This window comes from Neltuma alba, unplaced genomic scaffold, assembly GCF_004799145.2.
Source record: "Neltuma alba isolate B1F8T4 unplaced genomic scaffold, ASM479914v2 tig00010898_pilon, whole genome shotgun sequence".
Taxonomy (NCBI): domain Eukaryota; kingdom Viridiplantae; phylum Streptophyta; class Magnoliopsida; order Fabales; family Fabaceae; genus Neltuma; species Neltuma alba.
In genome coordinates, this window is record NW_021635682.1 from 19,029 (window position 1) to 91,117 (window position 72,089).

The 72,089-nt window shown below is 34.6% G+C and overlaps 1 protein-coding gene across 5 annotated transcripts; it reads left to right on the forward strand.

Moving 5' to 3' along the window:
* The first annotated feature begins 30,064 nt into the window (after nucleotides 1–30,064).
* Nucleotides 30,065–47,471, forward strand: LOC114759762 (U-box domain-containing protein 35). Of its 5 annotated transcripts, XM_028949005.1 has the most exons (11): nucleotides 30,065–30,077; nucleotides 40,018–40,224; nucleotides 40,979–41,199; nucleotides 41,763–41,884; nucleotides 41,972–42,093; nucleotides 42,244–42,434; nucleotides 42,783–43,105; nucleotides 43,408–43,509; nucleotides 44,527–44,955; nucleotides 45,621–46,364; nucleotides 46,962–47,471. In XM_028949005.1, the coding sequence occupies exons 3-11, from the start codon at nucleotides 41,010–41,012 to the stop codon at nucleotides 47,142–47,144; spliced, it is 2,406 nt and encodes an 801-aa protein (XP_028804838.1). In that variant the 5' UTR covers nucleotides 30,065–30,077; nucleotides 40,018–40,224; nucleotides 40,979–41,009; the 3' UTR covers nucleotides 47,145–47,471. The 5 variants fall into 5 exon arrangements, with proteins under 5 accessions (XP_028804838.1, XP_028804840.1, XP_028804841.1 ...); XM_028949007.1 differs by lacking the exon at nucleotides 30,065–30,077 and having other exon boundaries at nucleotides 39,757–40,224; nucleotides 45,621–46,425; nucleotides 46,962–47,040; XM_028949008.1 differs by lacking the exons at nucleotides 30,065–30,077; nucleotides 46,962–47,471 and adding an exon at nucleotides 46,727–46,953 and having other exon boundaries at nucleotides 39,757–40,224; nucleotides 45,621–46,425.
* The last annotated feature ends 24,618 nt before the right edge of the window (nucleotides 47,472–72,089 follow it).

A 72,089-nucleotide genomic window follows, 5' to 3' on the forward strand; every position in this document is an offset into this window, starting at 1 on the left:
AAAGTTAAGCTTTTTAATTGACATTCGTCTGTTAAATGTCGAATGCCCACGGGAAATATAGGAAATGCTTACTCATCAAGGTAGTTTAATATTTTTAAATTTACAATATAATATTTAGTCTTTCTAAATAATTATAAATTTTAAGATTCTCCTCAGTAAATATTATTTCTTATAGATCCTTCATCCTCATTGTTTTATATATATGTATATTAATATCTGTAGGAAAATGGGCCAGTCCACCCTTGGTGGATTGGACCCAAGCCCAATATCATTTGGGGTCCTGGTGCAAATTATAAAACTCATGGTCTTTAACTGTAGTTTTTGCCCTTTCATATTTTGCCAAAAGCGGGAACAGTTAAAACGAAGCAGACGGTTTTTATTTGAACTAACGTGAGGGAGACCCATAAAAGCTGTTATTATTCATCTTATGAAACTCAAGATTGTGAGAATCTTGAGCAGACTATATCTTTATAGGAAATAAAGGGGAGTGGTTCAGAGAAATCAATTGTTGCACTAAGGCAATAAGAGTCCGTTGAATCTTGACAAACTTAAGGGAACTCTTAGAGGTATTTTGGAGACTGGACACAGGTCAAATGATTGGACCAAATTAGTATAAATTGACTGTCCTCTTTCCCTCCTCAACTATTGCTTTGATGAAATCTTTCTAACTCTTTATTGTTCATTTATCTTTTTAGCTCTTGAGTGGTAAATTTTTTATATCACCCAATTTACCCCCCTCATTAGGTGAGCTACTATTCTAACATTTTTAACTGAATCTTTTTGGTTCATTGGAGTTAATTGGGTTAGATAAAAATTTTAATCAGTTTGGTTTTATTGGATTTAGTTTTGAGTTGTATTTTGAGGTTAAGGTTTGTTGTTGGAAGATGTATTTGATGGGATTTGACAATATGATTATTCAAATATTGTTTTGATTGTTGGGTTTTGTCTATGGTAGTTTGATAAGAGTTTTAATTGGTTTTGATTGTTGAATTTAAGTGGATTTCAATTTTTGAGTTGAGAATTCTAAGTATAAATTGGGAAGCTGTTATGGATGATTGATTTTTTATTTGGTTGATGCTTTTTTTGGGGTTTTTAGAGTTGAAGAAACAATAACCTTAATCCTAGATGGAGGAATTGGACTTTGGATTGAAAGAAGGTTATTGTTGATAAGTCTAAAGGCAAGTGTGGGGGCTTGGTTTTGGTTACCTTATTGTGGGTTATTTGTTTTTTGTTCAATTATAATATATAAAGTGATGTAGATTACTTATGTGCAAGGTTTTGGAGTGTTGCCTTGTGTTCAAGTTAATATTAAGCTTAGACTTAAGTTAACCTCTGAACTATCTTGTATTATAAAAGGTATTAATGAAATGAACATGTATTTTCCTTTATATCAACTATTGATTAAGTATTGTATTTTTTTTTAATCATAAAGTCTTGTACAGGTATTATAACACCTTAACTTTAGACTATATATGGAGTCAAAATAAGTTAATTAAAATGATATTATATGGCATAAAGCTTAGAAAAATATTACTTCAAAAAATTCATTCTCGGGTTAGCAACCCTAAAAATATGCCAAATTTTAAAATTCATAACTAATTTTACGAAAATTGAAATAAAGTGGTTTCAAGTTTCATTTAAAACCTTCTAAGTTTTCTTCAAGAGAAAAATATTTCCTACTCAAAAATCTATCACACACGAGCCAGTTTTCACGCAAACATGTATTGTTCATATGGTAAAGTTTTAATTTTTCAGAATTTATGCCTAATTGAATTGAATTGTACCAGTCTCTACTGGGGGTTATTACTCATTTTTGTACTTGCTATTTTATTTTCCAATTATTTCTTCAATTAAGGGAATAGTAAATATATATTAGGAATTCTCTTATCCCATTCGAAATGATATAATTTCATAATTATCTATGACTGTTTATGTCTCTAGCATGACTACTTGATGAAATGTGGAGGAAAGTGGGAATCTACTTAAGGGAACGGAACAAAAATATAGAAAGAAAAAAAAAAGTTATCCAAAATAAAATAAGAAAGATGCAAATAAGGTCTAAATAAAATAAGTATACGATTTTGGCTAAAAGTCAAAAAGATCACCAGGGAATTGTAAGTAAAAAAAAAGGAAAGAGATCCATCTAAAAGATCTTTTTCCTATTTTTCCTAAAAAACTCTTTCTTTGACCAATTTATACTTCCCTGCAATGAATATTCTTTTTTCTTTAATTGTTTTGGATTTGGATTGTTTTCTTCGATGAGATAAAGACCTAATAATCAGAAACAATATAGAATATCTTTTTTTAGCACTTAACCTTTTCACCGCAAAAAAGAATTCGAATTCGCAAAGAAGAGAGAAAATTTTACCTATTTTTTTAGTAGAATCTGTAGACTAGAATTGAGGTGCGTAATAACGCTTGGATTTATTAAACATGCGTAGATATAACTCCAGTCTAGCTATAGTTATCTATATAGATGTTTCTTCCTTTATTGTAGTCCTATTTATTTGGAACAGCACATGTCACTACTAGTCTGAGAAAACTTCTAATCTCGGTCACTACCTTGGGTCTCTCCTAGTTAAGTACTGCCTCAATGTTGCTACGGTCAATAGCCACTCCCTCTCAAGAAATCACATGGCCGAGAAAACAGACTTCTTGTAGTCAAAACTCGCACTTACTAAGTTGGGCAACAAGCTGCTTTTCTTTCAGGGTATCTAGGATAATTCTTAAGTCGTTCTCATGCTCTTCAGGAGACTTGGAGTACACCAGGATGTCATCAATGAACACCACGATGAACTGGTCTACATAAGGTCTGAAGATTCAGTTTATCTAGTCCATGAATATTGCAAGTGCATTCGTCAATCCAAATGGCATCACTGAGAACTCAGTGCCCATAACGAGTTCTAAATGCAGTCTTAGGGACATCATTAGACTTGATCCTGAGTTGATGGTAGCCAGATCTCAAATCAATCTTAAAGAATACACTAGCACCAGTTAACTGATACAATAAATCATCTATTCTAGGGAGTGGATATTTGTTCTTAACTGTGACCTTATTCAGCTCCCTGTAATCTATGCACAATCTTAGACTATCGTCCTTCTTCTTGACAAACAATACTGGAGCACCCCATGGTGAAACACTTAGTCTAATGAAACCCTTCTCTAGTAACTCATATGTATGCTTCTAGAGTTCTGCCATTTCATTCGAAGCCATTCTATACAGGGCTTTGGAAATTGGTCCCACTCCAGGTACAATATCGATTGCAAATTCTATTTCTCTATCTGAAGGTAGTCCTATGATCTTTGTTAGGAATACTTTCAAAAATTCCTTAACAACTAGGATTTCTTTTATCCCTTCTTCAACTTCTAGTTGCATCGAGAAGAAAACAAGGAATCCTTGACAACCTTTCCGTAAGCATTTGCTCGCTTAGGCCTCTATTATGAAGTTTAATCTAACTTTAGGATTCAACTCTATTTCTTTTAGGCTATGATCAGGGTTTTGTTCTTACAATCTAGTAGGATATTATGGGACAACAATCAATTCAGCCCAATTACTATATCGATTTCATGGAAGGGCATGCATATCAAATCTAAGGTTAGGGGTGAGTATTCGGTTTTTTGGTTAACGAATAGAGTAAATTTTAAACACCAAACCGAAACTGATTAACCGAACTAACCGAAAATTTCGGTTCGGTTAACCGATTAACCGAAATATATAAATATGAAAAATGATTTTAAATTGAAAATAATAATAAAACACAATTAGAACTATTAATTAATAAATATTTCATCATTCAATGTGATTTATTATAATAATATTCATTATAACCATATTTATTGAATATAAATATATTTAAAAAGTTCACATATACCCACATATATATTTATTATAATAATATTTATTAAATATAAATATATAATATATTTATTTCGGTTATTCGGTTATAACCGAAATTTTTTTCTACTAACCGAACCGAACACCGAAACCGAATTGTTTAAAAAAATAAAAACCAAATATATAACCGAAAACCGAAATAACCAAACCGAAAAACCAAAATTAAATTCGGTTCGGTTTGGTTTTCGGTTACATTTCAGTTTTGCTCACCCCTATCTAAGGTAGTACAGCAATGCTCGTATCGAACTATGCAGTTTCAGCATATGTCTGATGTGACTACCCTAGGTTGTGTTGGTGTGGACACATGTATATCATAAGGTAGTATGCTAATAACTAAGCGAAGTCTTTTAAGACAAGCATATGAGATAAAAGAATGACTAGCACCAGAATCAAACATGGAAATCACCGAGGAGTTATTAATAATGATCATACCTTGGATCATCTCCGGTGACTTCCGGGCTTCTTCCCCTGTAAGAGCAAAGACTCACCCTTGAGTTTTTGGCCTTAACTTCTCTATATTATGTGAACATTCTCTTGAAAAGTGTCTGGGCTAGCCACCGGTGTAGTAAACATTCTGTCCGGACACACACAGTCTGTTACTGTGTTCTTATTATAGGGTTGCACACTCTTTGCCCTTCTGTGGTTTGCCTCCCTTTTTGCCCTTACAATTGTCCCATGGCCTCTTCCTCTTCTTATTAGCATTAGAAAAGGTGCCTCCTTGATCTCTCTTCTCTAACTTGGGAGCATGCTTGACCATCAGATGATGGTTTAGGTTGTTCTTTGTGATCCGGCAGGATTCAATTGCCCTGTTAAAGTGCTCAAACTCCCTGGGGGCAATCATCTCCCTCAAGGACTGTTTTAGGCCTCTAAGCATCTTCTTGGTCGTCTACCTTTCATCTTCTTGGTAATGGAGGTAGCTGGAGTAGTGAGAGAGGTGAATGAAGTTGGCTAGGTATTCATCAAAAGGCTTATTATCTCTCTGCCTTAAGGTTAAGAATTCTACTTCCCATTCATCTCTGGCTGACCTTGGGAAGTACTTCTCATAAAAATATTCTAGAAATACTTCCTAAGTCACCCTCGTGTTGTGAGCATTCATAATCAGTTTGGTGTTCTTCCACCAACGGTCGGTGTCTCTTTTGAGCTTATAGATCGCCATTTGGGCTTTACATTCAGCCAAACAATCCAATACTTTAAATTTTTTTTCCAGACGGTTAATCCAATCTTCTACCTCCTGAACATTGAACACTCCGACAAAGGATGGCGGGTTGTGCTTGTAGAATCGGGTCATCCACTTTGGATGCTGTCAAGGTCTATCGCGGGCGTTGCGTGTCACATCCCGAGAAAATTTCACTTGGACATAGGGAATTAAAAATTTGAATAAGGAGCAATGTAGAAACTAGATGGGGAGACAAAACAACTTTTGAGGTGAAACCCTGATAAGGTCTAGGCTAGCATTTTCATAATTATCAGTCTATGAAGGGCAAAACGGGAAAAATTAAGAAAAATTCTAGAAAATTCCTAAAAAAAATAGGAAAAGTATAAATTAGAGGTTTTGAAAATTCAGTTGAGATCCGAAAGGTGGCATTATTGCCAAAATAAATTATTACAGAATTTTTCGTAAACAGAGGTTTTTTAGGAAATTATTGGAAAATCAGAGGAAGATAATTATTTTAATTAGTTAGAGGCCTCAAAAAATTTGAAAAAAAGATGGATAAATCATCTAAATATTTATTTGAATTCATAAAATTGGTTTTAGACCTTCTAAGTTCAAGAATTAATTTTAAGAAATTTATTTTCCCACAGTGACACTGATAAAGGCCTAATCAGAGAAAATCTAAAAGAAATACCTAAAGGTGGCAAAAAATTCTGAAAATTTTTAGATCATATTCTTGTATTAAAAGGTAAATTATCATGAAGAGAAATAAATTTTTGGAGGTGTATAAAAATTATGGAATGTTATTAGTGAATAGTAATTGATAAAGTTTCAAAGTGGTTTGAGATTTTGCTTTGGGATGTGGGCCATATTTTGGGCCAGTCCAAGCCAATTGTGGGGCTGACATTGAGCCTAATAAGGGCCCAATTTCATTGCTTGCTATCCACTCCACAGAATTAATTAAATAAAACGTAAAATTAAAGGATAAATGCTTGGAAAAGTCTAAATTTTCCATTTGGATTAATCTGATGTATTTTGCTGTGAATGGCTGCCACATACCCCCTCCCCTATTAGGTTACTGTTCACTAGTAACTTTTCATAATTTTTCTAGACCTCCAAAATCACATTTTTCTCCATGAAATATCCTCTTCTAATATAAGAATATGATCTAAAAATTTTTAGGATTTTTCTTCACCTCTAACTATTTATTTTGAATTTTTCCCGAATAGGCCCTTAATCGGTAAAATTTTTGAAAATAAATTGCCTAAAATAATTTTTTGTACTTTCAGGTCCTAAAATCAATTTTATAAATTCCAAAAAAAAATTAGATAATTATTTCATATTTTTTTGAAATTATTGAGGCCTCTAATTATTTAAAATATTTATTTTCACTATTTTTCCCGAAAAACTTCAGTTTTCAGCAAATTTTGTAAATAACTATTTTCACACTATTTTCATCTTCTAGACTACAATTGAGGTTCCAAAACCTCTAATTCACCTTTTTACTATTTTCTGGAAATTTTCTAAAATTTTTCTCTAATTTTCTCGTTTTACCTTTCTTTGACTGATAATTTCAAAAAAATCAATCCAAACCTTATCAGGATCTCACATCAAAAATTGTTTTCCTCGTCTATCTACTTTCTAACTTGGCCCTCATTCTAATTTTTAACTCCTTATGTCAAGGTAACCTTTTTAGAATGTGATAATGAAGCTCCTCTTGGGAAATCTTCGCCGCAGCAAAGTCCTCATATCAGCAACCCATATTCGGATCCTAATCATAAGATTGGATTGCCCACTCATTAAATCTGACCCATTTCACCCCCTTAAATGTTTAGAAACCCTATGTTTGACCTATCACTCCATCCATTCATCAAGAGCCTCCTCCATTCGTCCTCTCACTCTCCCTCACCAAATCTTCATCTTCTTCCATTTTTCCTTTATCTTCCACCATGGGTAGCTCGAATTTACTACTGATTATGGTGCTTCCTACTCCAATGCGTGGGTAGACACCTATTCACTTTGAAGATAGGTTGATTGGCATGAGTTCTAAGAGCTTCAAAGGGGAGTTGGTCTATTTATAGTTCTAGTTGCTCCTTTATGAATTCCTACATCTAGGGTTTGTAAAATTGTAGCTGAACTATATCAATTATTATTGTAATAAATTTTGGATGATTATCTTGTGTATTGGATTGATTAATACTGAATGTGAGCTTTTATATATGTGATTACATATATGTTTCTGTGTGATTCTTTTGATACTCTTCTTTATGCATGATATTGTTTGATTATTGAGTTAATTTGGATTTATATTGAACCAAATGTTTTAATTAATCCTAATTCATACACACATTAAGTAAGCTTCATGGGGTTTTATGATTGGATGGCCATTTATTAAGATCTTAGACTTAAAGGATTCTTTAAGGTTTTTCATTTAAAAAAACTCAGTGATTTCTACTCCCAAAATCATTTTGAACTATGATTGCCAAATATCTATTTTCAAGAGGTTTTATATTCTGTTATTAACTTGTTTTCTATCCATTCCATTTTAATCTCCCAAAAATAAAAAAATATCTTTATATTGCATTTTATTTTAATTGATAGTTTTAGTGAAAGCCCCTAATTTTTTCCTAGTCAATTTGCATATTTATGACATTTAGTTAATTTAAGATCAATAACTAAGGCTCCAACAAGAGAACGACCCAGGGTTGCATCCTATAGTGCAATCCTTGGATTAATTTTTCATTTAACCCCAAGGCACTAAGTGACCAGTTAAATCACATATTTACTACCTTGGATAACTGATAAGTTTTTTCTTGTGATTAATCTACTTGTATCTAAACTGAATGATGTAATGTGTTTCTGATTTATATATAGCCCTATCTTTCTTAACCCTTGGCTTTTGTTTGATTTGCAATGATTATTATTAGCTGATTGATTGCCATTGACTCTTGTGTGTTGATTGGTAACCGAGACAGAGCATTGTATTATTCCCTTCATTACACACTAAGTGGTTTTTCAATGGTGTTTTGAAAGAGAATTAATTCATTCACATCAAAGTGATTTTCACTAATTTATGCATTGAACCTAAACAATTATTTAGGGTTCTAATTACGACTTAGGGGTTTTAAACTCCTAAATATTTTGAAAGAGCAAGGATAGCTCAATCCCCATTACCAAAAACATTTTTGTTGAACCCTTTAATCCAAATCATTCCATGTCACTACTTTTATACAAAAATCTCAAAAACAAGTATTTTCTTTGCATTACTTTTTCATTTTTCTCAACATGATTTTCAACGACCAAATCCCAATTTTACAAGTTTTCTTAGATAATTAGCTATTAGGACTCAATTAAGGCTCCATGAGTGAAACGACCTGAGGTTACGCCACCATAGTACAATTCTTGGTTAATTTGTGATCTTGACTCCCAAGGCGTTGAAAATCTGTCAAATTAAGGTAATATGGCTTATTGTGAGAGAAGCAACTCAGAAGTGACAGTTAATCAGAGAATGGTTGGGAACCATATCCTGATTGGTGGTTCCAATTGGAGGAGAATCTTGTTCCTCTCATGAACTATTATTTGAGATTAGAATACATGTTTGGTTTGCCGGAACATGACAAGTCCAAGCTAGCATCCAATATAATACTGGAAATTGATATAGATGACAATGCTTAGAGTGTGTCAGCACCTAGATTAGGTAGTGATGAAGTAGGAGCCAATATTTTTCAGCACCCAAACCAGGCCCTAATGAGGCAAGCCCCAGTGAAATGAAGGCTTTACCATTGAAAAAAGGCCATTGCAGATATAGAAAGAATTCCATACAATTGAAGGCCTGATACAAGAATTCAAATTTTGGGGATGACATATCAAGAGGGTAAAGAATCGGTATACTATGATTTACTTAGAGTTCTTTTATCAAATCAGGCAATTACATAGGGTGGTTATCAGGAATGACCAAACCCTAGACAAGATGGCCTAAGGATCAGCTTTATTTACTATACTTTCAGAGACTGATATATAGTAGGACCAAATCAGAGGAACCTGTAACAATATATGTGTGTGTACCTTTGATAAGCTGATGGATGTTTTGGAGATATATGTTATATCTACCTTTCTGTTTCCTTTTCAGTTATAGTTAGTTAGTGACTGTATAACTATGTGATGACTGGTTGAGATTGTTATGGCTGTGACTAACTCTCTGGCTATGCTGCTATAAATATATAAGATGAATGAAATATAGAAGTACATATATATATATATAATAATTTTGCTCTTTTTATAGTTAAGAAGATAACTAACAATGGTTGGAATAAGATGAACTGCTCAATTAGGGGAAGCACAGGAAAAAGCCCCATTGACTATATTCAAATGATATTGAATAGGTTAGATGAGTAGCAACAAATCATACAAGAGACACGAGCTATACAGGCTTGACAAAAACAAGAGAGAGAGAGAGAGATATTGCAATAACAGCAACAGTGGCAGCAGGCATAGCTCAGATATAGCAACCCAGACTAAGAGTGGCCAGGGTAGCCTAACTAGTCCAACGTCAAGAACCAGTAGGTGAGTAGGCACGACCTATAGTAGAGCCAGATAGTTTACAACAGTAGATTATGTGTTTTTGTAAGTATAACACACCCGCTTTTGAGGTAACCCTCGATGTGCAGGTGGTCGAGGACTAGATAACTCGACTAGAGAAAATTTTCAAAGTTCTAAAATGTCTAATAAAGAGAAAGGCCTAGGTGGCCATATACAAATTAGAAGGAAAAGTGATAAGTGGTGGGGGAACACGTAATTAGTTCTTTAAGCTAATGAGACACCTATTACCTGAGAGGTGTTTAAAGAGCAATTTTATCTGAAGTATTTTCCATGATTGGTAAGGGACAAGAAGGAGGCAGAATTCTTTACTGTAAAGCAAGCGGAAATGAATCTTTAGATAAGTACCTGGCAAGGTACATTAAACTATCTCGTTATTCCACCTATCTGTAACATATGAATGATGAACGATGGTTTATGGAGAAAATGATTGGGGACTTAAAACTAGAGTTGAGAGAAAAGGTAGCCCTAAGGCAGACCAAAGTTTTTAATAAGGTGGTGGAAGCCTGCCGAATTACCAAGAGCATTCAAAACCACTGTAGTGTGTAAGGCCAACCCTAAAGACCGAGAGACCTTTTGCGAGGATGATGACAGAGGGAACTTCCTATAATAACAATAGGAAGAAAAGGAAGTTTAACTTCAATAGGAAGCCCAAAAAGGGAAACCGTCGAGAAGGACCTAACATCTTCAGGCAGGCTAAGACTTATGAAGTCTATGGTAGAAACCACAGTGATTGGCCATGCATAATGGGTTAGAACCTGTGCTACTCATACAAGAAGCCAGGACATTTTACAAGGGAGTGTCTGCTAGGTATCGACAGTCCAAGGCCTCAGACTCAAGGTAGAGTATTCACACTTACCTTGAAGGAGGCTCGTAAGTCGCTCAAAATGATCCAAGGTATGATCAATATCAATGATTGCTTAGTGTATGTACTGTTGATTTGGGCATAAGCTATTCATTCATATCATATGATTGTGTTGAGCATTTAGGCCTTACTATTAATATATTGCTATATAACTTGTATGTTTCACTCTTATTGGTATTAGAGTGGTAAAATCTAGTGTGTGTTTAAACTGTACTGTCTGATATGTGTATTGTTGCACTGTTCTTGACCTGATCTGTATGCCATTCTGTGATATTGATATGATAATTGGCCTGAACTAGTTATTGTCCAATAATGTACTCCTTGACTGTAAAAACAAAACCCTAATCCTTCCTCCTAAGGAAGTTGTTCCTTGTTCGAAAGTAAAACTGAATTTTATAAATGAGGCCCAAGTGAATAGATACTTGAGAGAGGGTTGCATAAGGTACATAGTGTTCTTCTCAATGCAAGCAAAGATAAAAGAAGGAATTCATTAAATACCAATAGTAAGAGATTTTTCAGAGATGTTTCAAAAGAGATTAGTATACTTCTACTAGAAAGAAAAGTAAAATTTGCCATTGATCTATTACCTGAAATTGAATCGATTTCAAAAGCTTTATATCGAATGGCTCCTAATGAAATGGCAAAGTTACAAAAGTAGATAGAGAAACTGTTAGAGAAAGGTTTTATCTAACCTAGCGTATCTCTTTAGGGTGCTCCAATATTATGTCAAAAGGAAGGATAGAAGCCTGAGACTATGTATAGATGATAAAGCCTAATTTTTATACATTTTATCCCACATTAATTTAGGATTTAAATGATAATTTTGAGCTTAAATGAACTTTTTATGCATTATTGGATTAATTGGTTGATTTTTGGATTTTGCATAAAAATTGAGATTTTGGATTAAAAATATAAATATTTTGTGATTTCTTATTTTTGACTTGGAATTAATTTTTTCTATTTCTTTAGAAACAAGTCTCATATTTTTAGAAAGATCACTTTTAGAAAGTTTTGCAATCTCTTGCTTAATTTTTGTGCATACTTAATATTTAATTTTTTATTATATTTGGATATACTCTACAGTAATGGATGCATTTAAATTCTTGTAGGTCAAGAAAGAGTACATAGGAAATCTAATGGTGCAAGATTGTTTTTTGGGATTTAAGCACAATCCAATAGCTAATATCAAGTGGGTCAATTAATTACTAATGGGCTTGAGTTTTGGATCCAAGAAAATTTTCTTTTCTCCCATTAAAATAATCCCTCCAGCCTATGCCTAGCATCACTTTTTTCTTTCCTTCTCTATTCACGCCAATGGAAAATTCAATGCCAAAATCTCTCTTCCTTCACCGATCCCTCTAGTATGACACCTTGCACCATATTTCCTTTGTCCCATATTCAAAAAAAATCACCATCCTCTCTCACCATCATTAATTCACATCCTCTTCTTTCTTAATCCACGTACAATCCACATAATAATCATCTTCTCTTCTTTACTCCTCATGGTTGCGGCATCTAATGACTTTAGAGAGAAGATAATTCCATGGAGGCTTAAGCTTGTTAGGGAGGCAACTTGGGAGGAGCATGGATGAGACTTGAGTCTTGGGCTAGCACTTGAAGACCACAAGGGAGTGATATTCTATTTATCCTTTTAATTCAAGGACTTGAAGTTATTTAGTTTTAAATAATTTTAAGTTTTATTTTTGTTGAGACAATTTAGTTCTAGATTGTTATTTTTGTTCTTAGATTGGATTGATATTTGGATCTTATTTGTGTTGAGATATTTGTTGGAATTTATGTTTATGAACCCTTACATTGTTAAATGAATTTATAATTGAGTTTTCATCATGAGTTTAATTATCAATGTGGTTTGAATTGCAAAATTTGGGTTTTATTGCCTCTTAATTGTTTAATTAAGTTGGTTAATTGTCTGATTGTTTAATTGGATAATTTCAAACATAATTTCTAGAATTAATTTGAATTAATTTCATTGGTTTTAATAAGCTTAATTAGCCATCCTTACACTGTTATGAGTTCTCTAATAGTTTAAGGGTTTTGAAATTGAGGGTTTTCTTTATTTCAAGTAAGTAATTAAGTTTATTAATTCCACTCTCTTATCACCTCCCTTTGGTCTAATTAATGGATTAAGGTTATGAAGGTTAAATCCATGCGAATCTTAACTTGTCCCCTCAACCTTACTTGAAGAGAAACTTCTCGATTTTTACTTTTTAATATTCTTTGTTCTCTAGTTAATTTTTTTCTATTCATCATTTTTATTTTTGTTCAAAAAAAACCCCTAAAAAATTGCATTGCATTCATTTAGTTTAATTTAATTTTCATATAGATTTTAGGACATTTGCATCTTGCATTTAGAAGTAGAATTTTGCATTTTAGTTTAGGTCCAATGTATTGCATTTTTTTTATCACCTAAAGTTTTACCTAAAGAAACCCATAACTTGCTCCTTGGAAGTAATGACCTAGGTTGATCCTAAACTACAAATTAATTAGGACCTAGTTTAATTGAGTGCTTTAACGACAGAGGCATCATCAATAGACTACGAAAAGCTAAATAAGGTGACTATAAAGAATAAGTACCCTTTTTCCCCGATTGATAATTTGTTGGATCAACTAGCTGGCACTACTGTATTTTGAAAAATTGACCTGAGGTCAAGTTATCACTAGCTAAGAATTAAAGCAGAAGATATTCTAAAAACTACATTCAGAACTCAATATAGATATTATGAATTCATAGTAATGTCATTCAAATTGACAAATGCGTCTATGATATTCAAGGACCATATGAACCAGATTTTTTGATCGTATTAAGATTGGTTTGTTATAGTCATTATTGATGATATTCAGGTTTATTCTAAATCTCTGAAGGAACATAAGCAGTATCTGAGAGTGGTATGGAGTACCCTAAAATAAAGACTATTATATGCTAAAATTAGTAAATATGAGTAATGAAGACCTTGTCCTACATCGCCTTGGGGTCTATCAAAGAATTTACCAAATTACAAGGATTGTCGCATAACGATGCAACTCGGGTTGTGTTCACTTTTAGGAGACTTTATTGATAACCTAAACTAGCTAAATGGAATGAAAACAAGTAATTGAAAAGGGGTAAATAGGTTTTTGGTTTAGAAAAGCAGCTTGAACTATAACTAAATGAATTCATGAAATTTAACCTAAGCTATTATATTTTTGGATTTTTGATAAAATGTTGATGGAATATAAATGGATGATAGTGAATCTCTTGAAAATAGGTTCATGCTATCATTGTTCACAAAAGATAATGGGAGTTTATTTTCACCAAGTTTTCTACATAAAAACCTTAAAGTACCCTTTAAGTTTGGGATCTTAATCAATGGTCACCTATCTCAAAAAGTCCTATGAAGCTCACTTAGTATGTGTATTAGGAATAATTAATGCACTTGGTTCAATACAAATCCAGATTAACTCAGCAATCAAACAATACCATATAGAAGGAAGAGTGTCAAATGAATTGCATAGAAACATATATGTAACCACATATATAGAAGCTCAACATTCAACATTAACTAATCCAATACACAAAATAATCATCCAGAATTGATTACAATCATAATCAAAGAGTTTAACTACAAATTACTATTCCTAAGACTTGGGAAATCATAAACCCATAGCTAAACTAAGGAGAGAAACAAGAAATTCCCCTAATGAGCTTGGGAACTCAAGCACCATCTTCCATCTTCAAGAGGGTGGAACCCTAGACCTCTATAGCTCTTGAAACAGCTCCAATTGGAGTATAATCATCAATCATAGAAGCTAGGATTTAGAGGAAGATGGGATGGGATGGAGAAAAAGTGAAGGAAATGGATGGGAAAGAAGGTGGAGATGGAGAGGCAAGAAGATGAGAGAATAGTGGTGTAGGAGATGAGAGAATGGAGTTTTCTTTCAAAAATAGGGTTTCTGATGTAATAGATGCTCTATTTTCACATTTTGGATCTGAATCTGATATTACTGATACAAGGACTTTGCCACGATGAAGAAAAATGTTTGCAGTGGCGAAGCCTTCCCGAAAGGAGCTTTAGCAAAACTTTAAGAGTTTGTTGCGACAAAGGAAAATGTTTGCCATAGTGAACTATTCCAGAATAGACACTGATGCACATTTTCACACTTGTGCTACGGTAAAGGATTTTCATGTCCACGACCAACTATTCCAAATCAATACTCTGAGTTCTCATGTTGTATATTCCCTTGGTCTTCAATCTTGGTTCTAATTCTCAATTATCCTACAATGAAAAGCAACAATTTAAAGCATCAATTGTCCTAAAAATTAGTAAAATACAATTAATAACCAATTATGACAATTTTATCCTAAAAAAGACACCAACTCAAAGTAAGGATTCTTAATCTAAATTAAGCACAATAACCACTAAAAGAGCCACTAACCCATGATAGAAACCCTTTAAATGATATGAAAAGACATAAGAGAATTAGGCTCAATCAGTGAGCTCAAGCAAGAGGAAGTGAAATTTTTGGGTCATGTGATTATCCAAAATAAAGTAGCCATAGATCCCAGCAAAGTAGAAGCAGTGTTAAACAGGGAGCAGTCGAAGAGAGTAATGGAAATTAGGAGTTTCTTAGAACTACCAGGGTACTATAGGCTATTTATTCGAGACTTTTTCCAAATTGCCTATACACTGACTAAGTTTACTAGGAAGAATGAACTATTTGTGTGGGATGAGAAATATGAGGCAAGCTTATAAGAGTTGAAGTAGAAGCTAAACTCCAATCCTATGCTAATTATCCCCGATCCAACACTACCTACATAGTGTACATTGATGCAAACAAGTAGGGATTGGGATGTGTGCTGATGCAGGAAGGGAGAGTAGTCACTTATGCCTCACATGAGTTGAAAGTCACATGAAAAGAATTACATCTCACATGACTTGGAGCTAGTAGTGATGGTTTATGCCCTAAAAATTTTAAGGCATTATCTATATAGGGTAACTATAGAACTGTATTGTGATCATAAAAGTCTCAAGTACCCATAAGATGAGAAGGAGTTAAATATAAGACAGAGAACGTGGATAGAGCTACTCAAAGACTATGACTATCAGATAAAGTATCACCTGGGAAAAGCTAATATGGTGGTAGATGCACTTAGCAGGAAAGTAGTGCAAGTTACAATGATGATCAAAGATCATGAACTGCTAGAGAATTTAAGAGAATGGAGTCCTATATATCATATACAAATAATAATGAAAGAAACAAGAATTTTGAAAGAAGATACCTTGCTAATAGAACAGATCATCGAGGCATGAAAGAGGGACCAGATGACAGACGACTATAAAGCCAAAGTGCTAAAAAGGGAGACAACCCTGAGAATATCATATCTGATCAAGACATTATATGATTGCATGGGGTGCTAGAGAATATCATATCTGATCAAGATCTACAATTGATATCTCAGTTTTGGAAAGCTCTACATGAAGCAATGAGATTTAGTACATAGTCCCACCCACAGACAGATGGGTAAAAAAACGAACCGTCCAGACATTGAAGGATATGCTGAGAGCATGTGTCCTAGATTTTAAAAATAGGATGAATACTTGCCATTAGTAGAATTCGCATACAACAATAGTTATATTCCAGTATACAGATGGCTCTGTATGAAGCTTTATATGGTAGAAAGTGCCAATCTCCACTCTACTGGACAAAATTAAGTGAAAGAAAAGTTTATGGTCCATAAATAACAAATTGAACCTCGGAACAGATAAAGATTACTAGACAGAGTTACTTATGTCATAGAGTAGATAGAAAAGCTACGTTGATGTCAGAAGCAAGCCATTGGAATTTGTTGTCAGAGATTTTTGAAGGTATCTCTAACCACGGGTGTAGGTTGAACCCTAAAGGTGAAAAGAGTTGATGCCAAAGTATATTAGACTGCTATAAATTCTGTCTAAAGTTAGACCACTGGCTTATAGACTAGCCTTACTCCCTAATCTTAGTCAATTACACAATATTTTCTATATTTCCCAATTGAAGAAATATTATTCAGATCCTGCACATGTCATAGAATATGACAATATTGTGTTACAAAATAATATATCATTTGAAGCACAACCAGAGCTGATTGTAGGCCGGAAGGTTAAGCAGCTGAGAAAGAAAACGATTCTACTAGTAAAGGTGATCTGGAAGGACATGACATAGGAAGAAGCAACATGGAAAAAGAAAGATGAACTTAAGAGCAAGTATCTTGAACTCTTCTAATAAGGTACATTTGTAAAATTTTAAGGATAGAATTTATTTTAAGAGGTAGAAAATATCGCATCCTGTTAATTTTAACCCTAAAATTAAGAAAAATAAAATAGACAAAGGGTTAAGCATGGTAGTAGATAAATAGACGAAACAACTTTGAAATTGAAACCAAAATAGGGACCAAATTGTCATTTTCAAAATATTCAGTCAAAATTGAATAGAGTGGGAAAGTATACCTAAAATTCTAGAACATTTCCAAAAAATCATGAAAAATAGAACAAAGGGTATAGAATAATATTTGAGACCTGGAAGATGATAATAGTATGAAAATAATTTATTTTGGAATTTTTTGCATCTTCATGGAATTTTGACTAATAAAGAAAAAATGGCCAAATTGAATTATTTAAAATATATAAGGGCCTCAATAATTCATAAAAAAATTAGAAAAATTATTTGAGAGGTTATTATGAATTTTAAAATTATTTTTAGCCTCTAGAGATACAAAGATAAGCTTTAAATTATTTAAAGCTTAATTATATTGGTAAAAGGCCAATTTTGAGAAAAATTTGACTGAAGGAGTGATAGGGCAAAATAAAATCTAAGAAAATTAGAAAAATTTCTTCTCCTAAAAAAGTTATTGGCACAAGAAAATAAACTTTTGGAGACAGCAGGTTTAAGAGGATCTAAGAAAAATTTAACCGATATCGGAAGATTATATAATGCAATAACCCTAAGCTATGTGGGCCAAAATTTTCTCCCATTTTTTAGGTCAAGATGGCACCATTTAAGGAGAGAGAAGACTTAAGTAGAATAACATAATTTGTTGAAGGCTAGAGATTTTTACACATGGGTATTTATGTGTTTCTTAAGGTGGTACCTTTATTCAATTTGGAAGCACCTAAGGAGGCATATGGCATGATCTTGAGGAAGAAGGGAGAGGATGAAGCCATATGTGATGTGGTAAAAATAGATGGTAACCTAAGTTACCATATAGCAAGGGTTAAAGACAAGTTTATATATACTACTTCCTCTCCTCCCTAATTATTTTTCTCAGACATTCTTAGAGCTTAGAGAGGTAGAAGCATTCAGCCAAGAGAGAGGAAAGAAGGAAGAGAGAAAGAACAAGAAAAATCAAGATAGTTTCAAATCCTTAATCAAGATAAAAGCATGGTTATCCTTCCTAATCCATGATATTATATAGATTGATGTTTTAAACATAGTTTTAATGGAGTTTGATGATTTGAACCCTTGAGGAAGGCTGCTATTCGAATTGTTTCATGATGGAATATGATTGATTCTAAGTTGACATATGGATTGGGGGATATGAAATGATTGTTTAATGATGGTTAAACTTTGTTATTTAAAAGATTTCAACTTATGTAACCTTGTGACACTGCTCAGCCAGAGCTAGTTCATTATGCTAGTATCTGATTTTTCTTATTTTGATGCTTTCAATGAGTTTAGAAGGTGAATTTGTGTAGGAGTATGTGTAGAACATGTGTTTGGAAGCATTGAAATTGAAAATAAAATTTTAGAACCCTAGAACCCACCTCTTGGCCAAGCTAGAAAATGAGGGAAGGAGTTAGATTTTGATAAATCTAAGTCCATATATGGACTCTACATAAAAGACTATGTTAGAAAAGGATATGGAATGATGTTAAGGAAGATGATATTAAAACCCCAAAATAAAGGTTAAAGGGTTAAGGTTTTAAAGTCAATTGTTTAATAGAATGATGTAATTAATTTGGAATGCTATTGTTCTTGTTATTTAATAGGCATTATTGTTGATCAAGAGAGAACTCAAGGACAAGATTAAGAGGTTGTGTGATCAAGAGGATTAAGAGGTAGTATAGAACTTAGAATTTGGTGCTAGCTTACTTGGTTTGTTGTTATATGTAATTTCTTGTTTATATGTCATGATGTATAGAGCTTAGATAATATAATATAATTAATCCTTTGGCATTTTAGTCCTTGGCTATATGCATTGTTTATTGATTTTTTATGGTACATTGCTCCCTTTCCATGGTGTCACCCACCCATGATATTCTTTAGTTGATGAATGATTTCTTTGACTAACTAAGGCCAAATAGTATAGTAGACTGGTAGAGGATCCAAGCTATGAGGAAAAATCAGGATAGGGACATAACGGTCATTTCTGAAAAGATCAGTTAAGAAAGGCAGTATTGGAAATAATGTCCAAATTTCCTGAAAATTCCCAAAAATCATGAAAATAGAAAGGAGGGTACAGAATAATGTTTGAGGCTTAGAAGATGAATATGAGATTAAAAATAATTTATCAGGAAATTATTTGTAATTATTGGAATTTTTGGTTTAATTAAGGAAAATTAGCCAATTTCCATTATTTAAATATATAGAGGCCTCAAAAATTCAAGGAAAAATATGGATAAATTATGTGACATATTATCCTAATTTATAAAATTATTTCCCACTTTGGATGTACAGAGGTTAGCTTAAAGAATATTTATTACCGAATTATTATCGGTAGAATAGTGATTTTTGACAGAATAAAATTTAGAAAATTATAGAGGGAGATAAAACTTGAGAAAAATCATGGATTACCCTTGGAATGAGAGGAATTTAATGAGGTGTTGAAATCGAAATTTTGTGACGTAAATTGGACAGGATTGTTGGAAAATCGGACCGGAAATACACAAATAATCAGTGGATTGCACTGATTATTGGATGAGTCATATTTTTCCAATATTAAGAGCAATATTCGGCCAAAATTAGAAGGAAGGACAAAGTTGGATTTTTCAAATTGTTCAAGGGCATAAAGGGAAATAAGAGACAAAACAATAAAATAATATTTATTTTCCCATGAAAATCACATGGTGATTAGGTGTCCCTACATGTGTCACTTTCTTATGGTGTGTGCCCTATTTTGTCCATGTGTAAAGTAGAAAAAAATGGACGGCCGAGATCGCATCTTTTTCCTGAAGGGCATTTTCGGCATTTTGAAATATCAAGGCCTATAAATACCCCCCCTTCCATGAAGATTTTGGCCAAGAGGTTTTGTTGGGAGAGAATTTTGTGTTCTTGAGTTCTAGGAGAGAGAAAGGAAGAAAGAAGAGAGAGAAAGAGAGACAGCAAGCTTAGACACCTCTAATCGCCGATTAAGCGCTAATTAAGGTATGTTTATCTCCCTAAGTGTTAATTATTTTTAGTTGATTATTTATTTGAGGAAGATTAGGATTAATTACCTTGATTAATTATGGTTTAGTGATAGCTAAGGTTAATCATGTTATTTGATTAAGGATTAGTAAGTGATTAAGGTTAGCTACCCTAATTAATTTGTGATTAGTTATGCTAATTGAAGGATGTTTAATTATGATTAGTCATGTTGATTAGGAATGATTAAAGCTTGATCATATTGACTAGAGAATGATTATGATTAATCATGTTAAATAAGGATTGATTAAAGCTTAATCATATTAGAGAATGATTAATGATTAATCATGTTGATTAAGGAATAATTAATGGTTAATCATGTTGATTAGAGAATGATTAATGGTTAATCCAAAAAGGATTAGTGATTTAATCTTAGAGGATTATGACTATGTGACTTGAGGACCTTAAATATTGGATTAAGGATTAAGGGTTAGTGATTAACCAAGAAAGCATGATTAATCATGGATTAAGGAAGAATTCCAAGACCTTAATTGAGGATTAAGGCTTGGTCAAACCAAGGTCCAAAGGATTAGGAAAGGTATACAGAAATTATAAATTGAAAGATACAAGGGTAGCATTATATTGAGAAAGAATGGTATACTGGATATGGAATTTACCATACCCTTACTGTATGGTGGATAGGCAACTCTTCTGGAAACCTAGGAGGATCTCCAGCCAGGGAACAAGGAGGAAACGTTAAGCGTGGAATTGAGGTAGCGTGAACTGCAATTATTTTGTTGATCTGTATTTGGTGTTTCTGCTATGTGTGTTTTTGTGCCATGAGAATGTTTATGTACAGATGATGTGAACTCCTTGCAATGTATGCCTTGGCTCTTGCATGATTGAGTTTTGACCAGAATGATTATATGCTCCATGATATGATGACATGGATACAGAATGATTATGGCCATGGCATAAAGACTAGAAATGTTATTATACTGCATGTAGCATGACATCTTATGCATGTTGACTTGATGGTTGTATGTTCAATGCTACTGGGATTTCTATGAAATCTCATTCCTCCTATAACATGATATCCTAGGTGCCACTACTGCCAAGGAGAGGGAAAGGAAATAGTCATGGCTTGAGGAAGTTATGAATTATGTAATGTATTATACGGTTTTGAACCTTTCTCTTTCAAGCCATGTAAACATGCTATGATCATGATACATGATATGATAACCTTTTTGGAATGTATATTAATGATAGAATAGCTTTTACATGTGATTATAGTATGATTATAGTGAAAAACGAAATGCTGTTAGAATTAGTGAAAAAGGGGATAAAAATGGTCTAGATTTGACCAAACTTTGACCAACGAAGACCCTGGTCAAATGGTTGACTTTTTCCCTGAAATTTGGCATGCAAATAGATCTTATTTTTCCCTTTAAAATGAGTGGTAAAGCGTCACAATCGGAGCTCTGTGTAAGAAGTTATGCTTTTCCGAAGTAGGAGCAAAATCCTGGAAAATAGAAAAATGACCAAATGAACAGTACTTTTCGAAATTGAAAACGAATGCGTTTCTGATTAAAGCGGAACCTGAGGTCATTTTTCCTTTGGTAGATGATGTTCAGAGCTTCGAGTGAGACTTGAAACGACCTCATTTCGATTTTTCTAGAATTAGTTATGATTTTTCAAAGTTATGCCAAGTTTAAGGTTACGGTGATAGTAATGCGGGAAAAAAATTTTCAAATTTCTGGTTTTCAACCCGGTAACCTTAGATTGCGCTTCCGAATGTCTTAACTTGGCACAACATAAGGTCGTTAACGTAAGGTGTTACACATGGCATGAATGATATCTTGTAAAATCACATGCAATGTGCTTTGCTTGATTGACATTGTAATTGTGATTCTTTGCTACTGAGATTTTCATGAAATCTCACTCCTCTCTTTGCTCAAAGTAACACCATTAAGGGCCACAAGTGCTAAAGAAAAAGGAAAGGAATGACCCTAGCTTGATGAATGATTTCAGATTATGTGAATTTTTTTTGAATATTATGTTCCAATGTTGTAAAGTTATACTTTGATGACTTGATGGTATTTTGTGGTATCTAACATAAGTAGAGAATGCTTTTTCAAAACTAACCAATACAAGTCAACACTAAAATTGTATGTTCTTGCTACCTTGGTTAAATCCTTGATTCTTGTTCCCTTGCCTTTGCTCTTGAGTCTCCTCTTGCCTAAAATCAATGCTTATCAATTACACAATAATGGCATTCTAAATATCAACTCAAACAATTTCATTATAGACTTAACTGAAACCTTAACCCTTTATCCTTGATTTTAGGGTTTTTACATCATCTTCCTTAACATAATTCCTACATGATTTTTTTGGATAATTTTGCATATAAAATTTATATTTGAACTTAGATTTATCAAAATCCAATTCCTTCCCTTAGATCCTATGTTGGCTGAAAGGTATGTCTCTTGAATTCAAAAATTCTACTTCAATTTTAATGCTTCCAAATACATCTCCTCAGCATAATCCCACATAATTTCACCTCCTAAACTCATTGGAAGTATCAAATCAGCTTGAATCAAATCCTAGCTCATTTCTAGTTTAGCCGAGACACACCTATAGAGATTTCAAGTTGGACTTCTTTCATAATCCATACATAACAAGTTTTCAACCCTTTTGCTATCCTTTAATCCCTATGACATCTTCTAATCATTCATAACAAGGTATGTGGCATTTTGGGCAACAACGTTCTATAGGATTTTTAGTCATCTTCATCTATCTAAATCAATCCCAAATCAATCACTAGTCAAGGAAATTAAATCCTTAATGAAGGTCTTAACTTATCTTGGATGATTGCTTGAAGCTAACTTGGTCTCCTTCTTTCTCTTTCTCTTCCTCTTTCTTAAACTCAAGAGCAAAACCTTTCCTCTCTATTTTTTCTTTTTTTTTAACACTAAAATTATTTGAATTATGGGGTATTTATAGACAAATTTTTAGCTTGCATTTTCCATTTTGCCCTTGGTAAAATGTTACAATTCCCATGTCCACTTGTCTTATGATCTTATCTTCCCTTCTATGATCATGCCAACTATTACCCATGTGATTATAAAATAATATTTTATTATAATTTAACTTCTTCCAATTATGTCCTTAGAGAAATTATATAATTCCATCCATGTCCTCCTGCTTATATTTGGCACCAAAAATAGGAAAAATTTTGGGGAAAAATTTGTTCCACCAAGCTTTAGATTATTCAACTGTATAGTTTCACCTTTTTTATTAAATTTTTCCTAGATTCTGTTTAAACCATTATCTTTAAAAAATTATTTTCTTGTACTAATGGTGCATATTTGTTGAGAAGAAGTTTTTGAATTTTTTTCAGGTCAAAATTTGACCTATAACTCCTCCTATTCAAATGGTCTTTTACCAACATAACTCAGCTTTAAATATTTTTAAAGCTGATCTCTATACTTTTAGAGGTCAGGAATAATCTTATAATATGTAATAAGCTCTCAATTTTTTTTATTTTTTTCTGAATTATTGAGACCTCTGTATATTTAAAATAATTCATTTTTTATTTTTATTTAATTAGCCAAAAATACCAATAATTATGGAAAATTCTAAAATAAATTATTCTTATCTTATTTTCACCTTTCAGGTCTCAAATATTATTTTAGACCTTTATTCTTTTGACAAATTTCTGAGAATTTTAAGAATTTTAGGCATAGTTTCCAATTCTACCCTTTCATAACCAAAACTTTTCAAAATAATAGTCCGGTCCTTGCTTGAGTTTTAATTCAAAAGTTATTCCACCTCCATCTCTACTACACTACTTTATCCTTGGTTAGTTCTAAATTCTTTATTTACCCATTTAAAATTAATAGGATATGACAACTAATATGTCCTTGAAGGGCTTAGGTTATGTACTATGCAGGTAGAAGGTAAAGTTGTGGCCTATACTTATAGGCAGTTGAGATCGCATGAGAGAAAAACTACCTTACTCATGACCTAGAATTGGTTGCAATCATTTTTAATTTGAAAATCTAGAGGCACTATTTATATAGTTCTCAGTTTGAGGTACTCAATGATCATAAGAGTTTAAAATACCTGGTAGATCATAAGGACTTAAACAATAAGCAACATAGGTGGATGGAATTCCTAAAAGACAATGACTTTAAATTGAAGTACCAACTAGAAAAGGTAAATATGGTGGTGAATGTTTTAAGCTAAAAAGCAGTTCACACATTCTACTTGTGCTTATATGAGCACCATTGGCAAGACAAGCTAAAGGATTCAAGTAAGTTAGAAGAAAAGGTGACTGCCTTGAGGTCATTGTAAATTAAGAATAAATTCTGGGAGAAAATTTGAATAGCGTAGTTGGGGGATGGGTGTTTGTTTAAGATGTAGAGTGACCTGGAAGAAGGGATAACTATGGATTTTGAAGTTAATAGAGAGGGGTTTTTGAGGTATTGGAATAGGATGTGCATTCCTAACATTAAAAAGTTAAGAAAAATGTATACTAGATTAGGCACACCAGAGTAAGTATAACATCCACTCAGGAGCAACCTAGATGTACAATGACTTGAAACAATTTTTTTAGTGGCCAAGAATAAAGAAGGAGGTAATAGAGTTTATATGGAGATGTTTAACATGCCAGAAGGTAAAAATCAAACATTAAAAGTTGCCAGGGTTACTTTAGAGTCTAGATGTCCCAAAGCAAAAATAGGAGAATGTCTCCATAGATTTGTCACAGCATTCATAGTCTGATCATGATTCTATCTTGGTTATTATGGATCATATTTGATGAAATTTGCTCACTTCTTGCCAATCCATGAAAACTACGAATTAAGGAAACTGGCTCAATTGTATATTGCAAAAATTGTCAAATGGCTTAGTGTACTAAAGGACATTATGTCTAATTGAGATCTGCAACTGACATCTTACTTCTGGAAGTCTCTACATGAAGCTCTAGGTATATGGTTGAAGTTCAATATAGCCTACCACTCCTAAATAGATAGACAGACAAAACAGACTATACAAACATTAGAGGACATGCTAAGGGTATGTGTGATAGAATGGAAAGGAAGTTGGGATAGCCACCTGGCTTTAGAAAAGTTACTTATAATAAACAACTATCATTCCAATATCTAGATAGCACTATTTAAAGCCTTGTACAGTCACAAGTACAGATCCTTTTTGTGTTAGATAAAGTTAAGTGAGAGATATCATTTGTCCAAATATAGTAGATGAATCTACCCAGAACATCGAGTTGATTAAACAAAAACTATTAATATGGTAGGAGACTTTTACAATTTGAGATAGAAAACTATGTGTTTCTACAGGTCTTGCCTACCACAAGCATTGAGAGATCCATTAAAGCCAGGAAGTTGATCCTCATTTAATGGACCTTTCAAGGTCTTAAACTGGGTTGGACTTATTATGGCTTATTGGATAACACTACCACCTCACTTGTCCAATCTACATGACGTCTTCATGTGTCCGATATAAAAAAGTCCCACCTGATCCATCTCACACATAAGCCAAAAAAGAAAAGTAAAATTGTAAGAGAATCTAACTTTCAAGGCAAACCTAAACAAATCCTTGATATGAAAGACAACAATTAAGGAACAAGACAATTTGCTTACTCAAGATTTTCTAGAAAGGGGATGCCATCAAGTAATGTCATGTAGGAAATGAAAGATTGAATATAAGGTGACTTCCCTCAACTTTCTCTTAAAGGTATAAACTTTACCTCTCTCTCTTTTCTCTTATAGTTTTGAATTTTGGCAACAAAATTCCTGCTAGGTGCAAAGATCCCTAAACATGTCATTTTATTTTGCTACTTTCAACCGTCATATTTTCTTCTTACTACACAATTCACCACGGTAAAGGGCGCAATTCACAATAGTGAAGATCCCTAAACATGTCATTTTATTTCACGCTTTCGTCACAAGGAAGTACAGAGTTTGTTATGGCAAATAGGGCAAAACCTATATATATCACTATCGGGTATTAGCACACTGCTAATGGAGTTTTTATTTTGCTAAATTAGGGTTTTTCCTCTACTAGGGCATGATTTTAGAGTGGACCTTTGACAATTTTGGGAACTTCAGAGCTGATAGTAACTAGGTTCAAACTTCTAAGAAATCCTTTTCTCCTCTTCTCTCCAGACCTTTCCTCAACTCTAGGTTTTGGGTATCTCAATGAGTTCTCACACCAGTTCTTTAACCTGGTTTCTTTACCTTCTTTCATAGAGTAACTACCATGCTTATGGAATGTTTGAGGACGACGTCTTGAAACTCTCATAATAACTCTCAAAGATTAGGTAAATTAGATTTCTACTTATTCCTCCTGTCTACTCCTTTACGAGGAACTTTCAGTTTTTAAAAAAGAAGACCTTTTTAGGATGGACTTTGGATACGTTTGGAATAGTAGGAACTTATAAGGGAAAGTTGAAAGCACCATCTTAAGATCTGAAATAGGTTGGTGGATTACTTTGTGAAAAGGAATCAATTTATGGAACTCTAGGACTAGATTGAAGCTTAGTAGATTGAATTGTTAGTTAATTTACGATTTATCCACTCAGGAGCAACCTAGATGTACAATGACTTGAAACAATTTTTTAGTGGCCAAGAATAAAGAAGGAGGTAATAGAGTTTATATGGAGATGTTTAACATGCCAGAAGGTAAAAATCAAACATTAAAAGTTGCCAGGGTTACTTTAGAGTCTAGATGTCCCAAAGCAAAAATAGGAGAATGTCTCCATAGATTTGTCACAGCATTCATAGTCTGATCATGATTCTATCTTGGTTATTATGGATCATTTGATGAAATTTGCTCACTTCTTGCCAATCCATGAAAACTACGAATTAAGGAAACTGGCTCAATTGTATATTGCAAAAATGTCAAATGGCTTAGTGTACTAAAGGACATTATGTCTAATTGAGATCTGCACTGACATCTTACTTCTGGAAGTCTCTACATGAAGCTCTAGGTATATTGTTGAAGTTCAATATAGCCTACCACTCTCTAAATAGATAGACAGACAAAACAGACTATACAAACATTAGAGGACATGCTAAGGGTATGTGTGATAGAATGGAAAGGAAGTTGGGATAGCCACCTGGCTTTAGAAAAGTTACTTATAATAAACAACTATCATTCCAATATCTAGATAGCACTATTTAAGCCTTGTATAGTCACAAGTACAGATCCTTTTGTGTTAGATAAAGTTAAGTGAGAGATATCATTTGTCCAAATATAGTAGATGAATCTACCCAGAACATCGAGTTGATTAAACAAAAACTATTAATATGGTAGGAGACTTTTACAATTTGAGATAGAAAACTATGTGTTTCTACAGGTCTTGCCTACCACAAGCATTGAGAGATCCATTAAAGCCAGGAAGTTGATTCCTCATTTAATTGGACCTTTCAAGGTCTTAAACTGGGTTGGACTTATGGCTTATTGGATAACACTACCACCTCACTTGTCCAATCTACATGACGTCTTTCATGTGTCCTAGATAAAAAAGTCCCACCTTGATCCATCTCACATTATTAAGCCAAAAGAAGTAAAATTGTAAGAGAATCTAACTTTCAAGGCAAACCTAAACAAATCCTTGATATGAAAGACAACATTAAGGAACAAGACAATTTGCTTACTCAAGATTTTCTAGAAAGGGATGCCATCAAGTAAGGTGACTTCCCTCAACTTTTCTCTTAAAGGTATAAACTTTACCTCTCTCTCTTCTTCTCTTATAGTTTGAATTTTGGCAATAAAATTCCTGCTAGGTGCAAAGATCCCTAAACATGTCATTTTATTTTGCTACTTTCAACCATCATATTTTCTTCTTACTACACAATTCACCACGGTAAAGGGCGCAATTCACAATAGTGAAGATCCCTAAACATGTCATTTTATTTCACGCTTTCGTCACAAAGGAAGTACAGAGTTGTTATAAATAGGGCAAATGCAAACCTATATATATCACTATCGGGTATTAGCACACTGCTAATGGAGTTTTTATTTTGCTAAATTAGGGTTTTTCCTCTACTAGGGCATGATTTTAGAGTGGACCTTTGACAATTTTGGGAACTTCAGAGCTGATAGTAAGTAGGTTCAACCTTCTAAGAAATCCTTTTTCCTCTCTCTCTCTTCTCAGACCTTTCCTCAACTCTAGGTTTTGGGTATCTCAATGAGTTCTCACACCAGTTCTTTAACCTGGTTTCTTTACCTTCTTTCATAGAGTAACTACCATGCTTATGGAATGTTTGAGGGACGTCTTGAAACTCTCATAATAACTCTCAAAGATTAGGTAAATTAGATTTCTACTTATTCCTCCTGTCTACTCCTTTACGAGGAACTTTCAGTTTTTAAAAAGAAGACCTTTTTAGGATGGACTTTGGATACGTTTGGAATAGTAGGAACTTATAAGGGAAAGTTGAAAGCACCATCTTAAGATCTGAAATAGGTTGGTGGATTACTTTGTGAAAAGGAATCAATTTATGGAACTCTAGGACTAGATTGAAGCTTAGTAGATTGAATTGTTAGTTAATTTACGATTTTTGGATGTGTATTTTCCACCGTGACGAGATGGTTACTTTACCACAGTGATATAACATGAGTCATCATGGTGAGGGATTATGTCCACTACGGTGAACAGTCTGGAGCTTGCTTTATACTTTATTTTAAAGTTTCTAACTTGACTTGCTCTTTCGTGGCAACATGAACTGTGTAGGTAACACATGTATGATTTGATAGTATGTTTGATTTAAGATAATAGTAGAATATTTCTTGTGAATGAGATTATTAGAATATCATATATTATTACATGCTTGGAATTTTATTATGAACTGAGAACGCCATGTCTGTAAATTAACCTGAATAACTTTAAGAAGGTAGTAATGGATTGATATGCAATACCATGTGGTTCACTTTCACAAAGCATACTATGGTTGGCATCTTTAGAGATGGTTGTATAGCCTCATTGCAACACCAACACCCTAGAAGTATCCTAGGGCAGTAAACCTCGAGGGCAGCATATTCGCTAGGATATTAGGCACTAAACCTATCCGAGCAGTATACATCTTTTTTGAACGAATCTATGGCCCTCATGTTCTCTCTACTAACTTTAGTTGGTCTACATCACATGTATGGAGAGCTTGTTAGAGTAACCAATCACTTAGTATAGTACTTAGCCCATGGGTTCAAGTTGGCACCTAAAAGGAGCATATAAGGTGGGAATTGAGTACTAGGATTTATTAATGATATGTTGATGAGGACCTTTGTCGTTCGCCTTGGGGTTCTCAATCAAAAATAAATCCAAGTTATGCAGTATAGTGCAAACTCAGGTCATTTCACTTTTGGGAGCCTTTTTTTAATTACCTAAGCTAGACTAAATGCCATGCAATGTAATGAAAGGGGGTTTGGTTTTTAAGATTTAAATGAATGGTGACTAAACTAAATGCAATGAAAACAAACCTAAGCTACTATATTTTTGGTATTTTTGGATAATGATGATGGAATGGAAATGAATAATAGGAAATCTCCTGAGAATGGTTTTGATGGCAATCATAGTTCACTCAAGATATTGGGAGTTTCACAAATCTATTAGGTTTTCTTAATAACAACCTCAATAACTCATTGAGTCTAATGTTTAAATCAATAACTTCATTAATGAAAACATTGTTAAGTTTTCCTAATGTGTAATTTGAGAATGATCATGCAATTGGTTCATTGCAACCGAAAATCAACTCAATATCAAAACATGACCATGTAAGATAAGAGAGAATCAAGAGAGTTACAAGGAAACATATATGTAATTACATATATTGAAGCACAGAATTCAACATTAACCAATCCAAACTACAAACGTAAATCATTAACCAATGATTACAGTAACAATCCCAAGTTCTTAACTAACAATTTACAACTCCTAGACCTAGAAAGCCATAAATTATAGCTAAAAATTGAAAACTGAAACTAAACTCCCCTTTAAAGTCTGGAAACTCATGCCACACCACCATTCTTCAAGAGTTGATAAACCCTAGCCCTCCATAGCTTCAAGAAAAGCTCCAACCGAAGTGAATTCGTCAGCCATGGCAGCTGGGAGTGGAAGGAAATGAGATGGAATGAAGAACAAGTGAAGGAAATGGATGGGGAAGAAGATGGAGGTGGAGAGGCAAGAGGATGAGAGAATAGAGGTGTTCTTGACGATAGAATGGAGTGATTGGTCGAAAATAGGGTTTCTAAGGGTTTTAGGAGTCCATCTGGGTCGAATCATAACGAGTAAAGGGTCCATTTTGCGTTCTGGATCCGAATCTGACGTTACTGATACGAGAGAGTTTGCCGCGGCGAACTATTCCAGAAGGGAATTTTTGTGAGATTTTGAGAGTTTGCCGCGGTAAACTCAAAAGTTTGCCCTGGCGAACTATTCCAGAATGTCACTGATGCACATTTTCAGACTTTTTGACACAACACAGCATTTCTTGGAAACTCTCAGTTTGTAATGCTTTGGTCTTCAATCTTGGCTCTAATTCTCAGTGTCCTACAATAAAAGTAACAATTTGAAGCATCAATTGTCCTAGAAATCAATTGAATACAATTAATAACCAATTATGACAATTTACCCTCAAAAGACACTAACTCAAAGTAAGGACTCTTATCTAAATTAAGCATAATTATCATCAAAAGGAGCCAAAATATATGATAAATACCCTTAAAATGATATGAATAATATAGAACAATTGGGTTCAATATATGTGAATAACCTGTGCATTTGTTATCATAGAACAATTGGGTTCAATTATATGTGAATAACCTGTGCATTTGTGGGTTGCTCTTTGGTTTATACATTGTAATTATATTTGTATGATTTTGACTTGCCTTATCTGAATGTCTAACTTTTAATCCCTCCTTATAAGGGTGCTGGTAGCTAAGGTAGCTTGAAATTTATGCTACTAAGATGGTAGTCTCACTTTGTTACTTTTATCTTTTTCAAGTAAGATAATAGGGGAGCTACGTTAAGAAAGGAATCGAAGGCATGAGGTCACCTACTTTGGTGTTTGTGCCCCACTATTTTGTCTTGCTTAGTTTTAATTAATTGTCACCTAGAACCTTAGTTGCTTTTTGATGTTTCTTTATCAGACATTTTTCATCTCTCAGTTTTTTGATAGTCTTATGGTTAAGCAAGAATCTTTTCTGAGCTTTGTTAGGGAATGAGTTGGACTTGGTTTATTTATGCATAAGACGTTTAAAATGTGTCAATCATGGTGCTAGGAAAGTTTCTGCTAAACTGTGTTAGGGTTTTGGCCATTTTCTAACATAGTTGTGCTATCAAGGTAAGCTTGGTTTCTTCATAACCATGATATCAATACTTGGTGTTATTTATACTCATTCCTTTTATAAAAGTTTAGGTCCTTATTGCCGACAAAAGATGGTTAAGTATGATAAGATAGTAGTTTAGGGTGTTATAGAGTTGACCTAACAAGTTAATATTTGTATTATTAGGGAGGAAATATAGATGGATTCTCACATAGAAGAATATTTCACACAAAAGTAAATTTTCTTTTCATAAACAAAGAATGTTTTGTGGCTTTTTATTTTTAAAGAAATAAATGTCATGTGAAATTGAAATTATTCACGTAAACAACGAATTTACTTTTGTTAGATTTATTCCAGAAATCGTTCTTGGTGAGGATGACTTGTTTCAACTTGTAATTCACTCTTACAATAACGATTTTAGATATAGCATTTGGGTGAATACTTTTACACATTGTAGGATTTTAGTTTTTTTTTGGGTACTTTTATAGGCATTTAGGTAAAAAAAAAACGAAAGCAATCAAAATGAGGTCAATTTCATGGACTAAAACTTTGGTTTTCAAATTTCAGTGACTAAAACAAAATAAGGTCAGAAACTAAGGATTAATATTAACCAAATAGGATATAAAAGTTCATAGATGTGGATCTCTAGTAATAAAAAATCTCGTGTTTGTTCTCTTCTATTCTTGTACTTCATTCAATGCATCTTCTATTTGTAATCTATCTTCGAATTTGTCCATTAGACATAGAACTTTTTCGTTGAAGCTTGTGTAGGTAGTTGATGAAAACAATAAATGAAACTTCCCGTTGAAGCTTGAATTTGAAGTAGTTAGTTTTATTTAATGATGTTTGACATCATACTTCTTCTTTTATTCTTCCATTAGATCTTTGATCTTTCTTTGTTATCTTGTAAAGAGTGCTATAAAATATATTCTAAAAATATTTTCGAACAAGACACTCCTTTTAAATATTTTTAATATCATTTTCAAATTTAGTAAAATAATTTTTCAATGTGCAACTCAAATAGAATCGGAGTATGAAATGACTTGGATTATATCTTCTATATATTGGAGTTAGCCAATGAAGATACAACGTAAAAAGCTTTCTGACTCGAATAATATTGCGGTTACTTTTGACTTGATCTTTATCTTGAATAAATTTGAGTCTAATGCTCAAACGTATAAAGAAATTAAATTGAAACAAGCACATAGTTAAAAATAATTTTTAGTATATTTTCAGTGAACTAAAGTCAAATATTCAAGAGGCAAAATATAAACTCAGACAAAGAACAAGGCTTTTTTAACTTAGTTCATATTTTGAACTTATGCAAATCAAATACTCACATTAGTGAAAGCATTTAAAACTTGTGAATAAATTAAATTACTTTTTGAAAAACGTTTAAAGGTAATAAATTTTTTGAAAAACATTTCATTTATAATTTAGATTAATTAAGTTTTCTACAAAACAAGTTCTTCTATGACATTATCTCTTTTTTGATGATGACAAAGCTTTGATGCAACTCGTCAATGTAAAAACAAAAAGCAGTGCACAAGATAATACGCGGGATATGATAGCGTCAAGAAATAAACAAAGTAAGTAAAAATGCCAAAAAAGTGAGGGCATAAAGCTAAACTTCAAAAAACTTTTTATCCTAATTCCCTGGCTTATTGTGAATGCTAACTCTATTTGTAAATGGCCTTATTCTAATTATAAATGATATTATTACTCTTGTGAATCACCTCATCTGAATCATAAATTTTGGTGTTCCAATTGTAAATTCTAACTCCCTAAAATTTTTCATAAATAGATTCTTCTTTTGTGAAAAAGACATTGAGTATTTTATGCTAGAACACTACGTAACCTATTTGTCAGTATCTAGAAAGCAGACTCTGCAGGTGCCAACGCTTAGTCGATAGTCAACTCCGATTGCTTTTCTTATATAATGGTCCATTATCCTATTCATAATAACGGTGTCAATAATGTGAGGTGCTAATATTTACTCTTATAATATTTACTCCTCCAATGCTAATTATAAGACTCATTTTATAATATAATTTACATTACAAAATAATCTTATATTTATGAACAGATGAGTATTATATAATTGTATTTTCGATTATTACTTTATTAATTTGAACGTTTGATGATTTCTAATTTAAAATTTAAGAGTAAAAGACATCATCCTCCCCTCTCTTTAACCTAAATTACAAAGACTTCCTTTTTATTTTGGAAACTTATATGAATGTCCTTTAAAATCAAAATATATATTGCACAAACCTACTTTCTAATTTGAGATTCAACTCTCATCCACCCATCCATTAGTTAACTGTTAAATCATAGGATTGACCCATTATTTTGACCAAATTACCTCTTCTTAATACAAATATTACTTAATAATTATCATTTAATGACATATCATACATCTTTATTTGAAATTAAAAAATAATTTTAATAAATATTTTAACTTTTTTGTTATGCTATTGAATCGATTACCATATTATAAATTTTATTAATTTTATAAATGCAAATTTTTATTTTACAATAAATCTTGTTTATTTATTTAAACTTACTTGTGGTGTAATTTTTTAACTATATGTTCCAATTGTAAATTCTAACTCCCTAAAATTTTCATAAATAGATTCTTCTTTTGTGAAAAAGACATTGAGTATTTTATGCTAGAACACTACGTAACCTATTTGTCAGTATCTAGAAAGCAGACTCTGCAGGTGCCAACGCTTAGTCGATAGTCAACTCCGATTGCTTTTCTTATATAATGGTCCATTATCCTATTCATAATAACGGTGTCAATAATGTGAGGTGCTATAATATTTACTCTTATAATATTTACTCCTCCAATGCTAATTATAAGACTCATTTTATAATATAATTTACATTACAAAATAAATCTTATATTTATGAACAGATGAGTATTATATAATTGTATTTTCGATTATTACTTTATTAATTTGAACGTTTGATGATTTCTAATTTAAAATTTAAGAGTAAAAGACATCATCCTCCCCTCTCTTTAACCTAAATTACAAAGACTTCCTTTTTATTTTGGAAACTTATATGAATGTCCTTTAAAATCAAAATATATATTGCACAAACCTACTTTCTAATTTTGAGATTCAACTCTCATCCACCCATCCATTAGTTAACTGTTAAATCATAGGATTGACCCATTATTTTGACCAAATTACCTCTTCTTAATACAAATATTACTTAATAATTATCATTTAATGACATATCATACATCTTTATTTGAAATTAAAAAATAATTTTAATAAATATTTTAACTTTTTTTGTTATGCTATTGAATCGATTACCATATTATAAATTTTATTAATTTTATAAATGCAAATTTTTATTTTACAATAAATCTTGTTTATTTATTTAAACTTACTTGTGGTGTAATTTTTTAACTATATATTAGTAAAAAAATGTTTTGTAATTGTATATATGTATTTTCAATAAAATTATAAAGTAATGTCTTAATTTATTAAATTTAGTGAAATATTAAATATATTATTAATGAATATTGATATTAAGAGATAAACTACATATTTAATATAATGAGGGGTAAAGTAGGAAACAAGGTTTATTCTAATATTTTTTAATTAAAAAATGTACATAAAGAATCTTTTCAAAATATTCCTTAATAGTGTTAATGGTTTGGATTAAAATGTATGTTATGAAAATAGAAAAGAGGTCCATGTAATTAAGACAAAACAGAAGGATAGTTAGAGTATTTTACTCAAAATTTAAAACTGTGTTTTAGATTATCCCCTTATCTCATAATTACATATTCCCTGCTTGGTAATGGTGAGTTATTAGTCCGTGTTTGTTTTATAATTGTTAACCGTCAATGGTTGTTTTTAAAATAACTAAATATATGTTAATGTTTTATAAGTTGTCAATTATGTTAAATTATGCACGGTCACTATTAGGGGATAAGTAGCCCCACGTTGCCCGCACGACTCACCCACTACCCATCATTTTTTTTAACCCATTTAAGCCCGCCCATCAATAGCCCGAAATAGAGAAGCTTAAATGGGTTGGGTTGGGTTGGGTTGGGGTGGTTTATCGGGAGGTAGCGGGCGTTTATTGCTTTACATCATATGCTCACATCATATTATTATGGAATTAGTGTTCGATTGAAGTCAGTAATAGAAAACACAAAAAGAAAAAAACAATATCAATAATGGCTTTCATCTAGACTATATTTACCTTAATCTAAATCATGACATGATCAATCAATTGGTAAGAAGCTTAAATTAATATTGTGCCTGTTTGGGATAATGGTAGAAATTCCCTATAAGCATGTTTCACGTAATCTAAGACAACACTCTTCTCACATATTTGTCTCTTATTCTGTAAATCACTATTAAAAAGCTACTTATAAGCTCTTCAAAACGGTCCTATTATTTATGTCTTCGATTTCATTTTCCTTCTAACATTATTCATATAATCTATGCATTTGTTTTATTATATTCAAATAGCTCTAGTCTCTACGATAGTACAAAAGAATAATAAGGAGGCTAATGCCCCGTTTGGTATGATGGAATTGGGGATCATGGAAATGGAATTGAAGGTGGAATTCAAATTTTAGCCTGTTTGGTATGATAGATTTTAATTCCACATGGAGCCCAATTCCACCAAAAAGCCCAAAATTGGCTTCCACCACTTGACCCAATTCCATAGAATTTAGATTTTTGACATTTCTGCCGTTCATATTTTTTCAGTCGCCCTTCGACTCTAATCCCAACAGCAATCTTGACCTCCATTATCACTAGACAGATTAGAAAACAAGGGTGCTATGATTGTGGATGTGGGTCTTCAATCTTCATATTCGCCAGTGATGGTGTAAGCAAACGATCGCACCACCTCCACCATTCTCTATTGTGCGTCAGCATTGAAGTCACAAAAATCTCAAAATGAAACTACATTATCTTCGGAAGCCGAATTCATTGTCGACTCACCCATTGTTGGCAGCAAACCACTTTCTTCTTCCAGATCAGGCTTCCATCGATCCTTCTTGTCCAATATTGCTCCCTTTTTTCTCTTCCTCCAAAATACTTGGATAGATTCATTAGAGGCTTCTACATCTGCCTTTCATTTTTCTAGTCGGGATAGATGGCAATTTCAGGCTTGTTTGTAGAAATGATTCTTTTGGGTTCCTTCCCATACTTTGATTTTTTAGCCCTCATTCTCCATAAAATCTAGCTTAGTGGATGATTTTTGTTGAGTGACAACCACCGGTGATGAGCAATGGTTGAAGTTCTTGAAATATTTGGCTATGGGTTGGCTAGATCTTCATAGATGTGAAATCTTGCTGAAAAATTTAGTTGTGCAAGTTGAGTGAAGTTGTGAAAAAGACAAAGGATTAGGATTTTTTTATTTAATTTAAGAGGGTATTTTGGTCTTTCTATGTAAAAATTAGATTTTGTTTCCCCACCATACCAAACATACTTTTAAACCTCATTTCTATTTTTGTATCCATCTTCATCTCCATTTCTATTTTTATTTCCATTTCTATTGAATTCAATTCCAATGTACCAAACAAGCCTTAAGAGTAGAATGTAAGCAGAACAAAGAATCCAAAAAAAAAAAAAAGATGAAGATAATAAACAATTCATAAATTTAGTCCAAAGTGTAGCTTATCCTTTACATTAGCCAAACCCTTTGTCGAGGAAAATATAGTTTTAGGCAAAAAGGTATTATGCTAAAAATATGTATGCACGTGGTAGGCACGTGGCAAGCATATATTACGGTGTGTTTTTGATATTGTTTGGTTTAATTCCCCTTCTTGTTCCATATCAATGACAACAAAAAGGTAGGAAAATTTGTTTGTTTTTTTCAACTAATTGAAATTCTGAATTTCCCAAGACTCAAGCTTAGAGTTTTCAATATTAGGAGTGGCTTTTTTTTTTTTTACCAAAATACGATAAACAGTAAAATTATATACCAGTATACTGCACTTTTAAAAGTATTTACTTAAAATCGTTCTTGACAAGAAGACTTTCAGAAGTTTGAAAGTATTTACTTAAGATTTTTGAAATCGTTCATGCCAAGAACGATTTCACTTTCTCTCTCTGCCAATTTTGCACGACTTGTTTGATCTCCGCTGCCTTTCCTGTTCGTTGCCCTCCACTGCCACAAAATACCAACGTTTTGCCTCAATATGGAGAGATTAGGCCAGTGAATTGAATGGATCAGAAAAAGCAAAGTTCGCAAGAGAGAGAAAAAAATAAGCAACCTGGATTTTTTTTTTCACTAGTGGATGTTTAACGCCATTAGCAAAAAAGTAAAAAATTATTCAACACTTACTAATTTTATTTTATTCAGCTCACTATATTTAATAAAAATTAAGGATTGAATATAAACTACTATCTCTAGTCTTTAGTATAAGACACAGTTAACTAATTTAGAGCGATTAAATAAGTTACTAAATTATTTTAAAGTATTTATATTTATCATTTTTATCCAAACTAATTTGTCCCACTTATAAATTGATATATAATTTAATAATTCACATAAGTATTAGAGAGATCATGTAACATATATATTAAAATGAGGTAACTTAGTAATTTTTTTAATCTCTCCAAATTAGCCAATTAATCAACTGGATTTTATATTAAGGACTAGAAAATAATATATTTTTATGGTATGTTTTAATTTATAAGACAATTCTCATCATTCAATATTTGTTATCTAATTCATGATAATTAAATACACTCAATTTTTAGGTTCTGTATGATGCAAAAGAAACAAGTAGAAGAAATAAAATTTAAGAATTTTAATGAAATAAAATTAGTAAGTATTAAATAATTTTTATTTACTTCCTAATGATATTAAACACCCACCAGTGGAGAAAAAAAATCCAGGCCGGCTATTTTCTCTTTCTCTCTCTCTCATCCTTTGTTCATTAATATAAAATTCATAAATTAAAACGTAAACCATACAAATATATTATTTTCTGGTCCTTAATATAAAATCCAGATGATTAATTGGCTAATTTAGAGAGATTAGAAAAGTTACTAAATTACCTTATTATAATATATATCTTACATGATCTCTCTAATACTTATGTGAATCATTAAATTATATATCAATTTATAAGTGAGACAAATTAATTTGGATAAAAATGATAAATATAAATATTTTAAAATAATTTAGTAACTTATTTAATCGTTCTAAATTAGTTAACTGTGTCTTGTACTAAAGATTAGAGGTAGTATTTTATATTCAATCCTTAATTTTTATTAAATATAGTGAGCTGAATAAAATAAAATTAGTAAGTGTTGAATAATTTTTTATTTATTTGCTAATGGCATTAAACATCCATTAGTGAAAAAAAAAATCCAGGTTGCTTTTTTTCCCCCTCTCTCTGCGAACTTTGCTTCTTCTTATCCATTCAATTCCCTCGCCTAATCTCTCCATATTGAGGCAAAATGTTGGTATTTTGTGGCAGTGGAGGGCAGCGAATGGGAAAGGCAACGGAGATCAAATAAGTCGTGCAAAATTGACAGAGAGAGAAAGTGAAATCGTTCTTGGCGTGAACAATTTTTGAAATCATTTACGCCAAGAACGACTTGTATGTAATTTGAAAGGCAAGAACGATTTTAAATACAGCATATTGGTAAATACTTTCAAAAGTACAGCATATTGATATATAGTTCACTGTTTATCGTATTTTGGTAAAAAAACCTATTAGGAGTTACCATAAATCTTAGCTATTACTTTTTCAATTCTAAATATAAAATTAATTTTATAGTGTAAATTACATTACAAAATATATCCCACTCATTTAAGGGCATCTCGTTTATAATTGGTCTAAATGGGTTCTGTACAGGTATGAGTTACGCCGTACTCATCTAACCTTAAATGAGCTCAGGCTGCCCAACCCTTTCATTGCATAGCCCTAGTCATATGTACCAAATAGATAATGTTTTTTTTTTTAAAGGCAAAATAGACACTTTTAAAATCAATTATTCTTAAAGGGTATGTTGGCACTTTCATGCACATGACAACATCTAGGAGTCGGAACTAAACTCGAATCCCATGAGGCGAGAAGGCACAAAAATTGACTCGACCTGATCTTTATCTAGCCGATGATTAACATTTTCACCAAGTAATAAAAAAAATAAAATAAAATATGGAATTAAAAAGGGGTAAGTCCCCCTAATATTTGAGTCTTTTTTTTTTTTTTATATTGTCAACTCTCCTAATCAAGTCAAGTCGAGTCAGTTTTTGTGAGTTTTTTTTTTTTTTGCAAGAGGCAAAAAAAAGAAAAGAAAAAGGAAACGAAAAGAACTTGAAAACCGAGTAATCCCAAATTAGAAAATTTTTATAAAAATATGCTGTTGTTGGTAGGTTAAAATACAGTCTAAACAAAGTATAGGAAACAGATTTAGAATTTAATAATTTTTAAGGTTTTTTTTTTTTCCCTTCCTTCGTTCTCCCAGGAAAAGAGTCAGGAAGGGGAGGAGAGGGGAGGGAGAAATGAATTTGATCCGTCACGGTCTAACGCTTGCGCAAGCGTTGATGATATTATCATATTGTGATTTTCTGAAAGCAGTTAAATCAAAACGAAAAGACTCAAATTTTTTAAAATCAACCACAACCAATAAATAGAAATTAATCATTTAGATCCCGGCGGCGAGACCTTTGACGAAGAAGAATCGTTGACGCTGATTGGTTAGTTGAAACTTCGTGAAACTTGTTTTATATAGTTGGTTGAGTTTCTCTGAAGCCGATAATTTCAAATCCCAGAAAGCCCCAATAAGACAGACATTTTAATTTACTTACCACATGGGCATTACCTACAAGCGACGTTGAGTTCAAGCTTCACATTGCTCCTTCTTCTTCCTTCGGAATCCATCCCAAACACTTCTGAGATTTTCAATATTTGATTATGGCTTCGTAGAGGGAGAATGGTTAGTGGGCATCTCTTGTGCCTGAAGCTGGTTTCAACGTTCATCGAGCTAGCTTATATTGGTTAGTTCAAAATCTGTTTAGAGTTTTATGAATTCTTCTTATCTTTAACCATAAAGGTTTCTTATGAATCTTTGACTCCTCTTTTTCTCTGTAAAATTTGACAACTACAACTTGCCTTCTTCAACTTCTTTTTGCTTCTATTTGTCGGTGCACCTGTTTTATATGTGACTCAGTTATTTAAGTATTCATTTAATTTGTTATTTGTGATATAATTGGGAAATTTTTTATCTCTTTACTAAAAAATTTGTATTGTCATATTCTGTGCTTGTCCCTTTAGATGATTTTGACGATTTTCTTCATTTTGCATAGTTCGTTCATTGAAAGCCAATCTGTTTGTTCTGGAGTAACTGGGAAGAAAACAGTAACTAGGGAGAAAACATTACATAGAAAAGTCTTGTCTGCAATTGGATGACTTTTATTGACGTGTTTGACATTGAATTGGGAATTGCTATATCTGCACACAATGCTCATTGCAATTCTTTTCTTTTCTGGCTTTTCGATATCTTCTCCATGTCCTTAACCATTTAGCTTGTGCTTATGACGAGTCCACTGCTTCCTCATTTTTGCATGGCTTGTATGTTCAAAGCCATAGTTGTTTAGGAGTAATTAATTATTCCAATTCCAACTGCTGTTGTCTTCATGAGGAGTTGTTATATACACATGGAGCAACGTTATCTGCTTCCTGTTGATTTCTGTGATGGTAAAGCAATCTGAAAAATTAAAAAAGGAAAAAATTTATTTTGCCTCGTTTCAGAGAAGTAACTGCTTCTACAAGGAAAAGAGTGATGGAGGATAAGGCAGGAGAAAAAAATGAATTACAGCATGCACCGTCTTCAGTTGTGGCTGTAGGTATCAAGGGTGGCAAGAAAAGTACAACTATATTACAGTGGGCACTTAAGAGGTTTGTGCCGGAAGGGAGGATCATGTTTAAGCTGATACATGTCCATGCCAGTATAAAACGAATACCAACACCAAGTAAATATATGTCCTTTTGTATTTCTTGTTCCTATTACGTTTAGGAATAGTCTAATGCTTTAGAAATTTACTATTTTTTTTAATTCCAAGCTCTTTGTGTCGTCCAGAAATAGAACTTCTAATTCAAGCAATTACTGCTGAAGTTACTCTTGTACTGAAGAAATTAGTAAAAGGAGGTTTGACCTATTGGTTAAGGTTTGAAGAATATTTTAATTAGCATTATTTTCTTCTCTTCCCTACTCAATGAACAGGATTATTTTTTTAACAGCATAATTAACTTTTCATATCCACAAAATCGTAAACTTTATAGAAAGGGTAGGACCTTTGTAAGCCTTGTATCTAATAATCTCCTTCAACCATTCCAATCTTAGGTGCATGGAAAGATGAGTAACTAATTAGCCTACCTACTCTACCATATTAATAATAATAGACAGTTTTCAGTATCTAAAGTGACCTCATGGACCATTTAGTACCATACAGTGTTTATGCATATTACTAAGAAAAGACATTAAAACAGTGACTACCTATTTCAACATGCTAACTGGAAATCTTTTTTGTTCCAGTGGGAAATTTCATCCCTATTTCACAAGTGCGTCCTGATGTAGTGAATGCCTTCAGAAAGGAAGTTGAGTGGCAGAAAAGTCAAATGCTTCTACCCTATAAAAATATGTGTGATCAGGAAAAGGTCAAATATTGCATCTCATGGAAATTTGAAATTTAGTTAGCATTAGTTCCATAAATTAGGATCTGCATCCTTCTATTGTGGTCGCAGGTATATGTAGATACAGTGGTGATAGAATCTGATGATGTTGCAGCTGCAATAGCAGAAGAAATTGCTAAGGGTGCCGTGACCAAACTTATTATTGGTGCATCATCTCGTAGCATATTTTCCAGGTATAGATACCTGACATTCTGATCTGTAATGCAATTATGTTGCTCTTTTAAGAATCTTTCTTACTGAATTCTTGATTAGTATGCTTTATTTTTCATTTAAATTTTGTTTGAACTGTTTTTCTTCCATTTTAAATTATTTCTTGCTTTCAGCAAGCTTAAGGGTATTGCTGCAAAAATATCAGTTTGTACTCCAAGATTTTGTACAGTTTATGCTATTTCCAAAGGAAAATTGTCTTCTGTACGGCCGTCAGATGTACAAATTGATCAGAGCTTTGCAGACGATGGTAGTGAAACCAATGGTTCTACCAGTTCTTCAAACTGCACTTCCTCCTCTCCCCCGGGTATCCTACTTGGAAAACCTGCGACATTTTATTTATATGTTTTGTTTAATTGATAACCTCCTAATTCTCTAACTTTCGGTATCCCGCCACAGAAAATAGGGGAGATATAGTAAAATCTGCATTTTCTATCATGTCTTTGTGGTAGTCATACGAATTCATATTGAGTGCAATGAAGGTGCTATGCTAGCATTCTTAGTTTTGATTATCTTGCCTTTTCTCTTGGAATCTTAACTGTGCACAGCATGATCATGATGAAGCATCTCCAACTGTATTCTCTTTTTGTTGAATAACATTATGTTCTTGTCACCCAAAAACAGTTCTAATCTTCTATGATTTTTGGGTTTGCAGACTCTGCCACAGTTGCTTTATATGGTCCTTTAAACTCCTCTTCAACAGAACAGCAATTTGAAGCTCTTTCCTCTGTTAATCAGACTGTCCTAAGTGCAAATCCTAGTTTTATTGAATCTAGCCATTGTGGATGTCAGTCCCTAGATACTGGAACAGAGAATAATGTTACAATTTCGTCTGCTAGAAATTATAGTATTGGCTATGGTCTTAGTCAGGCTTCAAGTTGCATAAGCTTTAAATCAGAAACAGAATCGCAGGTCCATGTTCAAAATTCCACCCTTGATGTGCTACCAGCAACTGAATCTCCTTCACCTGCTAGGCAGGTAATCAATTTTTCTTTTTTTGGTTCTACTTGATAGTGGTGGTTTACAATTTCTGCTCTAGTTGATGGTGTCTTCTGGAACTAGCCTTGTCATATGTAAAAGGAGTTTAATTAGATATGGAATATTTGTTGCAAAAAAATGCAGTCGATATCATATGACATTTTTTATGTGTACTTATGTTTCTTGCTATACTTTTTCTGCATCTTGATGCTCTAGAATATGTTGTGCCAAGGCCTGTTTTTGACCGATATGAAATCCTTCATGTATTTTTTTTTTTTTAAATTGTTTCAATGTTTGATCAGGAAAATATTAACCTTGAGCTGGAAAAGTTGAGGATTGAATTAAGACATGCACAAGGAATGCATGCAATAGCTCAAAATGAGAACATTGATGCATCACGGAAGGTAATATTAATTTCTTCTAGCCATAAATTCTTTGCTCCACTTTTTCTGCTATTTCAGTTACATAGTAAATACAGGGTTTTTCTAAAATTTTCCCTCCTCCTGCCAACCCCATAGCTTTACTGTATTAGACTAGGAAATGGGAGGGGTGTTGCAAACACTTATCCAAGGAATAGAATCACTGGATTCTATGAATTGTTCTGTCTTGTATTTGCTATTCTACCATTTTGATGCAGTTTGATGGGAATATTAAATATTCTGCTATTTGGTTAGTTTATGAAGTCATTTCAGCCTGTAATTCAGGGTTCTATTGGGGAATTAGTGTTAATCTATAAGTACGTAAACAATTTCTGGGTGCATTTGTCTGGGTCTTTGGAGATCGTATGATATTTTATTTCTTATCATAAATTATGATTTCTTTACGGATTGTTTAGGCTGACCAAGAAATGAAAATCAAGTTCCTTCAATTGAAGAGGATAACTGAACTGATACTATCACTCATCAAATCAAATAAATTGGCAATTCAGATGAGGATGTGAAGCCTAAGGATGTGAAGCTCACTTTTGGCTTTCATATTGACATTGTTATATCTGAAGAGCTTGATAATCTGGAGTTGCCGCCGCTGATGTCTCTTTCCAAATCATCATTAGCACTTTCTTTTATCATCCTTCTCATTGCTGCCCCCTACCTATTTTTAATCATTGAGAAATTAGGGTTTAGTTGTGAGGCATCTTAAAACTTACTCGCCCTGCATTTATCCAGTGATAAAATTATTATTTTATTTCCTATCTTGAATTAGAACTTTTGAGGATTAAATGCTGTTGCTCAAGTTTGTCATGTTAGAAGAATAGATCTTCTCATCATGTGTTTTATTGTTTTCTTTTTCTTACTATGATCTCATCGTCACATAACACCCATTAATGGCATTTGTAGGGATAAATTTTCTCACCATATGCATGGAATTGATTTCTCTTTTCTACCATTGCCAAACACATTAACATCTTCCATTGGTTTTAGCAGCTGAATGATTTAAATAAGAGACGATCAGATGAATTAATGAAGCTCAATGAGATTATTGCTAAGGAAGAGTCGGCAAATGAATCATTAAGGCAAGAGAGAGAGAAATATGAAGCTGCAAAGAGAGAAACTGATTATTTGAAAGAATGTGCTGAGAGAGAAACTGCAGAAAGGAGAGAAATGGAGATGAAAGCTATTCGTGCTGCGCAAGAGAAAGAAAAACTAGAGTCTGCTCTTACTGGTTTGACCCCTCAGTACCATAAGTTTACATGGGACGAAATAGTGTCTGCTACCTCATCTTTCTCTGAAGATCTGAGAATCGGAATGGGAGCATATGGTACAGTGTACAAGTGTAACTTGCATCATACTGTTGTAGCTGTTAAAGTACTCCACTCTAAAGGGAGCCACAAAATCAAGCAATTCCAACGGGAGGTATGGAAGTTAATGAACAAAACCGTAGATATGCAAATTAGTTCTCTTAATATGAGTAAAAAGCATATCTACTTACATAATGTATTATACTGGAGATCTTTGTGAAATAGGCTACAGATTGCTGATTGTTTATTTTTACATTGTTGTTTTTAGATTGTTTTATTTTGTAAATAAAATGTTTATTTGTTGAAATCACAAAATTCAGATCAACATTGTTCACTTAGGAGGTTAACCCACTGATTCAATCAAATTAGTACACATGGTGAAGGCATGCCACAACCGACATTCACGGTTTTTGTTACTTGTACCATTCCGTTTCCAGAGTAGATCAGGCCTTGAATAAACTTTACTCATAATGAGTCCACCAACAAAAAAATAAAAATAAAAAATGATATTTGCAAATGAAAGAATAGAAATTCAGAAATATGTGACTCTGACGGATATTAAAAAGGGAAAATCCCAAAAAAGTGATAGCTGAATTTCAAAATTCCAAATCAGTATTAGTTACTACACTCATAAAGAAAATGACTACATTCAAAGAGCAAATGACAACACACTTTTGTAGTAATTCCTGATTTAGAATTTTGAAATTCAGTAGTCACTTTTTTGGGATTTTCCCTATTAAAAACTACTTTCCAGTACTTACATCTTCTGTTTGTTTGCAGCTCGAAATCTTGTCCAGAGTTCGTCATCCTAATTTGCTGCTCCTTCTTGGTGCATGTCCTGATGATGGATGCCTTGTATATGAATATATGGAGAATGGTAGCTTGGAGGACCGGTTACTCAAGAAAAATGGTACGGCCCCACTTCCTTGGTATGAGAGATACCGGATTGCATGGGAAGTAGCCTCAGCTCTTGCCTTTCTTCACAGCTCAAAGCCAACACCCATCATCCACCGTGATTTAAAACCAGCAAACATTTTGCTTGACAGTAACTTAATGAGCAAGATTGGTGATATTGGTCTTTCTACTGTGCTCAATTCGGATGGCTCCTCCACCATGCACAAGGACACAGAGCCTGTGGGGACCCTTTGCTATATTGATCCTGAGTATCAACGAACTGGGTTGTTATCTCCAAAATCCGATGTATATGCTTTTGGAATGGTGATCTTACAATTATTGACAGCAAAACCGGCTATAGCACTCACTCATGTGGTAGAAACAGCAGTTGATGATGGAAAGCTCACAGATATATTGGACCCGGAGGCAGGAAGTTGGCCACTTCAGGAGACAATGGACTTGGCTCGATTAGGCCTTAGCTGTACAGAACTCCGTCGTAGAGACAGACCCAATTTAGATCACGTGATTCCTGCACTGGAAAGATTGAAAGAAGCTGCTGACAAAGCCCAAAGTTCCAGTCTTAATGTTAAATCAAAACCTCCTAATCATTTTATTTGCCCAATACTCCAGGTAGTTAAAAAATTCAATACTGACAATATTTGACTATCTATGGTGCGATAAGAAAATACAGGTGACCTAACTATCTATTTGGCTCTTCCTACTGAATCCGAAATCCATCCAAACTAGTCCCTTCATTGGCAAATTATTAGATTTGCATATATATATATATGTATGTACGTATGTATGTATCTACTGCCATGGCACTTATGGCGTCATCAAGTTCCGACTAAACAAGCTTTGGCCGTGAGAAGGTCAAAACCCTTAGCTGATGTTAGCCAATGTTTATTTAGTTTGATTAGCATATATAACAATCCCACTTCACAAAATAAGTGCCATGTCACTAGATTGACTAGAGGGTCAATGTTTTACAGATGCACTAGATTGGGTGGACTTTGAAGCGTAAGGATTAAAGTGAGAATGAAAAGCTGCTAGAGACCACCATGAAAATAAGTCGGGTTTTGGCATTTTAGATTGTGCTCATGGTTTCCAACATTTTTTTTTTCTGCTTTCGTAAATTTTGTCCATTTGATTGGTTGGCTTGAAGTATAATTGATTTTCCATTATTTGAAGTTGTTTGAAATAACTGTTGTGTTTTGCATCACACAGGATGTGATGGATGATCCGTGTGTTGCTGCGGATGGATATACATATGATCGCAGAGCAATCGAAACATGGCTTCAAGAGAATGACAAATCACCAATGACTAATATGGAACTTCCTCATAAGAATATAATCCCTAATTACACACTTCTATCAGCAATTATGGGGTGGAAGTCTGGAGGAAAATGATATCGAATTCAACCATTACCAATGCGGATTTTGACATTAATTTCTAGTGTGGCTCAGATACTTAGTTGTGTGCGCGTGTGTGCTGAATGATGTTGTGTTATAAGCAGATATTGTGGTGTAGAGTCTTGAAGTGGTTGTCTTAGCTTAGCGAGGCAGATTTGGAAGTGTAAATAAAATGTCATTGTTCGATGTAGTTGCATTCTGGTTTTAAATTTTGGGAGAGAATCTCTATAGCACGGACTGAAAGATATTGTAGGTGGATACTACTCTTAGTCTTTGATATAAGACCTAATTGACTAATTTGAGTAGATTAAGAAAGTTTGTTAAGTTTGTTAGTTATAATAATTATGTATTGTCTTTCTTAAAATATTCTTATTAATAATGTGTATTACTTATAACTACCATTTAATGGAATCTCTAATATATGCACAACTATTATAAAGACTTTTAAAAAAATATATAAATATGAAAGACAAAATGGACAGGGGTTTTGAATTTAGGATTAAATTGAAAGTCAAAATGGATAAATTTCTTTTAATTGAAAAGTAGCTTTCAATATTATAGATAGTAGTGTTTAAATTTCTTTAAAAAAAAATTTTAAATATTTCTTACATTTTCATAACTTCAGGAAAACTTTTTACAAATCCAAATCCACATGTCCATAAAGTTTTCAAAAATTAATTACTCTACTATCAACTCTACTTGCCCACTTGGATGAGGTCATAGGTTCGAAGGATATGTTTATTTATGCGCGTGAGTTTAATTATACTATATAAAAAAAAATTCTCATAAATAGATAAAGAGATAGGAATTTATCAAATGAACCATACTTCTTCATAAACATCACGAGTCTGTTTATGAGAACATACTAGGTAAAGAAGATTTAAAGTAATATTTCTTCCCTTTTTTGTAACTTTGCAAGAAATTTTTATGAGTAAAGGTGCATCCGCATCTTAATCTTATTTCTTAGGTATATCTAATATCCTGATCTTTTATATGATGCATTCAACATTCTAATTTTCTTTTTCTAGTGCATCCAGCACCTTCATCTTATTTTTAGTGTATCTAGTACCCTTACAATTAGAGTGGTGGATACAACTAAAAAAATAAATCAAAGTGCTAGATGCGTCATCAAAATAAGAATAATGTGCTAGATAAATGCACCTAAAAAATAACATTTGAGTTATGGATGCACTATTATATTATCTTTACAAATTTGAATCAAGAAGATTTAAAGTGATATAACTGAAACTCTGTCACACCTTCATTTCTTACTTCATTATACATCAATTGGAACCATTATAACACATTTATCAAGGCTCAAGAGTGAGAAACTGCAAATTTGAAACCTTTTAATTCCACACAGTCCGTACACTATTCATAGGACTTTGAAAATTCATAACTAATTTTAGAAAAATTAAAATTTAGTGGTTCCAAGTTTTACTCGAAGCTTGCCATGAGTACTTTAGAAGAAAAATAATTCGGTCTCAATTCCATTCGAGATAGCATAAGAAAAATCGACAAAGTACACTGTTCATATGGTCAATTTTTGAATTTTTAGTATTTTAGTTCAATTTTGGATGGGCATAACTCCTTGCACAAAACTTCGATTTCAATGTTCTACCATTTAATTTAAAGCTAAGAATATGATCTATAAGTCTGCCAAGTTTCAGGTCTAGACTCAAAGAAATCCTTATTATTTTATGTATCCCAAGTTTGGTCATTTTTAGGAACGTTTTATCCCCTAATTAGGTCCAACCTTCCTTTTCTTTACCTTTTACCCATCCTTAACCTTTTGGGACTCATAATATACTTGCACATACATTCTAACATGCTTGGACATATTCATACATGTTTATCTCCATAAAGGAGCTAGTATCTAACAAATGCATAACATGTATAATATTACATAACATAATATATGTCCATTCATAAATACATTAAGCGTTTACATGCCTTTAGTCACCACTTCTTGGCTCTTGCCCTTACTTGATCCTCCTCCTAGGGTTAGTGTAAACATAGAGGGAATGAGATTTCAAAGAAATTCCAGTAGTAGATAATCATAATTATCATGTAATCACGCAAATATAATGTGACATGCTTTTGTGTACATAACTTTATTGTTCATGCATAGTGAAATACCATGGAAAGTAAGCTAGTTCATTGATATCGACATAGCATAATGCCAAAGCATGCTTAACATAAACATTGCAATCATAATTCAGTAGCATAACTTAGTCACATCATGGCATTCATAGCACATACACACATACACATAAATGTAAGCAAAAAAGCACTTTAATCATAATTCAATGCTACCTCTTGTGTATTTAGTGACTTGTCCTTTCTTTGGTTTAGGGTGTCTTCTTGATGATTTGGCACAATACCTAGCAAACCAACATTAATGCCAATCATTTACCAGCTATTCAAACACATTACATAATACTTGAACATTAAACCTCTTTTCCTTGGATTTTTGACCTAATTATTTCCCCTTTATTTCAATCAATTTCTTAGGTTATTCCTACGTGATTTTTTATGTAGAATCCAAATATCTAATTAGATTTTACAAAATCGCATTCCTTTCCCATGAACAAGATTGGTTGAATAGTATATAGTTTAGGGTTCAAAATTTCATTTTTGATTCTAATACTTCCAAACCCATTATGGCCGAATTATAGGGTTTAGTATTTCAAATTCTCATTTTTGATTCTAATGATTCTAAACACTTTTTTTTTGGTGTTTTCCTACACAAAAACACATTTTAAACTCATTAGAATCATCAAAACATATTGAAACAATTCTTAACCCTAAGAACATGACTTGGCCGAATTGGGTATCATAATTCCTAGCTTGATTTTCTTCCATAAATCAATCCAAACAACATCCAAACGTACCAATCCAAGCTTATAATCAAAATTCCTATCCTTCCCTACCATTTCCTCATGTTGGCCGAAAATTTCAACATAGTTTTCCCTTATGATTAGCATGATTTTACCATTCCAACTGCATAAAAATCAAGCTTACACATACCTTGATTAATCCTTGGTGGAAACTTGATAGCTTGGCCTTTGCTTGAAGTGGTTTGAAGGTGATTAGAGGTGAGTAGAAATTTTGGCAACACTTCCCTAAGGGTCTCCCTTCTTGGCTGAAATGTGAAGGGATGGAGGGGGTATTTATAGACCTCCAAAAGCTATTTAAGATTTACCTACACTCTGTTTCTTTCCTCTAAAGACGAAACTTTTAGTACATTCATTGTTTTTGCTAAAAAGATTCAAAATGATAAAGGTATTTCTATTGTACCAATCAAGACTGATCACGGAGAAGAATTTGAGAACAATAAATTTGCTGACTACTATGACGAGCACAGGATCGACCACAACTTCTCAATACCAAAAACACCTCAACAAAATAGAGTCATAGAAAGAAAGAATAGAGTACTCACGGAGATAGCCAGAGCGATGCTAAATGAAAAGGGAATTTCATAGGTATTCTGGGCAGAAGCCATAAGTACACATGCTACATCTCTGACCAAGCATATATCAGAACACTACTGGGGAAAACACCATACGAGCTGTACAAAGGAAGGAAACCGAATCTGGCTCATATAAAAGTCTTTGAAAGCAAATGCTACATCCACAACAATAACAAAGAAAATATTGGTAAATCCGATCCTAAAGTTGATGAAGGTTTATTTCTAGGTTACTCTAACTGTAGTAAAGCTGATAGGGTCTTGATAGAACCCAATCTTTATATGGTTTTCTCAAGTATTTTCTAATGTTTTGCAACAATTTTACCCTTATTATGCGTGCATTTATATCCATTTGATTACATTGAGTCATGCATTGCATTTTGCTGTTTAAGGGGTAAAAAGGGTCATTTTTCTCTTTTAAATTTTAATTACCTTGATATGTAATTAGTTGATTTTTACAAAGCCCTTTGTTGTGATTTTCAAGCAATTAGAGAAGGACCCAAGAATCATGATGGAGCATGGACATAGCCAAAATGTTACAAGGACCAAAACACAAAAGTTGGGAGTGTTCTGCCTTCCCAAGTCATGACATGGACTCCTTAGGTTGCGACTTGGATGCCTCTTAGTGAAATTACGTGTTTTGGACCTAAGTCAAGATGAGAGCTCTCTGTCTTCCCTAGTCACGACATGGAACTTATCAGGTCGCGACCTGACCCCCCTGAGTTGCGACCTTACATTCTTGGGGTCGCGACCTAAGTGCGTTAAGTGAAGTTGTGTGTTTTGGAATAGGTTTCTGAGCTTCTATACCTAAAGGGGGCAGCCACCACGAAAAGACACTCTTCCATTCTATAGATTTGCACGAGGTTGAGCCACCATCATTTCCTCTCAAGTCTCCATTGATCCTACACCCAAAACTTTCATTTTTCTTCATCTCTTCATCATTTTTTGTGTTACTGGACTGATCAAACCACTCCAACACCCTTCTTTATTTTTCCAACTTTATTTTTAGCTTTAACCATGGCTGTTCATTTCTGGAGCAATTACGATTGGTTTGAAGGCATGAGAGGCTGAACCCCTTATCCTCTTGGTGATGGAGAACGAAGCTTGAGCTCAATGATCTAATCAAGGAGTTTTTCTATAGTCTAAACCTTTGTTTAATGTTGTGTTGAATATTTCTAGATTTGGGAACTTTTTGCACTTGTATCAAACTTGGTTTATGATTGTAAATCTGGTGTTTAGACTATTCTATTGTATTTGGATTGGATGATGTTAATGTTGATTAATCTATATAATATTTTAGTTTGAATCCTTGTGTTCAGTTTGATTTTGAGTAATTATTGTGATTAATCTGCATGCTTGGTATAATGTGTTTGTCGATTGACATTCAGAGGACATTTGCATCATCTGTTCATCTACACTCTAAGTGGTTTTCAGCAGTGTCTTAAGAGATGTTAATTAACTTTGATTAAAGTTAGTTTTCATTAATTAAGACATTGGACCCAAGTGATTACTTGGGGTTTTCTTCAAACTCAAAGGTTTTCTAAAACTCCCAATCATTCTAAAGAGTAGTGATAGCTGAGTTTTCATCATTAAGAGACTGTTTGACCATAATTCCCTTTTAATCCAAAACATTTCTTCATTTATTTAAATAGTTAACTTTCTGCACTTTACATTTGTTGTACCACCTTTAAAACAACTAAAACCCCCCTTTTACCCACTCAAATTTACAATGTTTTTTAAAACTAATTTAGACTAGGATTTCCAATAACAAGCTCCTCGAGAAGAACGACTGGTTGCATCCTATACTGCATTTTATCTGGTGCAACTCTCTTTCTTGACGATTCGAAAGGCGACAGTCTGGCCATCGATCAATGGCGCTGTTACCGGTTAGCCATTGAATTGGTTCCCTAGTAATTGGTTTTCCTCACCATTGTGATTTGGGTCGATTCTCGTAGAGTTTTAGTTTTTGAATTTAAATCTTGCATTTTATAGCATCAAAAATTTTGAGAAATAGAACCAAATATCTTGTTTTTCTATACATTTGCGTTTGTATTCTTGCATAGCATGTTGTATTTTTTATTCTAGCTTGATCCTGAGTGTTTTGGCTAATTGCTTGAAATTTTGAACTCTGTGCATAGTTGTTTAGCATCTAATTGAAGTACTTAGTGATTTTTTTTCAAAGATTTCGTGAAAATAGCTCTCTGTGACTTTGAGTCGCGACCTCATATATTTGGAGTCGCGACCTAAGTGATTGAGTCGTGACCTAACTTGTGGCTTGTCGTGACCTCAGCTTTCTATTTTCCAGTATTGCTCTCGGTCTGTTTAAGTCACGACCTCAACTCCCTCTTCTTTCAGGGTTGTTTTCTGTTCATTGAAGTCGCGACCTGGATTACCCAAGTGGCGACCTGATCTGGTTTTCTATTGAAAATTTTCCCGAGTGTCTAGACTTACTCTTTTTTTTGCATAACTGTGCTTTCTACACATACTTTGAGAGTGTAAAGCACTTCATACACCTCAAACTCACTAAGCATTATTTGAAATCATTGAGTTTGCCTCAATTTTGAACTACATACTTGGTAAATACATGGTTTTGAACCAACCTCTTTCTTGAACTCTATCTGTGCTTGAATTCTTGAGTAATTGTGCATGCCTAAAGAGCGTAAAGGCAAGAGAGGTAGACATACAAGATCTCATAGCCCGCTTATTTTACGAGACCTACCCCAGTCATCTAGTGAAAGTGAGGAAGTAGAAGAAGAAATTATGGTTGAAATACCTCCTCATGGTCTAAATGGTGGTAATGGGAATGGTAACCATAATAGACCTAATAATAGTGGTAATGAGGGGCAAGGAGAAAATAATGGCTAGAATAGGATCAATGAACAACCTAGGGATAGAACCATTAAGGAACTAACTCAATCTGATGGGAACTTTGAACCTATACCTGGTGCTTTTCCTACTTTCAATGCAGATTTTGAAATTAAAGGTCAATTGATTCACTCATTGCCTAAGTTCTATGGTCTTACAGGAGAAAACCCATACTTGTACCTCCGGACTCTTTATATACAGTGCTTGTCCATGAAGCCAGTAGGAGCCAGTAATGATGACATTATGTGGAAGGTTTTTCACTTATCTTTGGAAGGCAAAGCTAAAGAATGGTACATGAACCTGCCACTCTATGTGGATAATGCCTATGAGTCATGGACCAGTTTCAAGAAAGCATTCTTGGATAAATACTTCCCCTCCGCAAAGATTTCAGCTGCCTGCAAGGAAATTTCAACAGCTAAGCAAGAGCCATTCGAGACATTCTTTGAATTTTGGAGCAGATTTCAAGAGATGCTTGCCTGGTGCCCCAACCATCAGATTCTTGAGGAGCACTTGGTACAATATTTCTACAATGTGTTGTCAACATATGATGCACAAGTTTTGGATGTTGTTGCAAATGGGTCTATGGACAATATGGAACCAAGGGCTGTATGGGAGTTAATAAGGACCTTTGCTCTTAATAGACAACATGTGAGCTCAAGGGATTCAAGAGACCCTAAATATGAAAGAGACCCCCTCTTGGTAAAGCTAGCCCAAGACATGTCTAAACTTACAAATACGGTTGAAAGCTTTCGCTCCAACAAAACTCACTCTCTTGCCCTAGTAGCTACAAGTTGTGAAGTTTGTCATTCACCGATACATACTACCTCAAATTGCCCTGGGCTAGTTGAAGAAGTGAATGCCATGTACCAAGGAAGAGAGGGGCAATATCAGAAAAAGGGCCCCTACTCAAACACCTACAACCCCAGTTGGAGAGATCATCCAAACTTCAAATGGGGTGGGGGAGCAAATAGACCAAACCAGTTCTAAGGCAATCAGTTCCACAATCTTGGGGCCTCCTCAAGCACATTTTAAGATCCTTTAAGAGTAGTGGTGACAACTCCATAACAGACTATGGTATCTCAACCATCACTAAGAGGGGATGACACTTCTTAACTTTTAAAGAGCATGGCTACTCAGGTGACAAACATAGACGGGCGAATGAAGGAAAGTGATGACAAGTTCGTCTCCACAACCACCATATTGCAAGGGATGCAGAAAGATAACTCAGATGTTCATAAGAAACTGGAGGAGCTCACTTTAAAGAACACTAATATCACCAGTCATTTGACCCAACTATCTAATACGGTCAACGACATACAAGCCAAAAGCAGAGGCAGCATTCCCTCCAATACAGTGATCAATTCAAAGGGCCTCAACGCCATAACTCTAAGAAGCGGTAAAAATGTTCACTATGAAAGTGAAAAGGTAGACAAAGATGATTCTGCATAAGGGGTAGAGAGTCCCTCACTTTCCCTAATGAGGCTTGGCAAGTCTGAGAGCACCAAAGAAGAAGAGCTCATGATAAAAGTAAGAACATACACGAAACTAGAAGAGAAGTCAACTCAAGCACAAGAAGAAGCAACTCAAGAAGTTGTGTCAGAAGATGAGAGCACTGTAGAGAGCTTGACTCATAAAGGCAAGCAAAAGGAGGACAAGCTAGAGACCTTTCCTACAAACCTCTAAGACTATCAAAAGTATAAAACATAGCTGTATAACAATGGAGGTAGGGGACCACGTTGTAACTTTTAATATGAATGAAGTTATGCATTATCTTTTTGACAATTCTGCATTCATGGGTTTAAATGCCATTGATTTAGCTGTTGAGCAAGCTAGGGATGAGTGACGAGAGCCTTTTTGTCGTTCGCTTTGGGGTTCTCAATCAAAAATAAATCCAAGCTATGCAGTGTAGTGCAAACTCGGGTCGTTTCACGCTTGGGAGCCTTAATTAATTACCTAAGTTAGACTAAATGCCATGCAATGTAATGAAAAGGGGTTTTTGGATTTTTAACATTTAAACAAATGGTGCCTAAACTGAATGCAATGAAAACAAACCTAAGATACTATGTTTTTAGTGTTTTAAGATAATAATGATGTAATGGAAATGATTGATAGGAAATCTCTTGAAAATGGTTTTGATGGCAATCATAGTTCACTTAAAATATTGGGAGTTTCACAAATCCATTAGGTTTTCTTAATAAGAACCTCAATAACTCATTGAGTCCAAAGCTTACATTAATGAACTCATTAATGAAAACTTTGTTTAGCTTCCCTAATGTGTAATTTTGGAATGATCATGCAATTGGCTCAATGTAACACACAATCAACTCAGTACCAAAACATAACCATGTAAGATAAGAGAGAATCATGAGAGTTACAAGAAGCATATATGCAACTACATATATTTAAGCACAAAATTCAACATCAATCAATCCAAATTACAAATGTTAATCATTAACCAATGATTACGGAATTAACCAAAGTGTCTAACTAAGACTTTACAACTCCTATACTTGGTAAATCATAAACACATAGCTAGAAACTAAAGATTAAAACTAAAACTCCCCTTTGAAGCTTGGAAACTCATGCTACTCCACCATCTTCAAGAGTTGGAAAAGCCTAGCTCATCATAGCCTTGGAATCAGCTCCAACCAGAGTTAAATCTTCAGCCATAACAGTCAGGAGATGAAGGAAATGAAAGTGGATGAAGAAGAAGTGCAGGAAAATGGAAGGTGAAGGAGATGGAGATGGAGGATTAGGGTTCAGTGGGAAAGATGAGAGGAGATGATGATAGAAAACGTAAGTGGTGGCTCCCTCCTTGAGTCTGACCTCACCTATACCCAAAATAGGGTTTCTAACTCGAAAATGACATATATGGGTCGGTTCCTAGAGGTGGGTAGGTCAGATTTTCCCAAAATGGTCGGGTCTGAAATGTGCTGATACGAGGGGTTCGCCGCGGTGAACCATGGCAGAGGGCTTTCCTATTTGATGGGCGACGTTCACCGCGGCGAAGGAAGAAGTGTGCTGTGGTAAACTATGGCAGAGGCTCCTCTTTGCATCTTGTGTCTTGAGTCTTCAATCTTAGCCCCGATCTCAGGTGTCCTACATTGAAAAGCAACAATTTGAAGCATCAATTGTCCTAGAAATCAATTGAATACAATTAATAACCAATTATGACAATTTTACCCTCAAAAAGACACTAAATCAAAGTAAGGACTCTTAATCAAAATTAAGCATAATTATCATTAAAAAGGAGCCAAAACCTATGATAAAAACCCTTAAAATGATATGAAATAATGTAGAACAATTGGGGTCAATCAAATTCCCCCACACTTAGACCTTTGTACTCTTGGACAAAGCTCATAAATAATTCAAAGAGATACCAGTACAAAGAGAAACACTACCATGCTTGAAGATGAAAGCAGAAGATCAGTAAGAAATTCTTACAGAAGTTGACATCAGTAAATAAGGATATGCTAAGAAAATGAGCACAATGGACAATTAACTCAAAAGATTGATTAAGAAGGATCTATCTCACGGATAAGTGTTTCACTCTTAACTCACTTGTTTTGGGGTTATTTCACTCCAAGTCTACTCAATTCAATTTCTACCATAGGCTTGTAATAATTCTACCTCTCTACCACAGGAAGCAAACTTTGCAAATCAAGAGGACTTTTAGGGGTTAGAACTTGAATGAAGGCCAAGTGAAATGAATGGAATGAGAATGAAAATGGAAATGAGTACAAACATACAAATTATTAAGACAAAATTAATCTAAATAAAAGGAAGGGGAGAAGCTACTTAGTTTTTGTTTTATAATTTTTATATCTTTATCCTTTCTTTTCTTTTCTTTTCTTTTTCTTTTTCTTTTTCTTTTCGATTGAAGCAACTTCTCCTTTTTTTTTTTTACAAAATAATTGCATGCATTTACTCAAGATGAAGGTCCAAAAGGGGTTTACAATGGTAAAATGATTGGGTTTGTGTTTGGGAAACGAGGATTTGAAATCGAATGCCTCTATCATATTTACAAAAATTGATTCACTAAGCTTCGATTAAGAATTAAAACAAGTTCTAAAGAAATATGAAATAAGCATATTCACTCAATTTAATAACTTTTTAGGCCCAAAAATCCTTCCAACAAGGCTAAAATCTCAAGGGTTAAGAACCACACAGTCATAATTTCAAAGCATATCATCATTTACTATCTGTAAAAAATATGAGAATAACTAGCCCAAGTTTAACCCTTATTTAAAAGCGTGGGAAGTTTTCTAAAAGCACTAGTACAATTTGAACTTTTCCAATAATTTTAAAAGGGATGCAGGAGCATAAGGAATCTAAGCCAGGAAAAATTTCTGAAGACCAGCTGAAATTGCAAAGAATTTATTATTGAAAATTTTTTTTAGGGGGGTCGTTGCGGCGAAGGCTCACTGAGAGCCAAGTTTGGAGAAAGGCCTTGCTTCGCCATGGTGAAACATAAGTTGGCCGCGGCGAAGTGTGGCCGAGACTACATTATCGTGATAAAAGGGTGCTTCGCCACGGCGAAGGCAAATGTTTACTGCGGCGAAGGGTGGCAGAAAGCGAAATCATGTGCAATTTTCAACTCTTCAGCAAACCAAGTTCAAAATATTCACAATTCAACCAATTTATTAGTTCAAAAACACCTTAAAATCACATAGATGAATGGATGCATGAGAATTATTTGCTAAAATCCACAATAGGTCCCTCCCCCACACTTAAACACAACATTGTCCTCAATGTTTGAACCAGTATAGGCAAACCAATTACAAAGTGAACCGGAAGTTGTGAAGTCCAATTGAAATTGAAGCACAACATATCGAATTCACAAGAAGGAGGGAGAAGGTGAGAGGTTGCATGCAAAACAAAGAGGAAAAGAAAACAATAGAAGTTGGGACCAAAGTAAGAGTAACAGCAAATTGTAAAGGCCATCAGTAGCCAAAGAGTCGAACAACATCCAATGTAACATCCAAAAAGTTTAAGAAGAAACCAGCTACACCAACTAAACAAAAATAAAAAGAACAATAAAGAAATCAAAACACAAGCAAAAAGCTACTGCTGCGTCCCAGAATCATCTGCCCCAGACCCGGATGGTCCTGTACCGGAAGTGCCTGCTCTAGGTGTCCTGGCTCCGCTCTGAGGGTCTTCCTCCTTGAGAGGTAGGATGAAGTTCAACCGGTCAGCAATCAGAGCATCCACACGCTGGCGGTAACGTCGGTCTCGATCATACAGAGCATCACGGTCCTTCTGCCTCTTCATCTTGCGGAGGAGGGTGACTCGCAACTGGTGGACATGGTCGGCCAGCTCATCAATATCATCAGCCAAAGTGTCCAAGGTGACAGGTTCAAGAGCTTCTGGATCTGGCTGGTCTTCTTGAGCTTCAGGAGCTGGTTCACCGGTTGCATGTGCTGCGCCAACATTATACACAGGGTGGATGAGTGGAGGGGGTCCAATGACAGGCTGTTTGAGGTGGTCATATCTAAACAAGGGGGCGGGCTCAAAATAGCTGTCATTGTTGAACTCAGGGACATTAGCAGCCCTAAAGAGGTCAGTGACTAGATGGGGAAAAATGATACTGTTGGTGAGTTTGGGGGTGTTGATGGCATCGTGGAGGGCTGAGTAGATGGTGTCGGCTACATCGAAGGAGCGGCCAGTCATAAGAAGGTAAACATAAAGAGCTTGGCTCTTTGGAACATTGGCTAGGTGGGTGGTGGGTACGAGGTTGTTACAGACAAAATGCAGCCAAGGGCGAGCCTCGGGTTGGAACTCGGATCGCTTAAGGTATTGCTCGGAAGTACGGGGGCGATGCCAAGTGGCTCTGTTATGACATAGGGTTTGGACCACATCGTCAAATGGGTAATTGTCTCTGTAGGCCGAATAGCCCGAATGGCGACTAGGGGGAAGGCGGTAATGGAACCAGATGTTGTCGGCGGTAAAGGAATGGCAGACAAGGACATTGCGGAAGTCGACGACTAAGGAACTATGGAAACAGGCATAAGTGTAAAAGTGGCGAACAAAAGCATCATTACCCATGGAACGCTCTTGGACCAAATTGGTCAATTGGGAGGCACGGAGCTGGCGGATAAAAGGATGGTAAGGTGGGTCTAAGGGAAAGGGGCGCTCCTTAAGAAGGGGTCTTTGGTCAATCTTTCAGTACAGCTCCTCAAAAGTGTATTCATCCCCCGAATCTGACTCAGACACAGGTGCAGGGTTCTTAGTGCGAGGCATAGTCTGAACACAAGAAGTAACACACACACTAAACAAAAACTACACAAAGAACAACTAACACTACCTAGAAAAACCAAAATCACAACCTAGACAGTAGCAAATGGTTATATAATGATTCATAGGTTTTCAGATGATCAAAAGCTTTCAGAATTAAGTAAAGAGATTAAAGAAAAACACAATGTACTGTGAATCATTAGATAACCTATAGGCTACGTAACTACAATTTGACATCAAAATAACCCAACCCAACAACACAATACCAGAACAAACAAGCAAACTAACGACTAAACAAAATTAAACTAAAGGAAAGAACAAAAGAAGAGAGAAAACATACCACAAAGAATGGAGAAAGAGACGGAGAAAGTAAAGGAAGAAACGGAGAAAGGAAAGGGGAGAATGAGACCAAAGAGAAGAGATAGAAGGGCGCAGAAGAAGAATAGGGAGAGGGAAGGGCCGATGGGTTAGAAGCTGAAAGGTAGAGGGATCGCTGCGAACGGTTTAGAAAGGGAGAAGGCAAAGAAGGAGTGGTTTCAGAATGGGAACAGGAACCGACGGGTTTGGGAGAATTGAAATAGGTTATTGGGGGGGTTTAATGGAATGGGTAGGGGAAAAGACTGAAATGGGTTTAGGAGAATAGGATGGGTGACTCAGAAATAGGGGCAAAGAGGGAAATTTACACCGAAAAACAAGGAAAAAACGAAACCGATCTGCACTGAAACGGCAAGTTCGCAGCAGCGAACCATGCCTGAGGCGAAAACAAAGGGAGAAGAGAAGGGTTTTGCCGCGACGAAGGTGAACGTTTGCCGCGGCCAAACCATCCCGAGAGCAACACACAGAGACTGGCGACCTTCACTATGGCGAAGGCTGGAGTTTGCCGTGGCGAAATGTCACTAAGAGTAACACACAGAGACAGAACCACTTCGCCGCGACGAAGGATAGGGTTTGCCGCGACGAAGTGTCACAGAGAGCATAGAATAATACTTAAAACACCCAAACAACAGATGTAGCTGGATACTTCAAAAACTTTAAAGTGTATCAAAAGAGATCAGAAGGTGCTCAATAAGTCCATGATTAAACAGTATACCACAGACAAACTTTCTCAATAAATTTGAATCATATAATTCATTACAAGCACCAAATCATTAGACACAAAATAAGATAAGATAGAGATCAAAACTTCCAGGGGGTCTTATTGAATTCAAACAACAACTACACTACTATCCTACTGAAAAGGGTTTCTCCCCCACACTCATTCAACACACAATGCACAAAACATAGCAAGATCAATAATTAAGCAAAAGCATGTAAATGAGTGAAGGAAAGAAACGACTAGGGAGTTAAGGAGGCTTTTGATTCTCATGGTAGAGCTTAAGTAGATGGCCATTAACTTTGAATCTGGCCCCAGTCTCCTCGTGTAGTAGCTCCACCATAGCGAAATTGTGCGCTTTAGTGACTATGTATGGCCCATCCCATCTAGTGTTGAAGTTTCCTTGCTTGAAGGTAAATCGAGCCTTGTACAACAGCACTCGATCGCCTTCTTTGAATTCCTTTCTCAAGATACCCCGATCATGCACAAATTTGGTCTTCTCCTTGTAGAGTATGGAGTTCTCATAAGCTTCAAGTCTAATCTCCTCCAGCTCTTGCAATTGCAGCTTCCTTTCCATGCCAGAGGACTCTATATTCATGTTGCACTGCTTGACCGCCCAATATGCTTTGTGTTCCAGCTCCACTGGCAAGTGACATGGCTTTCCATAAACTAAGCGGTAGGGAGACATGCCAATGGGTGATTTGTATGCAGTCCGGTAAGCCCATAATGCTTCTTCTAAACGTGAGCTCTAGTCCTTCTTGGATGGCTTTACCATTTTCTCCAGAATATGCTTCACTTCCCTATTAGATATTTCAGCTTGGCCATTGGTTTGGGGGTGATAGGCAGTAGAGATTTTATGAGTGACACCAAATTTGGACAATAGGCTGTTGACTATCCTATTACAAAAATGTGTTCCCCGATCACTCACTATAGCCCAAGGGATCCCATACCTACAGAAAATGTGTGATTTTAGAAATCTATGTACAGTTAGGGCATCATCTTTTCTGCAAGGTATAGCTTCAATCCACTTGGATACATAATCTATGGCTAATAAAATATATACAAAACCAAAAGAAGAAGGAAAGGGTCCCATAAAGTCAATTCCCCAGACCTCAAAAATCTCACAAAACAGAAGTGGTTGTTGAGGCATCTCATGTCTTTTTCCCAACCCCCCAAATCATTGACACTTGTCACAAGATCTACAAAATGTAAAAGAGTCTTTGAAAAGGGTGGGCCAATAAAATCCTGAATCTAAGACCTTTCTAGATATCCTCCTTGCACTAAAATGACCACCACAAATAATGGAATGGCAAGCTGAAATAATAGGTTCAAAATCCTCCTCCGGCACACACTTCCGTATTACTTGGTCACTGCACATCCTCCACAGATAGGGGCATCCCAAATGTAGTACTTTGACTCGCTACGAAGCTTTTGTGCCTGAAATCTAGACATAAAGGGAGGAGTGAGTCCAGACATGAGATAATTGACAATATTAGCATACCAAGGCTCTATAGAAACCACAGAACATAAATCTGAATCGGTAAAAGAATCACAAGTCAAATCAGAAGAGTCTACTCCCCTTGTGTCTTCAGGTAGCCTACTTAGGTGATCGGCTACTTGATTCACTGCCCCGGGTCTATCCTTAATCTCAATGTCAAACTCCTGAAGCAATAAAGCCCATCTAATCAATCTTGGTTTAGATTGTGGCTTTTTGAGCAAATAGCGGACAGCTACATGATCTGTATATACAACCACTCGAGAATTGATTAGATATTGTCTAAACTTGTCTAAAGCAAATACAATGGCAAACATTTCTTTCTCAGTGGTGGTATAGTTGACTTAAGCTGGGTCAAGTGTTTTAGAGGCATAGGCTATAACTCTAGATTGCTTCTCCTCTTTCTGGCCAAGCATAACACCCACTGCACAATTAGAAGCATCACATGAGAGTTCAAAATGTAAATTCCAGTTAGGTGCAGTCAAAATAGGAGGTGAAACAAGCATAGACTTGAGAGTATCAAAGGCATGTCTACATTTTTCATCAAAATTAAATTCAACATCTTTTTTAAGAAGAGTAGAAAGGGGCAAGGCAACTTTACTAAAATCTTTAATAAAGCGCCTATAAAACCCTACATGCCTAAGAAAAGATCTCAAGTCTTTCAGATAAGTGGGGTAAGGTAAAGATGATATAACTTCAATTTTAGCCTTATTAACCTCAATCCCCTTACTAGAGATGAGGTGACCTAATACTATGCCATTGCCCACCATGAAATGACATTTCTTAAAGTTCAAAACAAGATTTTTTGCTATGTATCTCTCTAGAGCTTGCCTTAAGCTATTCAGGCACTGATCAAAGCTCTCCCCATAAACCGTAAAATCATCCATGAAAACCTCCATATTGTGCTCTAAAAGATCACTAAAAATCGCCATCATGCACCTTTGAAAGGTGCCTGGAGCGTTACATAACCCAAATGGCATCCTTCGATAAGCAAAGGTACCAAAGGGGCATGTGAAGGTGGTCTTATCCTGATCCTCGGGGGCTATGGGTACTTGAAAATAGCCGGAAAAGCCATCTAAAAAGCAGTAATGTGATTTACCAGCTAGTCTCTCCAACATTTGGTCAATAAAGGGTATAGGAAAGTGATCCTTACATGTTGCATCATTAAGTCTCCTATAATCTATGCACACACGCCATGAGTTTTGAACCCTTGTCGGAATTAACTCATCCCTTTCATTCCTTACTACTGTTACCCCGCTCTTCTTTGGCACAACATGCATCGGACTAACACACTCACTATCAGAAATTAGATATATTATCCCAGCACTCAACAATTTAGTAATTTCTTTCTTAACTACATCTAATATGAGAGGGTTCAATTGTCTTTGGGGTTGTCTCACTGGTTTTGATTCCTCACTTAGTAAAATTCTATGTGTGCACACAGCAGGACTAATTCCAGGTATATCTGCTAGGGTCCAACCTATTGCCCTTCTATGCTCCCTTAAAACAGATAAGAGTCTCTCTTCCTCACTCTCAGACAGTGAGTTAGCAATTATAACATGTAGTTATTCATTAGACTCAAGGAAAGCATATTTCAAAGTAGGAGGTAAGGGTTTCAAATCAAGTGTAGGTGGTTGCACAATAGAAGGAATCAATTTATGAATTTCAAGAGAGAACAGATTACTTCCCTTTCCTTCAACCAGTGATAATTCCTCAGCCTTGTAGTTAACTTCTTCTCCAAGCGTTGAACTAACTTCTAGTTGATCTACAGCAATTGCCTTAGAGGGATTCTTCTCCATGACTTTTTCCTCCATATCTGAAACAACAACAGGAAACCTTTCCCCAAGGGAATCATCATTGATAATAGAGGAATCAAAGTCTACTTTGGAGTCAATGGAGGAAACAGAAAATGTGTGTGGGATAGAAAGCATGCAATTAACCACAGTACAATCAAGACATGTAACATCACCACCACATGAGCAAGTAGAAGGTGTAGAGTAAAGAGATGAAAAGGAAGAAATTGATTCATTCTCATCAATAGATTCATCAGTGTAAATATCAAAATAGAAAGAGTCATTTTGCAATTCAACTTCAGAACAAGCATCCTCAACAGCAATGTCTATCATGTTAACCCCTAAAAGTGAATAGTCCTCATAAGGATGTTTTATTGCTTCATACATGTTAAAAGAAACTTTATTATCACCCCCCTCCATAGTTATGGTGCCCTCTTTCATGCTAATCATGGTATTAGTAGTCCTTAAGAAAGGTCGACCAAGGATGAGTATAGTGTCATTTACAAGTTCAGAAGACATGTCAAGCACATAAAAATCAGCAGGAAACACCAATCCCTTAACTTGGACTAAAATGTCTTCAATAATGCCCTCAGGATACCTAATAGTCCTATCAGTTAATTGGAGCACAACAGTAGTAGACTTGAGAGTCTTGACTCCTAGAGAGGTGTATCCGGACTTAGGCATGACATTAATGGCTGCACCTAAATCTAACAAGGCTCCCCCTATAGTAACCTTTCCTATGGTGCAAGGGATAGTGAAAGATCTAGGGTCTTGACACTTTACAGGAATTTGGGGTTTAAACAATGCAGACACATTAGAGGGTAATTGGACTCTTTCATTAGGTTTAAATCTCCTCTTTTGAGTGTATAATTCTTTTAAGACCTTAGCATACTTAGGAATCTTTTTAATCAGGTCAAGCAAGGGTATATTCACTTCTACTTTCCTAAATGTCTCAAGCAACTCATGATCTTGCCTCTCCTTACCTGTTTTCACATTTTTCAAATAAGCATTAGGGAAAGGTAGTTCATTGATGTTTACCTCCTTACCTTCCTTGCTTGAGGCTCCGTAATTGCTTGGCTTAGATTCCACAGCTTTACCCTTGCCATCATGTTCTTTTGAGGCTTCTTTCAGCTTTAGCCTCTTCTCCTTGGAGCTTTCAGAATGCTTCACTTTTGAAGGTGCTTGTGGCAACTCATCACACAAGATTTCCTCATCTATAACTTTATCCTCCTCTTCTCTAAAATTCACTTGCTTCCCACTCCTAAGGGTAATAGCATTCAAGCCCTTAGGATTGATAACAGTGTTGGAGGGGATTGCGCCACTGCTCCTTGCTTGTTGCTCACTCATGTTGTTGGACAACTAAGTTACATAGGGGTTGATGTTCTCAGATTTAGTCTCCCATTGCTCCATCCTCTTTTCGAAAGCACTAAATCTAGCATCATTCTTGGATGAGTCTTGTTGAATTAGTGACGCTAAGGAGTTGAACTGAGTAGCATTAGCTGCTCTTTCTTCCTTCATTAAGGCCATTATATTTTATAGGAGTTGATTTGTTTCATCCTTAGGTGGGACAGTTAGGGCTTGAGATTGGTTTTGGAACTGGTTTGAAGATGGACCAGCTCCTCCACTCTTCTGAAATTTGTTTAAAGGTCTACTATCATCATTCCTCCAGCTCAATCGAGGGTTTGCCTTCCATCCCTCATTGTAAGTGTTGGAGTAGGGTCCCACTTTTGATTTGGACGGCCTTGGAAGACTACAAACACTTCCTCATAGCGGTCTGGACAAACGCTAGAAATATGCATGACTGATCCACATGTTTCACAACTAGGCGTTGTAATGTCCATAGGAGCGGATGGGCGATGCACACTCATATTCTTCAATTCAGCAGTGATCAAAGACAATTGAGATGTCACTTTGCTTCCCAAAGAATCTGCTTTTGATTCTAAAGCGTCCATTCTCCTACTATGCACCGAAGCAGCTCCCATCTCATGCACTCCTCTAGTATCTCTCACACCATATTGTTGATGATTCAGGGCCATCTTCTTTATCAAATCCCAAGCCTCCTCAGCAGTGGAGTCTATCAAAGATCCTCCCAATACAGCATCCAACATACCCTTCTCTTGGTTCTTCAACCCATCATAGAAGTACTGCACGAGTTGTTCATCCGGAATTTGATGATGTGGGCATCTTAAAAGCATATCTTGAAATCTATTCCAATAATCATAGAGAGATTCATCATAGTCTTGCTTGGCAGAATAGATCTCCTTCCTCATTGATGAAGTACGAGAAGCCGAAAAGTATTTCTCCAGAAATGCCTTCCTTAAGTTCCCCTAACTGTGGTATGCATCAGCTACATGTCTTGGGAGGCTCATGTACCATTCCCTAGCTTTTCCTTCCAAGGATAGACGAGAAACCTTCCATAGCACTTGGTCCAATTATGCTCCCACAGGCTTCATACTCTGACAAATCATGGAAAGAGATTACAGATGGAGGTATGGGTCTTCTCCTGTCAAGCCATGAAATTTGGGAAGAGAGTTAATCAATAAACCTTTAATCTTAAAGTTAACTTCAAAATTTGGACAAGCCGCAGTAAAAGGATCAAAATTTACATCAGAAGTTGTGGCTTCCCTAATTGTTCTTCTCTTAGGGTTCCCATTATTTTCTCCTACTCTCTCTTGTTCTCCATTCCCTCAATTGCCTCCATTCCTCACTTGGTTGGCATTGGGGTTAGGATTAGGGTGGTTAGGTGGTAAATCAGCCATTATCTCTTGATCAGTAGGCTCACTCTCACTACTAGATAGGCTAGATTTCACAGAAATGTTCTCTTGTTCAACCACTAACTCACTTATCCCTTCAACTCTTTTCTCTCTTCTTATCTCTCTGAGTCTTCTGTAACACCTTACTTTTAACATACGTAATAGGCTCAGCGGAAGTCTTTGGAAGCATTTTGGATGGTCACAAAGTTTGGAAAACATAGAAAATTTTAACGCTTTCTCGGGTTACTATTCACTTTTGCTTAAAAAGTGACCAAACTTTAAAAATTCATATCTCGAGCTACAGAACTCGAAACTGAGTGCTTCCAAATTCTACGGAAAGCTTATTCCATATCCTTTTAAGGAAAAATACTTTGGGAATTTATTTCCTTGAAAATCAATACCAGTTTCGTTTTGAAAAGTTACTGTTCATTTGGTCAATTTTCCATTTTCCACTTTATTTTAGCCCAACTTTGGAAGGGCATAACGTTTTGCGTGGTTATCGGATTTCAGTGATTCAAATCTCATATTGCAGATAAAAATACAAGCTATCTGCTCACCGAATCCTAGGTCCTAACTCACTCGTATGTGGACTTTGACTTTGGTCAAAGTTTAAGCCTTAAAGAGTTGACTTTTATCCCCCTTGGAAGGATAAAGTCTCTCTTTGGACCTAGAGCTATCATACCATCATATAAGCATGCAAATAACTTCATAATAACATCTAGCATGCTTTTCTACCATGCATGAAGACATAAACCCTAAAACATACTTTAATTACATAACTTTGCAAATAGGGTTTTTCTATGTCTTCTTGAATTTCCAACTTTTTCAAGATACTTTACCTTTTCTTCTTGGCCACCTCTTTGCCCTTGCTCTTGGCTAGTGAAGGCCTTAGGGTTTTGTTAAATATGGGGGGTAAGATTCTTGGGAATCTTAGTAGTAATACATCACAATTATGGTTACAACTTAACATGTCATTTAGCTATATGCAAACATACACATAAACATGTGACTTGCCATGGAATTTAAACACATAACATTATCATATCATGACATAGCATATCATCTCCATGTATCAACATCATAACATAAAAATCATGGAGGCATCATGGCATAAAATAAAGCATACATAGCATAAAATGAACATGTATGTAACACTTATAAATAGGATGTAAAACTACCTTTACTTGGCTCTTTTTCCTCTTCCAAACCGTGGCCCTTCTTTGAGGTTGTATAAAGCCTATTTAACAACCAACAATGCCACTTAGATCATTACATAAACCCCATAATTTAACTCTAGCTCAAAACCCTTTTATCTTGAATTTTGGCCTAACTTTCTTAACTTAATTCTTGAAACTTTTAAGGGCTAATCCTACATGATTTTTCATGTAGAATCCAAATATGGAATTGGTTTTATGAAATTCCATTCCCTCCTTAAAATTTCTCTAGGCCATGACATGTAGGGACTTAGGGTTCCAAAATCCTTTTAAAAATTCAAGCTTCCAACTTTGCTTTCTTGGTGTATTTATACACAACACCATTTTCTAAACTCATTGGAAGCATCAATTAAAATCAAAACATTTTCCTTTGTAAACCCTACTTAGGCCGTGACATAGCTCAAAGTGAAAGGGAAGGATTTTTCATGAAAAGCTCTTTGAAATCTCTTGATTCAAGCCCTTAAACAAGCTTTAATCTTAACCTTAAACCTTTTGAACTAACTTTCATCATTTTTAGGAATTTTGGACAGCACCTCCCCTAGGTTTTATCCATCCAAAATTCACCCAAAGATGAGGAGAAACTAAGAACAAATGAACTAGGGAAGAAGAGAACACTTACTTGAACTTTGTCCTAGCTTTTCCTCTTGGTTCTCTCTTCTTTCTCCCTCTTGGAAAATTTTTCCATAGTTTCTCTTCTCTTTTCTCTTGTGCCGTGAATGCTCCTCCTTGGTGTCTATTTATAGACAAAAATTAGGGTTGAACTCTTGGTTATTTGCATAAAGGTCCTTGGTGCAAGATTACATCCTAGCCTTTCATTTTGTCTTGATCTTGAACTTGGCTCACATCAAGCCACGTTTCAAGCTTTGTTTCCACTCAAGACAAGTCATCTTTCATGGTTCTAATTTAACCACAACTCATTCTTATCTTAGTGCTATAATAGCCTCTTAATATGGTCACATGTTGATTTTATTACATGGTGGCAAATGAAAACACATTTCATACTTCCCTTCCTTTCCTTTCTCTTGATATTTTCTCAAGACAATCTTGCTCTTCAAGCCACTAAAAATGACGCCATGCACCTCTCTTTCTTGCCTCTTTTGTTGACTTAATTGCTTGACACACAAAGAGACATAGGCTTAATTTCCTTGGTTACAAACTAACCAAATCTAACTTAATTATTTGGTTATAATCTAACCAAATCATAACTATTTCCTTAACCATAATTGGACCATAATTCATCATCTTTTCTTGGGCATTAATTAATCATATATTTATGCCAATTTTCGTAATAATTATTAGGCATAATTTATGTCACATGATTTTATCACATAATGACATATTTTGGCCTTAATTAATCAAGGTTAATTCCTTTAATTACCTTGACCAATTTTCTTAATCCTCTTTGACTTTTTTTTAAAGTCAATATAATCTATTTTTGACCACTTAAATTCTCCAACACTTGTGGCACAAACCTTATTAAATTAATTAGGGATTAACTTATAATTAGGTTACAAAATAAAAGTCAACTCCCTTGGTCAACATTTTTTTTTTACCTAATTTTTCCCTAATTATTTCATAAATCCATTTTCTTCATAAAAATCACTTTTGGGGTTTTATTAAATATTTTCGTACCCCAGGTTTCCGGACAATTCACTTATTCCTAAATGATTGTCCGTTTAATTTATCGGTAACCCGATAAAATCCACTGTCTCAAAAATCATATATCAGATCCCCGTAATTTTCTCCTTATTACAAGGGTGATCCATGATTTACCTGAGAATTTTCTGAACTCTCAGTTGCTCAGAAATCCCATTCCTGAGAAATCGGGCTTTCTACCAATAAGAATTCTATTGTAAAATCCATTATCGTACTTCTGCTCATCAATTTGGGCTGGAACCAATTTTTGAAATTATTATAATTCTCAAGGGATTTTCCATAATTTTCCCGAGAATTATTGAGGTCTCTGGGTATTTTTACCAAAATACCCCTAATTATTTCAGTCCAAATATCCGGTATTTTTTACTGTCCCGGAAAATTCCAGAAAAATTCTCATAATTCTTTTAGACCTCAAGTATAATTTTTTGCTATTTAGTTTCCTTTTTACAGCCCTTCTGGAAATATTGAAATTTCCATTATCCAATCTTATCAGATAATTTTCCCCTATCTATCGGTGTCCAATTTACACCAGCCAGATATTTTTGGGACTTTCTCATTATCCTTAACATTCTTCTCATATCAATTCTCCATTATGGGCTACTTCATTTTTGACCCGTACTTTCAGGGCTATTAGGGTTACAAAATTCGGGATGTTACATCTTCTCTCAATCTCAGGGTTATAGGGCACAAGTTTTGTTTTCCGTGGCATGTAAGATAAAAGTCACAAGAGAAAGAGCAAACAAAATTGACTTGCAGCACACAAAGTCAACTAAAAGCATGCAATGTGATGAATGCAAGTGTATGGGTAAGTATGAGTATGTATGCACAGAAAAAGAAGCAAAAAGTGTAAGTTTCAAAATTTTCTAGAAGAGCTCGCCACAGTGAAAGCAGAGGTTGGCTGTGGCGAAAGGTGACAGAGGCGTCCAGATAGCTGAGTGAAGGAAGTTTGCCGCGGCGAAGGTATCCCGAGAGGAATCCTTTGGTTTTTTAGAAAGTTTGCCATGGCGAAAGGTCACGTTGGCCGCGGCGAACTATCACAGTAAGCTTATCAGATACTGGACTCCACTAATGCAACGTGAGAAATGCTGAAAATCAAGAAAATCAGTATATTTGTTTGTATTTCTAAAAATTTTGATGCTATGCAAGATGAAAACCTATACTATGAACAAATATGCAACTAAACTACCTAAGATGCAACCTAAAAAGATCAAAACTTCAATTGACAACCAACTAACACTAGCTAACCTGGAGAACCAATTTCTTGGCTCCCTGGCAACGGCACCACTTGACGAGAGCCTTTTTTGTCGTTCGCTTTGGGGTTCTCAATCAAAAATAAATCCAAGCTATGTAGTGTAGTGCAAACTCGGGTCATTTCACGCTTGGGAGCCTTAATTAATTACCTAAGTTAGACTAAATGCCATGCAATGTAATGAAAAGGGGTTTTTGGATTTTTAACATTTAAACGAATGGTGCCTAAACTGAATGCAATGAAAACAAACCTAAGATACTATATTTTTAGTGTTTTAAGATAATAATGATGTAATGGAAATGATTGATAGGAAATCTCTTGAAAATGGTTTTGATGGCAATCATAGTTCACTTAAAATATTGGGAGTTTTACAAATCCATTAGGTTTTCTTAATAAGAACCTCAATAACTCATTGAGTCCAAAGCTTACATTAATGAACTCATTAATGAAAACTTTGTTTAGCTTCCCTAATGTGTAATTTTGGAATGATCATGCAATTGGCTCAATGTAACACACAATCAACTCAGTACCAAACACATAACCATGCAAGATAAGAGAGAATCATAAGAGTTACAAGAAGCATATATGCAACTACATATATTTAAGCACAAAATTCAACATCAATCAATCCAAATTACAAATGTTAATCATTAACCAATGATTACAGAATTAACCAAAGTGTCTAACTAAGACTTTACAACTCCTATACCTAGGAAATCATAAACACATGGCTAGAAACTAAAGATTAAAACCAAAACTCCCCTTTGAAGCTTGGAAACTCATGCTACTCCACCATCTTCAAGAGTTGGAAAAGCCTAGCTCATCATAGCCTTGGAATCAGCTCCAACCAGAGTTAAATCTTCAGCCATAACAGTCAGGAGATAAAGGAAATGAAAGTGGATAAAGAAGAAGTGCAGGAAAATGGAAGGTGAAGGAGATGGAGATGGAGGATTAGGGTTCAGTGGGAAAGATGAGAGGAGATGATGATAGAAAACATAAGTGGTAGCTCCCTCCTTGAGTCTGACCTCACCCATACCCAAAATAGGGTTTCTAACCTGAAAATGGCATGTATGGGTCAGTTCCTGGAGGTGGGTAGGTCAGATTTTCCCAAAATGGTCAGG

Bases quoted from the DNA above. Each gene is read 5' to 3' on its own strand.
- LOC114759762 (XM_028949005.1), top strand. From the start codon at position 41,010: ATGGAGGATAAGGCAGGAGAAAAAAATGAATTACAGCATGCACCGTCT. The intron at 43,510-44,526 runs GTAATATTAATT...TGGTTTTAGCAG, and splicing joins ACATTGATGCATCACGGAAG to CTGAATGATTTAAATAAGAG. The intron at 46,365-46,961 runs GTAGTTAAAAAA...TGCATCACACAG, and splicing joins TTATTTGCCCAATACTCCAG to GATGTGATGGATGATCCGTG.